General features: G+C 36.4%; 3 protein-coding genes and 1 pseudogene across 10 annotated transcripts; 3 read left to right on the top strand and 1 right to left on the bottom strand.

Moving 5' to 3' along the window:
- Positions 1-4,632: 4,632 nt before the first annotated feature.
- Positions 4,633-13,397, bottom strand: LOC108510662 (2-oxoglutarate (2OG) and Fe(II)-dependent oxygenase superfamily protein). Of its 7 annotated transcripts, none has more exons than XM_088721587.1 (7): positions 12,885-13,397; positions 7,390-10,164; positions 6,274-6,825; positions 6,096-6,182; positions 5,743-6,022; positions 5,252-5,393; positions 4,633-5,144 (listed from the first exon to the last, which is right to left on the bottom strand). In XM_088721587.1, the coding sequence occupies exons 1-2, from the start codon at positions 13,167-13,169 to the stop codon at positions 9,001-9,003; spliced, it is 1,449 nt and encodes a 482-aa protein (XP_088577713.1). In that variant the 5' UTR covers positions 13,170-13,397; the 3' UTR covers positions 4,633-5,144; positions 5,252-5,393; positions 5,743-6,022; positions 6,096-6,182; positions 6,274-6,825; positions 7,390-9,000. The 7 variants fall into 7 exon arrangements, with proteins under 7 accessions (XP_088577713.1, XP_088577714.1, XP_088577716.1 ...); XM_088721588.1 differs by having other exon boundaries at positions 6,279-6,825; XM_088721590.1 differs by having other exon boundaries at positions 5,324-5,393; positions 6,279-6,825.
- Positions 6,370-8,498, top strand: LOC103721111 (protein IQ-DOMAIN 19-like; annotated as a pseudogene).
- Positions 13,398-26,836: 13,439 nt separating the features above from the next.
- On the top strand, positions 26,837-68,043 carry LOC103721108 (protein ROOT HAIR DEFECTIVE 3 homolog 2-like). Of its 2 annotated transcripts, none has more exons than XM_008811165.4 (23): positions 26,837-27,032; positions 31,172-31,539; positions 41,090-41,156; positions 41,259-41,361; positions 42,653-42,723; positions 42,875-42,938; positions 43,019-43,084; positions 43,208-43,255; positions 43,355-43,417; positions 43,489-43,545; positions 43,791-43,949; positions 44,038-44,106; positions 44,191-44,282; positions 49,178-49,256; positions 60,247-60,406; positions 62,243-62,367; positions 62,487-62,749; positions 62,826-62,922; positions 63,031-63,186; positions 63,259-63,363; positions 65,309-65,403; positions 65,531-65,627; positions 67,354-68,043. In XM_008811165.4, the coding sequence occupies exons 2-23, from the start codon at positions 31,392-31,394 to the stop codon at positions 67,492-67,494; spliced, it is 2,325 nt and encodes a 774-aa protein (XP_008809387.4). In that variant the 5' UTR covers positions 26,837-27,032; positions 31,172-31,391; the 3' UTR covers positions 67,495-68,043. The 2 variants fall into 2 exon arrangements, 1 of the variants encoding a protein (XP_008809387.4); XR_015986960.1 differs by having other exon boundaries at positions 26,897-27,032; positions 63,290-63,363.
- Positions 33,655-34,880, top strand: LOC148703362 (uncharacterized). Its single transcript, XM_088721586.2, has 2 exons — positions 33,655-34,677; positions 34,793-34,880. The coding sequence occupies exons 1-2, from the start codon at positions 33,731-33,733 to the stop codon at positions 34,812-34,814; spliced, it is 969 nt and encodes a 322-aa protein (XP_088577712.1). The 5' UTR covers positions 33,655-33,730; the 3' UTR covers positions 34,815-34,880.
- Positions 68,044-72,089: the final 4,046 nt, after the last annotated feature.

Below are 72,089 nucleotides of genomic sequence, written 5' to 3'. Positions count from 1 at the left end.
CTCCTGATGCAAGCCATCAGGAACAAATGACCTTAATTTTAAGATGTGTAGATACTTCAACAAATCCAGTAAAAGTACAAGAATATTTTTTAGAATTTTTAGAAGTAGATGATACCTCTGGAAAAGGTCTTTTTAATGAACTTATAAATATAATAGAAAAACATAAACTTGAAATTAATGATATAAGAGGATAAGGGTATGATAATGGGTCTAATATGAAAGGAAAACATCAAGGTGTACAAAAAAGATTATTAAATATAAATCCTAGAGCATTTTACACACCATGTGGATGTCATAACTTGAATTTAGTATTATGTGATACTGCTAACTCATGTTCTAAAGCTATATCTTTTTTTGGAGTGATACAACGGATTTATACCTTATTTTCTTCTTCTACAAAACGATGAAAAATTTTACAAAATAATATATCCACATTGACTCTTAAACCCTTGTCACAGACACGTTGGAAAAGTCGTATTGAAAGTGTCAAAGCAATTAAAAACCAAGCTCCTAAAATAAGAGATGATTTAATTCAATTAGCAGAAACTAGTGAAGATCCTAAAATAAAGAGTGAAGCCACATGCTTAGCTACATATGAGATTGAAAATTTTGAATTCTTATTAGGCATGAATATTTGGTATGATATATTGTTTGCTGTTAACTCAGTTAATAAGACTTTACAATCTGAAGACATGCATATTGATGTGGCTATAGATCAATTAAAAGGTCTTCTTTCTTATTTGAAAAGTTATAGGAAAAATGGATTCATGAATGCTTTGAATTCATCTAAAGAAATTGCAAATGAAATGAAAATAGAACCTACATTTCGTGAAAAATGTATGATCCGTAGAAAAAAAACATTTTGATGAAAATAGTGTTGATGAGACAGCAAGATCAGCTGAAGAATCTTTTAGAATTGATTACTTTTTATATATAGTAGATCAAGCTATTTCTTCAATACAAAATAGGTTTGAACAATTTACCATATATGAAAATATTTTTGGTTTTTTGTTTAATTTTAGAAAGTTAAAATCTTTGAATGAAGATTATTTAAAAAAGTGTTGTCTTAATCTTGAAAACTTTTTAAAGCATGGTGAATATTCTGATATTGATGGTCTTGATTTGTTTTCAGAGTTAAAAGTTTTAAAAGAAGTTTTACAAATAGAAACTAGTACCCCTATTGATACTTTAAGTTTTATAAAAAAAATAGATTCTTTTCCAAATGCATGCATTGCTTACAGAATATTGTTAACAATACCTGTAACAGTTGCTTCTGCTGAAAGAAGTTTTTCAAAATTAAAGTTGATAAAATCTTATTTGCGGTCAAGTATGTCACAAGAAAGATTAAATGGATTAGCTATATTATCGATTGAAAATAGTATTTTAATGGATCTTGAGTATAAAAATTTGATTAGTAATTTTGCATCTCAAAAAGCTAGACGAGTTATTTTTATTTAAAGTATTTTATACTTATTAAAAAAATTCATCATTTAAAAAAAAGGCCTCTTTTTGTGAGTTCGCCTTAGGCCCCCAAATGTTTTGGACCGCCCCTAGCGGTACATGTCAGCATATCAAACCAATCCATCAATCTATATCCTTTCATGTGATAAAAAAATGTGCATCATATCTCCCAAACAACTTGTAGAATCCAAAACTCATGAAATAACATCTAATTCCAAGAATTTCCTTGTTTGATTTAATCACAGCCATATATCCCCTGTGTTGTGGTTCAAATCTGGCCCGAGGGTGAGCCGAGGGGGCCGCCGATGCTGGAAAGGAAAAGACGGGAGCCATCTCCTGCACGACGGTCATGGACCTGCACAAAGCCTCACCGGTGTTTCCGGTGAGGGCTTTCCGGCGATCAAGTTCGAGTGGATAGATTTGATCCAGCCAAAAATTCCTTAGAAATTACCTGACCGAGCTATTTATAGCCTCAGTGGAGAGGCCCAGGTGGCGGAGGTACTGTCAATCCTCATCATGAGGGGGCGTGGCTCTGAGCCGGATGGCGCGCCGCTCAAGCTGGCCAGGGACGTGCGATACAGCCCGTTCTTGAGAACAGTAGGGTATTGACAGCCACAGCAGGGTATGGCCGGAGTAGTTAAGATGTCGTCTGACTGTTGTTGGTCGGTTATGGAGACGTGACACGGTAGTGTGGTGAAGTACGGCCACGTAGGTGGGCGTAGGCTCGCATATGGGTGTGGTCATTGGCAAGGCCGAGCTCGTGAAGTAGTCGCGTCATGCGTTTGACAATGTCGGTTTGGCGGGTGTTGAAAGTAACTCGACTTCCTGGATTCCAAGATATGCTCGGAGGAGCGTCCCGAGCTTGAGGATCGGAGCGTATCGCTAGGGCCAGTGTCTTGAACTTGGTCGGGACGGGTCGGCGATTGTCTGGAGGTACCCCGAGCTTAGTCGGGGGAGTCGGCGAATATCTGAAGGTGGTGGAGCTTTCGGCGGAGTTCCGAGGACAAGCTGACTGTGGGCCGAAATGAAAATTCAGTCGTCCGTCATTGGTGTTTACTGGGCCAAAACTGGGTGGCCTTTTAGTTGTGAGCTGGACAATCCATTTTTCCCTCTATCATCCTGGAATCAGTTCGAAGCATTGACTGGATGATAAATTGTTTTAAACATAAGTTCATTTCATCATCAACCATTTTTGATAAATTTATCGTACAAAAACAAATGGTCAAATCCAGGAAATTTCAGGAACAATCGTTCCACAACATGGACAATCATAATGGGCAGCCAGCCATGGATGGAGGCACTCAGAGTGGCACTTGTGGGAGCAGGGCATCAACCAAGAGTGGTAAATGGGAACCAATTGAGCTCACCTCTCTCGGGCTTTGTATTCTGATTGGATGCCTCTGGCTGCCTCGAGCGCTCTCTTCCAATAAACACACGCCTCCTCCATCTGTGGCCATTAACAAAGTAGCATGGTATTAGCTTTGATAAGCGGTTTCAATGAAGAATGCGAGGTATTCCATGTATAAGAAGTTCAAAAACACAAGAGTGCAGCTTTGCTGGATTAATTTGGTTTGAAAAGTCTGTCGATCTTTATATAATTTTTTAATAATTTCAAAAAGAAAAGAAAATTTTCTTCCTTATTCTTTGTGTTATTGTAATTTAACAATGAGTCCCTCTTTTTTTTTTTTTTGGTCAAGCAAAATGGTGGAAGATCCCCTGCTTGATTATATTTTATTCATTTATTCCTTCTTAGTCGCTTGCACTAATGCATCTTTGCTCATTTTGCTCATGCATGACCATCAAAACATGTGCCAAGTAAGCTTTGAGATGCATGATCGCGCATGATCATATATTTTCAAGGCGTGATCGAGCGATCACCAGCGCAGGAAAGACCCACATGGTGTTTTACATGAAAGAGCTAACCTGATCCTATAATTAACCAACCAGAAGAAATTTAGATAATTGGTCTTTAAAAAAAAATATGACAGTTCTTAGAGCAAAAATATCAAAGCAACTCTTTTATACATGCTCAACCTAAATCTGTTGCTATGAGATAATAAAAATTTCTAAAAACCTTATAAAATCTCAAAAAGAGCCTATCATATGACCTCAGAAATTGGAACTCCCCCCTCCTCTTCACTCTTTCTCCATTTCATGTGCCCTGGTTCTTGTGATATATGGTACCAATCATATTACCTAATTTAAGGCCAAGTCAAACATGCACTCCATGAAGTGTCTTCTTACCACCTATTGATTCCATTAAGCATATGCATCAACTTGAGCCTTGTGGATCAACTTTCTACCTTCTGCTGCCTTTGCTTCTTTTCATCAGACTAGGGTGAAAAGCACCTTACCATGTAAGTGATCATCTCTCATCAGTATCCCCATATGAAAAAGGAAGCAAGCAACCTCTAGGGAAAAGCATCACTATTGGAGGGATGACGACATCATGGCACACCTAGGACTCCTCTTCACGATCCACTGCTTCTACTCTGGTTTTGCTGTCTTGCTTTTTTTCATCAGCCTTGGGCGAAAATCAACTTACCATGTAAGTGATCATCTCTCATCAGTGTCCCCATATCAAAAGGAAGCAAGCAACCTTTAGGGAAAAGCATCACCATTGGAGGGATAGAGACATCGTGGGACACCTAGGACTCCTCTTCATGATCTACTGCTTCACTATAGTTTTTATTACCCGAGAATCCCATCTCTATATCTCCTTAAGGTCAATTTTGACGATAGCATCTTTAGAAGCTAAGATAGAGGAGGTGCAGCTTCTATAATTAGAGACAGTTATTTGATATTACTATTCTTGCAACTGAGTTGAAAGGAGTACAAAAGGTACCAGGTAGCTGTTATTGTGCTAAGGCAGACCATATTCTCCTAGAAGGTGACTCTAGAATCATAATTGGATAATTGGAAGCAATGGATGAGCATCCTTCAATGTTGGATATTTAGAAACTGTCCAAGACCTAAACTATCTTTCAGCATGTGTATAGAAAAACCAATAAAACGGCAGATTGGGTGGCATCTTATATTACTGATTATTTAGATAGCATGTTGCAGCATACCTTGACTAATATTCCCTTTCAGTTTCATGATATTTTATTTTCAAACTCCATTGGATGTATGCATAGCCATCATGGGGCAATCATCAGGGAATACAAAATGTGGCATCCCATGCAAATGTGCGTCTTGAACCTTCATTGGACCTTCAGCTATGTCACTATTTATATTTATACTTATTTTCCAATACCCTTAATATATGCTTGAAGGAATCAAAACTCGTAAAATATACAACACTAAGAAAGCAAAAGAATATCAAGTCATAAGACTGGATGCAGCTTCTCTCATCCCAACATTCCATCGGGGAAGGAAGTCGGGTATGCAACACCATGTGATTGCCAAGCAAACCTCAATTTGTTGCTCGATAATACAAATCAAACAATTAAACTCTCCTGCTGTGGGGATCTTCTTCGAATTGTATTGACACAAGGTTATTCCCCTTTTGCTTCTTTCCCTGTTATGAATGGATAATGCTAAAAACTGTTGATGAGAAGCACCAAAAGAAAGCTTTCCACGACTTAAAATAGGTCTTTGCTTATCCTCTTTCAACAACAGATGCACCCCCCAGAATTTTGATTCCATTAGAGCATGAGGCTCTACTTCCAACTGTGATGTAACTGTAACAAAACAAATTTATGTCATATGTGTAGACCATAAATAGTGCAAGAGCTATCAAATATGAAGTCCATTCAACTTGATAAAGATGTGTCAGCAATCACTCAACTCTCAACTTGACATCAATTCAGTAACAGAGGACCATTCAGAAAACCTAAGGCAAGCAAGCCGGCAGGCGAACCTTCAATGTTGGCCTCATAGTTTGATTTTGTACAACCATGCGGTAATGATCCAAGATCCAACAGGCAAGGCTTCAAAAAAGAATAGATAGTATGATCAGCACAGAAAATCTCCACCGGGACACCATGCAACCAACCATGCATCAAAACAACCTAATTTATGTGTTAATTTGATAAAAAAGGAGGCATGCACTGTGTCCTAGTGCATGAGGCTTCTTCCATTACAAAATTTGAAGAGGATCAAGTAAAAAATTATTTTCATATTTTAAATCCATGACATGCAAGTTATAATAGTGTAACCTTAAAGCCTGCTCTCCCATTACTAATGCACTAATTGAACAATCCTAAATTTCTAACCATCATTCAAAGATAGTAGTTCTTTATTCATGCTGAGTCCTGGAAGGACGTATGACAGGCCTACCTTCCTGGAAGACAGAGGATGTACAATCTTTGTTTTTAGGATGGGAAGCTAAAAGCTGGTTCATTGGGTGCTGGAAACTAGCAGGGACCCACCATAAGCCTATGATGGGCCCAACTTTACATGAGATGCTGACAACCAGAGTATTTCTACGGATCGCCAGCACGTTCATGACCGTTTCGTCCACATGACCCTCTCGTCCATTCAGTAATCCATAAAACAATGCTTCCCCTGCCCATTCCTTCAATAACTCCAGGACAAGATACGGCTGGCTGGCAATTCTCTACAAAGAAATATAGGAATTATGATAATAGAAATCATTGGATCAATCTCACGCTTGCGTGCAAGTGGCTTGCCAGGGAAATCTCTTCATATTTTTCTCTCCTTTTCCTGCAGGCCTGCTCCTAATAAACAAACAAGAGCCCCAGATCACCCCACTGTGACTGAAAAAAAGAAGGAAAAAAGAGTCAAATGGATGGAAGAAAGAAGACCAATTCGTAATTAGCAGAGATTAAAAACAGATATAAATCTCACTCTACATGAGACATATGGGAGCTTGTTTCCTTGTATCATATAGGTTCTGTGCAAATGGCTCCTAAAACCTTCCTGTAAAAATGCTTTCGAGGGGCAATGGGGATGGCAGCAAGATGGCTAAAAAGCTTCTTGACGGGCAAGAGGGAGGAGAAGAAGACCTTAACGTCTTCACTGCTGACAAAGGCCCAATTAGATCCAATCCAAGTGCGCACTCCAAAGGAGAAGAAGAGATGGAGCTTCAGAAAACAAGCAGCAGCAGGGAAGGGTTCGACTTCTCCAGACCAAACAGTAAGTACACCTACTAATGCGCTGTTAGAGGCTGAGATTGATCAAAAGACGCATGCAATGGCTGTAGCAGCGACGGCAGCTGCCACAGCAGGTGTTGCCGTTGCTGCTGCACAGGCTGCAGCAGATGTGATGAGTCTAACCTCCGCCACCACTGGTAAAACATCCAGTGCCATTGAGGAGGCAGCTGTAATCAAGGTTCAGGCCGCCTTTAGATCATATCTGGTACTTCCTGTTCTCCTCTCGTCTCTTTAACACATTGCTGGTCTGTTTTTTCAGTGCAGAGAATCAATTATCATTAAAATTTGAACAGATTCATTATGAGGAATGTATGAAAATATACCTAATATCCGAAGTTATGTAGGAAGTAAAAATGACAGTTTTGTTTGTCGCCTTCTAAGGACACCCATATTGTAACATCAGATACATGGAACCATTTATATAAACACAGTAAAAAATGAGAGAGCTTTTTTGTATGTTTAGCTGAACATTAAATAAATATTTCTCATACTGCAATTTGTTGTCATCTCAATATTTTAATAACAATCCAAGTTCCAGCTAATTAAATGGGGCTAACAAATGAATTGCAAAGAAGTAAAAGAAAAAATGAGAAGACATAGAAAGTAGAAGTTTCATGCATAACATAAAAACTACCAGGGACATATGCGAAAATACAGGACTGTAGAATACATCATCAAACGCCCAGAGGAAGTAAGATTTGGGCAACAAAATTATATTTGGGAGAAGCAATTATATATGACCGAAAGAAATAATATGAATAATAAATTTGATCAGATACTATAGAGTTATACATAGAGGAGATAAACATACTCTACATCTGCAGGCAAGGAAAGCTCTACGTGCATTGAAAGGTCTGGTAAAACTGCAAGCATTGGTGAGAGGCCACCTGGTGAGGAAGCAAGCTACAGCTACTCTCCGCAGCATGCAAGCACTGGTGACTGCTCAAGCCCGAGCATGTGCCCAGAGGATCCGAATGGTTGAAGAGTCCCAAGCCATCTCACAAAGGCAGTCTGTATACAGGAGATCACCACAGCGTCGCAGATCCCGACATTCATATGTAAGTCCACCTTCCAGTAAAAATATTACTGACAGCATCTTCTAAAATGACAGAAAAAACCAAATAATTGGATCATGGAAACTATGTCGCCAAGTTTAGACATCAAGGGGACATATAAAAGCTTCGGCATTAGCCTAAATTTTAAAGTGGTCTTCAGATTTACTGTTCTTATGAGACATGTTTCATGAATGTAGGACATGGATAGAAGTGCAGAGGGGAATGTCGAAATTGGGGAAATGGATCTTCGTGAGTCGAGGGGCAGTACAGAGAACAGGAACAGTTATTCCATCACAAACACTGAAATAAAGGATCGCAGACTCTCTATATATTATGGCAATGCTTGTCTGCCTCTCAGGGCAGACCAATACCAGCAGATATCATCTGCTCGATCAGCAATTACTTTTACGAGCCCAAGGGCTTATGGTGGGCATTTTGAGGAGTTCTCATTCACCACAGCACAAAGCAGTCCTCAACACTTGTCAGCTGTGTCTCTAACTGATGCAACACAAACTTCTTTCGACTACCACTTTTACCCCAATTACATGGCCAACACAGAGTCATCAAGGGCAAAGGCACGGTCACAGAGCACACCAAGGCAACGAACTGATTCATATGAAAGGCAAACAAGCACGCAGAGGCCATCAGTGGAAGGAAGGAACATTCCTAGAGGTGTAAAGATGCAACGATCTTCTTCCCATGTGGGTTTGACAGCAAATGGGTATCAGTATCCATGGTCAATCAAACTTGATAGGTCCAGCATGTCCCTCAAAGACAGTGAATGTGTTCAGCAAGCATCACGCTTACGAACACCAACTATTGCAGATCTTTGGTAGGATTTGAGGTACAATTTGTCAATCCTTAAATACAACTCTTGCTTATGTGTACTGAATACTTGATTACTTCTTCGAGGAGGAGTTGCTGACTGAAAATGCCATGCTCTGTGTGATTCCAGGTTCCCAAAAATAAGTACTGACTCTTATCTCAACTGTCTACTGCCATTTGGAACATGTAACACTGCTGAAGGTAAACGTAAACAGACAGGCCATGTCAAGCTTCTGAAGAAGGGAATCTGCAGATATGTACCGAAGCACAATCTGCTGAGACCTAGGAATACATTTTTCCCCCTCTGCATGTAAGCTATGATCCCAAGTTTTCTAATACCTTGTTCTAGTTTGGGCTATTTCAGTTTATTTTTCATATTTTATCTCCATCATAAAAGCAGAACAACTACTGCTTGCTTATAAACAAAATTTTGCACACTTAGCAACCTCCGAGAATCATAACTCCTCTTTGATGTTTGAATTAAATAAAAACTTATAGTTGATTAGATGTTGACAACCTACAGAAAATACCCATTGCATTAGCTATCTCATAGACTGGGTTCCGCTGCCACTGTAGTACTGCTTGGTAGTTTCACGTGAGAATTCTGCAAATGTCATCCCATCTCTCAATCGAGAGGATAGTGGTGGAATTTTTCTGAGGATTTCTTGCATTAGTTCAAGTGGTTCCTGAGTCCCAGCAACCACAGTGCTTGGTAAACCACTGCCATTGTTACAGGACCCAGATGTCTCCTTGTTTGACAACAACTTCCTACTTCTTTTAGACTCTGAAAGGTATGCAGGATAAGAGAGAGTTTTGTCCCAAGATGGCTGCAGGAAGACGACAAATGTCTCCCGGCTTAAGTTCTCTATTTCAACAGGTCTGCCAACAGAATGAAGTGTAGAGCAAAGCTTACCTCCCGACAAGATATCAGCTGCTTCCCCTACCTGAATGATGAAGCTCTCAGGTGGGGATTTCACTGCAAAGAGTTTATTCCTTTTAGTGTCAAATAGTTGCAAATATGTATGCCCATCAGGAGAAGAGCACTCTTGACTGTTTGACACAGAAGAACAATCTTCTATTTGGCAAGGCAACATAAATAACGGTGTTGTTAGAACAGTAAAGATTCCATAGTCATAGTGCCATTGCTGCCACAAACTGGACAAAGAAATTCTGCAGAATCTATCTTTAATCAAGCAATTTTTTGCATGCAACTCATCCAGGGGCTCCCTTCCTGATCTTGGAAACAAACCTCCTGATATAGTAGTATGAAACTTTGAAGGACAAAGGTCAGCTGAATGTACTTTCTTCGTTCTCCTATGGTTCTCTTTGAGAATAAGGTTATCTAATGTTGAATGATAATGAATAAGACGTCCCTTTGCACTACCCAAGTTTATAATGCTCTGTTCCAGTTCCCTGCCACCAATGGCCTTATCACAAATCTGTGCTATGTGAAGTCCAAGTTGCATCATACAAAGACCTAGTTCCTTAAAAGTTTTTCCGAGCTGCTCAAACCCACAATAATTGAATTCCTGGAACCTATTAACAAATGAATTATCTTCTTCACTGTGGCTGCCTTGTTCTGAAATGCTAAGACCACTTGAAAACATCTCCAAACTTGAATCTTGTCCGTATTTTAACTGCAAGGCAAATGAGGAGACACCCCTATCTGGATTCTTCAAAGGAACATCACTGCCTAAACCATGCTCCTGAAATAAACATCACCCATAAGTTATCTTTTAATGGTTACCTATGTATCTGATATGATTATGTTAGTGAGAGGATATGTGTATATCATTGTGCATTTATTCTTCAAAATAAATAGAAATAAAAATAAATTCCTGAAATAATTTTTTTCAGAGAAACTGTATTCCATTCAAAAGAAATTATGAGTATACGGACAAGAAAACGCTTTGTAAAACAACTATAAAACTACTATACTGCATATAGTATTGCTATGTTATATATACCCAATCCTTTATGACAAAATAGGTATCCAGAAGAAAAATAGGCGTCCAGAAGATAGTTGACTTTAGTGCTTTATCATCCATAAATTGCAATGCATCAACTTTTTTTAATCAATGAAGGTCATAATCAAGTCAGCTACAAAGAGTTTTGGTAAAAAGTGTGTTAGAAAATATTACATATGCAATAAGTTGTTTTTTTCTTTATGAAGACATGTATAGTTTTGAACGATATGCTTACTGTTATTTAAATATATGTGTCAATTAAAACAAGATTCCCAGATCTAAGCTTATATTATATTTTTTCTCTTCTTTTCTTTTTCAGTTGTTGAAAGGAAAACCTATTTTTAACCAATGATATGGCATCATTTCCAGCTTTCTTTTCTTTTATCAAAATTAAATATATACATATATATTATGTTTTTATAGTCTTTATTTTCATGACAATATCCGCATGTTGGGTTATGTCATGTTAGATATTTACAGCACATAACTTTTGGCACAACGAACAGTGAACTAAGTGTCAAGTACCGCCAAAGAAAACAGTCTTCAGAAAATGTAAAAATAAGTCATGTATTAGCTTACCAGGACACTGACATAGGTCTTTGTATTCTAAGCACTCAAATAAAATGATTATTAAAACCAAACAACTTCAAGCCTAAATTATTCTTGCTTCAAGAAGATCGAGGTCAAAAAGAAACATTGTAAATTATTATATAAAAGTAATCCAGTTATGAATGACAACCTACCAAAGAAAATAACTTATTTAACCTTATCACTTAAATGTTTAAATCAGAGTCATAGATTGAGCCCAGTAATAGATCGGATATGCAAAAAAAGAAGAGTTATTAGATCAGAAATTATTATTTTTAACGTATGTATAAGAACTTATAATAAAGGAGGGACAAAAAGAAATCAAATTTATAAGCTGAGGTTCTGAATTTTTAAATTCTTAATACTGAACATACCTTCCGAACTGATGTGAATGCAGCAATTTGATAAGCAAGTAGTAAGGGATAGATAAAACAATGATTAAGTCATAAAGATTCGGACTTCCCAGGTTTTAACGGATTCAAGTTCCATGATCATGAATTCAGGTTGCTACTGTCTCTTCAAACAAAAGTTATATCCATGTCATACGAAAGGCTTAATATTTATGACTTTGCGAATTTTATTCAATAATACTTTAATATTCCATAATAATACAAGAAAAACCCTGACAAAGGCACTCTTTTTCACCAAAGCCAGCATTGGCCACTAAAAGGGCCATTGAAGCCAGAGTCTTCTTCAATAGAAAGTAGGAACACATGATGGAGTTCATATAAGATAAACATAAAAATTCTTTACAATAGATATTTAACCTTAATTCCATACACTAATGAACGGGATGACATGAATAACCTTTAATTTTGATTGAGTTATAAACACATAGAAAAATGATTAAAGCCACCTCCAGTCCTCACTGATAAAATTTCAAAATCTAGGTGGAATATTAGATGCATTGGTATTCTACCTCCTCCCCAAAGAGTAGCTCACTGGAAGAGATTGACCATATGAATGCCACCATAAGTTAAGCATGTCAGGAGGATTATGCACCAAGTTAACGAATAAAATCACATAACATATAACATTCATTGCCAATTTGGGATTATGCTACAACTGAACTCCTTCACTTATAATTTGTCAGTTACACATGCATGCAATTTCCTAGATTAAATATTTTAATCATACCTTTTTCAGCAGTCTCTACATATTCAAAATTAACTTCAGAGGGTTTCCTCCTAGGCTGCACGAACGTAAACTGCGACCAACAAAGTAGACCTTTCTACATGCCAATTGGCCTTTAAAGTTTAATGGTAGGCACCTCTTGATGTAAACTTTTTGTGGAAGAAATTGAACAATAAACCTTAGAGAATAGATCTTAGGTGACGCTCAGTTGCAAAAATCCACCCATATGGAACTTTCCTTAGTGCTATACTCCATAGCCAACCCCATTCTGACGGAAAAAAGGGAACAATGTAATGTAACATGAAATGACGGATTTTTCAACTTATCAACCCCTAAAGCGCTGAATATAATAGAGCTGGGAATGCTCGAAAATTTAATACCCCTTCTCTTTCTTCTCCCCTCTTTCCCCCCTACTTCAATCCTTGTCTCTTCCTAACCAATAAACCCTAAAAGCCCCACAAATTCCCACCTATTATCACGTATACAACTAGAGCATTTCAACAATTCAATTACAAGTACAGGAGTCGACCAAATTTTTCATATCATAGAATCACATAAAGATAAACTAATTATAAACCAAAGCATTTTTCGGTGGAGTCCACCATGAAAAACTTATCAAAAACTTTTCTTTAAGACACCGAGATCAATTTCAGAACCCTAGGATGATGATAAGAACGTAACAAAATATAACTATTATGAATCAAAATGTAGAACAGAGTGGGACAAGATGGTTCTACCTTAAGGATTCGAGCGCGATCCTTGTTGTCAAGAAGCGCGAGCTTCCGGGCGAGAGGGAGAAGGGCGCGGCGGAGGGCGGGGGCTTTGGGGACTCCGGTAATCGAGAGGAGGCCGGCCCCCGATGGCCCCAGGGCTTGCATCACGGCGGCGGAGAGGGATTCGAGCCTCGCCAGCTCTTGGGGGGAGGAAGAAAGCCTCGAAGGAGCGGAAGCGGCTGAGGAGAGGAGGAGGAGGTCGGAGAAAGGGAGCTCGAAGGGCTCCAAGACCTCTGCCTCCGCCTCCATTTCTTCTCTGCGGAAGCGCCGCCCCGCCTTCGCCCACCAGTATTTGAACCGTGGAAGGCAATCCCGTTCCTGAGAAGATCTGACGGCTATGATGCAGTCTAACTGGTAGTTCTCGCTGGCTCAAAAGCATCGGGGTTTGGTATATCCCCGACCATGACGATGAACAAAAATTATATAAGCAGGCACCACAAGATAATAAAAAAAAGGGCATTGCTCTTTATTTTTTTCATATTTTTAATCTGGTGCCTAACTTAAAAAAATCCAAAAATTAGAGAGTCCTTCTTAAAAAAATTTAAAAAAAAAAAGAAAATTGAGATTGGAATACTCTTTCTACCTTATTTCTAAAACATGCTTTTTATTGGTACATAATAATGACGATATAATACACACCAAACAAATTAGTTATATAGCAAATCAATATGCATATTTAGTTAAATGGATATATGGTTTCTAGAACTTGATGTTCACCAATATATAGCATACGGCTAAGTGATACACACTTAACAAATTAGTCATTTAACAACGCAATAAACATCTCCAAGTAAATCGATACATATTTTTCAGAATATTATGTCACCAGTATACACTACATGGCCAGGTGATATACACATGCAGCAGTGATCCACTATATGCCTTTAGGTAAATCGATACACAATTTCTAGAATACGCATTTTACTAGTACATACTACATAGGTTAGGTAATACACACAAAGTAAATTAATCATCTAACAAGCCAATACACCCCTCTAAGTAAATAGATATATAGTTTTTAAAATATTATATTCATTGATACTACTATATAGGTTTATAGCTTTGTCTAAATAAAAAATTTTATACGTATCATTCCTTATAATCTATGAACTCTTAGGTGCAAAGATCTCAAAAAAGAGATAGATTTGGAGAAGAAAAAAGAGACTCGAGAGGAAAAGGAAGACCTTGCGGATGGGAAAGATGGCTGGAAGAGAAAGAGGATAGACGGAGAGGCTTGAAGAGGAAGAAAGATGATATAGATGGTCTCTCTTCATGGACGGTCTCTTTTGACGCATGCAGTTTTTTTTTTTTTTTTTAAAGTTATGTAACTAACAGAGTCCATTATTCGAAGAAGTTTGGTCCTTATTTAACTTTTGGATTTCCTCCTTAAGATGAGCACTAGAGAAAATGTGGCAAAAATAGGAGTGCCACCCTACATGATACTTTATAGTGCCCGCCTTATATGAATTTTGTACCATGACATGATATTTCAGCCGGTATGCAGTCTAACAGGTGGTTCCATCACTTAGCATGGTTGTTGGTGTTAGTGCTGGTTAGCACAGTTGATGATGTTAAAATTGGAGGACATATCACCCCACTGGTATGCAGTGCTAGTGTTGGCACAAGGAGGTATGGGACACTATTTCCTAATGTGACTCTTAGATGAATGCTAGGGGACGACAATTCATTGCTATGATGCTTGGGAATCATCCAAACAACCTGTTTCCTGGGGGCAAGTATCTCAATGGGTGTGTCCTTTATTAGCGGAAAGGAAGAAGAGGTGATTTGATGGATAAGATTATACTTCGAAAATCAACAAATGGAAGTACATTGCATTGAAGAACTCTTCACTAGATGAAAGAGATTTTCTCAAAAAAAATATTATTATTATTTCAAAAGGCTACCATATATAATGTATTAGACATACATATATAAGATATGATCTCCTAACTCTAATTAGGGTATTAAATCCGACACAAAAAACAATAAGACAATATGCTAGAATTACTCCATTACAAATATAGAAATCTAGCTAAAATTTGATATTGTATCAAATGAAAAATTTTAAGAAAATCCACCAAAAATCTCTAAATCCCATTCGCTCGCACGCTCGTTCATGAGATAGGCATAAATTAAAAACTTAATCACAAATATAACATATGTCCCTCAGCTACTTAATCAAACTAAGTCCCTTTTTTTTGCCTTTTTCTCAGAAAAAACGTAACTCATTAAGCCGCAAAGACTCTATTTTCTTGTTAACCGAGTCAATTTAGACATGCACCTCTCAAGTTAATCGCATGAAATTTTATTGAACCCAGAGTTGTATTATTCATCTCAATCATTCCTATGAAAACAAAGCTGGCACGATTTCTCAACTCCTAAACATTTGAACTTTCAGCTTTGTCAAGCATGAACAGCAGCAAAATTATCATGTGATCATTATTCTACTTTGGAACTCAAATATACTCTCTCTTATACCTTCTATTTTCGATCTCTCCATCATAGGAAAACCCATAAATTAATACATAAATGCGTTTTTGATCCACATAATTTGTTAAATTACCTAACTGCAAACTAGACTTGTTATAGTGCCCTTTCACCCTTCTTTGTGGATCCTATGCAAATTATTGTTTATATGAAACACTAGATGTAACAAAGAAATAATACTTCCCGGATGATCTCCACCATTCAATTAATAAATATTAGTAAAGTATTAATTTGTCACACTAGATAGATAGTTGGTGGAAGAGGTCTCCGCAAAACCTTTTAGTTATATAAGAAACACACTTGAATTGAGTGCATGGCTGGAGCTTGCAACATGATATCAAGCAAAGGAATCACAAACTTAATTTCTGGCTTTGTAGTGTCGAGAAGCTCAGGATGGGGGTCTATCACAGGAGGACCATCAAAGAATGCTTAGTGTCATGCTGGATTGCCAAAAAAAATTTAAGGCAGCAACATGATATCAAGCAAAGCAAGAGAAGAGCTTGGATTCCATCACCATGTAAACTGACTTCAGTCTTTAATTGGATTAGCCTTACAATTTCCTCCTACTATGGTCCAAATTTATGACATGAGTATGGTTTTTTCATATGCGAGGAGATCATAATTCATGGACTGGGTGAGAGATTGGATGAATTATATAGCTTCCTTCATGATTTTTCTACAAAATTGTCAGATTGTATGTGTAAATGGTGGCAATATTTGTTTCATTATTTTAGATGCTTGCTTGGCCTTCATGAGCTTCATCCTAAAATAGAAAGGCTCATAAGGATCGGCCAAACCTATGGATATAACCTTACTAAAATTTAATATCAATGATCAATTATCTCAAAAAAAATAATAATTAAGAATAACATTATCTTCAACCTTTTTCATCTAGGGTATATCTTTGCTCCTCACCATCATTCAACAAGAAGATAAGGTTAAAAGCTCGTCTTTATTGCATAGATGGCTTGATGTAGGTTCAGAAAGTCCTTTAGATCAATGTCCATTTCTCACACCTATTAGTATTGTTGACATGCATGAAAATTACTAGGAGGCATAATTCTATTACCAAAACCTTTTTTTAGCATTGCCCTGAAGCCATGTGGCATAAGAGATTGGCATTTTATAGTAGTCCCTCCTCGATCTTGATGTATTTCTCGAATCAGGACAGTAGTCCGGCCAAATTTTTGGGATTTCTCTTCTCCAAGGAGAAGTAGAAAAAGGAAGATTTTTAAACTACTCCTCGCCGCCAACATTGCCATCTTTTGGTCTAGATCATGGATCTCCAGCATCTTCATATTGAAGTGGTTCATATAGTTTCCAGGTGGCTCGTCTTCCCTCTGCTTCATCGTGAATAGACTACTGGTATTCTTCTTCTGCCTTTGGTTGCTCACAAAGTGAACCACAAACTAACAACTAAGCTTATCAAAGGAATGGACAGATCATGGTCGGAGACCAAAATACCAAATTTCGTTAGGATGGCCAGGTAAGCCTGGCACAAAACTGCATCAGTTGCTCCTTGTAACATTATGAGAGCCTTAAAACTCTTAAGATGGTCCATCTGATTTGAGGTAATATCATGAGAGCCTCGAACTGGGGTAGGGCATATTAAACCTCCTCGGCAATAGTTTCTCCATAATCATCTTAGAGAATAGTGGATTGGTTGTAATCTCCAGATCTTTTTCTTGATCAATTTGTCTTTCTCTAAGGGCTTCAATTTTGTTATTCATCTCCTCGATTTTTGGTCGAGGTCGGCTTCTCTCTTGGAGAGCTTTTTTGGTCAGGGGATTCTGAATCTCTCATGCTAGAGCCCATTTCGGAATGATCATCGAGACAATTGTCTTCTTAGTGTCGGCCAGAGTTCTTGACGCAACGGCCAGCGTGCTGCACTGAGCCTTCCTATTGATTTGGTGGTGTGGGGGTTGGTTATTGGTTCGGACGTTGCATACCTCGGACAACCTTTGTCAAAGTTTGTACTTGCTATATGAATAGATGAAATTGCTCGATACTTACCACCTCGGGAGCCAGTTGCGAGGTCGGATATCGTTGAGGGCTAAGTCGGGAGTTATTAGACTCCTTTAGGAATTGGTTGGTGGAATGGTAATTGTTTCTTCTAGACTTCATCTTTCTTAAATTTCTAGAAAAATTTCAAAAGAAGAAGATCCTTCCTCCAGCATCAATCTATTATAACTCAAAACTTGACAAGTGGACAAGCTGATGAGTGATGCTGCTTTGCTCGGTTGGGCTAGAGGAGCATTGTACTATACTGGAGTTGATCTGCAATCAAAGAAAATGATTAGGTCACCAGAACATATCCGGCTAGGGATTCTCCAATGCCTAAGTCAGATAGAGCTTCGAACAAGAGAGATAAAAAGAGATATTGAAGAATGAGAGTGTGGCGTCAAGATTTTTCCATGCCTGGGGGGTTTCTGTGCTTAGTATTTATAAGGGAGTGGGTGCAAAACAGTACGGGTAGGATCGCGCAATTCACAGATGAGCAGTTAAGCTCTTTCTTATCCATTGATTGGTGCGGTTATATTATTCTTTTTCAAGTCTGTCGAGATCGGAGATTTTTCTTATTTGCTGATCTGGTTGGTTACAATATTTTTTTTTTGGGCATGCTGAGATCGCATCAAGCTGTAACTGATCACACTAATTATTTGGAGATTTGTTCGGCTGATGATTTCTCGAGGCGTATATGGTCATTTAGTTGGCGAGCTGAGCTGTCAAGCGAGATTTTAGGGATGGCAAATTTGAGCTATATCAATACCCATTGGATTTGAATTGACCAAGCAATATCCTCATTATTCGCTAATGGGAGAAATTGTAGAAGGCAATTTTGTCTTTAGAATGAAAAAGTAGAGCAATATTGTTCAAGTAGATGATAACTTGAGAAACATTAAGCTGGCATTTGTTAGGAGAACTACTCTGAAAATAAAAGGTGGCACCCACAAAACTTTTGTTTGAGGTCACCCATGTAGGCATATCAACATTTTCCTAACGGCTTTTAACCAAACATAAACTGTCTGATTCCATTTTGTATTAGGAGGAGTAACTCCATCTACGGAAAAAGGGAAATGTGGACAATATGGGAATCGAATTAAATGTATGGTCATCATTGAAGTCATTATGATGACAAAAAGACCATGTAATGTCACTTAATAAGATTATATGTGCTACTCAAACAACAAGAGACACAATCTTAATTCTAATGACTATCTTTGCAGCTTATTCATGCCATTGTCTAGATCAAACTGGTCAAAATCTAAGTGACTTCAATTGTCATGACATATTTTTGGTTTTGCCTATGAATTTAAATCTCTAAACACTTGTACATTTTATATACTTATAATAAGTTGGCAAGGAGTGCAGTTAGTAATTTCACATAAATTAGAAAAAGAGCTACACTAGTCCTGCAAATTTCTCCCAGGCAAAGTATGTTTTTTTTTTTTTTTTGGCTTTTGAGTAATTTGTAATTTGGGCATCATGACCATGATATATATAATAGAAAACATATCATGCCACTTTTACAAATGATGGATGAATCTAAAGATTGTTGATAGCAAATATTCGATTTTTGCAATATGTAGCATGAGGAATGTTTTCTTGGATTGTTAAACTATCTTCCTGTTCAGGAACAAGGCTTGTCTTAAAATTCAACTGATGGGAGGAAACACAATTCAAATACTTCGTTATCTGTTTTCCTGTCTATTGCTCTGTTTTTCCTGATACGCCTGACAGTCCACTGATACGCCACTGTAGATGCTGATGTGGACTGTTGCAGGGAGCTGGAACTGAGCTGGAGCTTGCGTGGCAAAGGAAGAAGCTACCTAGCAACTGAATTCAGTTAGTTGGTTGAGTTAACTGAATTTAGTTGATGAATCTTGTATACACTATGAACAGTAGTAGTAAGTTTATAAATAGGGACTCGATGGGTGTAATGTAATCAGTTTTTTTGGAATGAAATAAGAAACAAGTTTTCTCTTCTGCTATCACTTCTTCTATCTCTTGCGTGATCTAAATTCAGGAACCTTTCAGTTCTTGATAATCCACCTTTCTTGATCATCTGCAGCTTCTTGAACAAGAAGCTACTTACTTTGATATGCTTCTTTGGGTTGAAGCTACTTCATTTTGATATGGTATCAGAGCAAATATCCATGGCTAATGCTGCAACAAACTCTGTTCATTCATCCTTTTCTTCAAGTGCTTCGGATGAACAATCAAGCCCATACTTCCTACACCATGGAGACAATCCAGGTACCATATTAGTCTCACAAACATTGTCTGGGGAGAACTACCCAAGTTGGTCCAGATCAATGGAGATGGCCTTGAGTGCAAAAAATAAAATTGTATTCATTGATGGGTCATTACCTAAACCAGATCCATCTGATCCATTACTCCCAGTATGGATTCGTTGTAATGACATGGTCACTTCATGGATCCTCAATTCAATTTCAAAAGAGCTAGCCGACAGTGTCTTATACATCAATTCGGCTAGAGAAATTTGGAATGACCTATGTGAGAGGTTTTCACAAGGCAATAGACCAAGAATCTTTCAGATTCAGAAGGCTATTGCTTCTTTGACACAGGATCAATCCAATGTCAGTTCATACTTCACCAAACTTAAGGGTTTTTGGGAAGAATTATGGAATTACAGACCAAATCCTGTATGTTCTTGTGGAGCAATGAAACGTTTGATAGAATATCAAAATCAAGAATGCACCATGCAATTCTTAATGGGATTAAATGACAGTTACTCCCATATCCGAGGCTAGATTCTCTTGATAGAGCCTCTGCCTCCCATAAACAAAGTGTTCTCCCTGGTGCTACAAGAAGAAAGACAAAGAGAAATCACAACCTCTGTTGATCCAAACATGAACACAGCAGCGTTCTTAAGTAGATCAACCAACAACCACAATGCAACCTCTTCAACTAAACCTGGAGCAGAAGCAGGTCAGTTCCAAAGAAGGGATCGACCAGTGTGTGGTCATTGTGGCATAATTGGGCATACAAAAGACAAATGCTACAAATTGCATGGATATCCGCGAGGATATAAATTTAAGAACAGAAGTAATCAGAGTTCTGTGAATCAGGCATCATCAGAAATGGAATCAAAACAAATCAATGGTGCTCCACAGCTTCCTTTCACAGTGAAACAGTGTCAACAACTGCTACCACTGATCAATCCTTTGTCTTCATCAGATGATGGTCAAAGCGGGAATTCTAAAGCTCCTCAGACATCTGGTTATTCCTTATCTGGCTCATCTAATACCTCTGGCTCAAAGATAGAGGGATCTAAAATCAACATGGCAGGTATATCTCATCATCTCTTTGCTTGTGCCTCTGGCCCAATCACTGAACAATGGATAATTGATACTGGTGCTACCGATCACATGGTACATTCAGCCTCTATGCTAACAGAAATTAATTCCTTGGTTTCCACATTTGTTAGCCTTCCAAATGGAATCTCTGTTCCTGTAACTCACATAGGAACAGTGAAACTCTCAAAGCATATCACTCTTACCAATGTTTTGGTTGTTCCCTCATTTTCTTTCAATTTGATTTCCGCCAGCTCTTTACTTAAACAGATGTCATGCTGTTTAATTCTCCTATCTGATCATCTCTTCATTCAGGACCAGTACACCTGGACAACGATTGGTTTGGCTAAGGAAAGGAATGGCTTATACTACATGGTTCAAGATCATGAGTTCAATAAGGATAAATCTTGTAAAGCCTCTGTTCATGCAGTCTCTGCCGACTTGTGGCATTGTAGGTTAGGACACCCATCTCCATCTAGAATGCAACTTTTACATGAGTATATTCCTGAACTAGCAAGATCCAGCTTACAGCACTGTACAGTTTGTCCATTGGCCAAACAGCATAGATTGTCTTTTCCAGTTTCAATGAATAAAACTGAATCTCCTTTCGAACTCATTCATTGCGATGTGTGGGGGCCTTTTTCGGTTCCGTCACATGATAATTCTCGATATTTTTTAACTGTGGTTGATGACTTCAGTAGATCCACTTGGGTATTCCTAATGAGCTCCAAATCACAAACACAGTCCCTTATCCCGTCATTTTTTAATCTTATAGAGACTCAATTTGGTGCCAATATCAAGGCTGTACGCACTGATAATGGTGCTGAATTCAACCTTCAAGAGTTTTTTGCTTCTAAGGGAGTTCTTCATCAGCATTCATGCGTTGAAACTCCACAGCAAAATGGCACGGTGGAAAGAAAACACCAACACCTTCTCAACGTTGCTAGATCGTTGAGATTTCAATCAGATGTTCCCCTCAAATTCTGGGGTGAATGTGTGCTCACAGCTGCTTACCTTATCAACAGAATGCCTTCTCCTTTGTTGTCAAATCTATCTCCCTGTGAAGTGTTGTTTTCATCAAAACAGACACCGAAACTTACATATGATCATCTCAGGGCATTCGGATGTTTATGTTATGTTTCTACTCTCACACGGCACCGAAACAAATTTGATTCCCGGGCTGAGCCAGCTGTTTTCCTTGGTTATCCTTATGGAGTGAAAGGATACAAAGTTTACAACTTGAAGTCCAAAACCATTTCCATTTCCCGAAATGTTATCTTTCATGAACATATTTTTCCATTCAAGCAATTCCCTTCTTTAGCTTCTGAACACACAGATTCCCATAGTATAATTCCGAATGCCATTGCTGATGAAAGTTCATATCCAGATAACATTTTGCACACTCCTGCTGCATCCGTTCCATCTAACCTTTCTCTTCAGAACCTTTCAGATTCTTCACCATGTATAGAAGATGGTATAGAGGACACTCCCATATATTCACAGCCCATGCTTGAATCACCCCAACCAGTTAGAAGGTCAACTAGAACCAAGAAACGACCAACCTACCTTGAACAATATCATTGCCAATTGGCCACTAACCTTTCTACTTCACCATCAAAATCCATGGTGACTGGTACTGGGTGTAACATCTCTCATTTTCTGGACTATAATAAACTTTCCTTATCCCACAAAACCTTTGTCCTAGCTGCTAGCAATGAGATTGAACCTACCTCATACAAGCAAGCAGTTCAGTGCCCGGGATGGAGGGAAGCAATGACAAAAGAGATTGCTGCTCTTGAAGAAAATAATACCTGGACTATCACTGATCTACCACCCGGAAAGGAAGCTATTGACTGTAAATGGTGCTACAAAATTAAATTCAACTCTGATGGCACCATAGAACGCAAGAAGGCCCGTTTAGTTGCAAAAGGATACACTCAACGGGAAGGTTTTGATTACTTTGAAACCTTTTCACCAGTGGTAAAAATGACTACCATCAGAACACTCCTTGCTGTTGCTGCAGTAAACAATTGGCACCTTCATCAACTCGATGTGAACAACGCCTTCCTTCACGGTGATCTAAATGAAGAGATTTACATGAAAATTCCTCCTGGTTTTGCTGGAAAGGGGGAGTCCAAAGTATGTAGACTTAATAAGTCTTTATATGGTCTGAAACAAGCCTCAAGGCAGTGGTTCTTCAAGCTCTCCCAATTCCTTTTGGAAACCGGGTTTATGCAATCCAAAGCTGATTATTCCCTCTTCACAAAACAATTTGGTTCATCATTCATAGCACTCTTGGTGTATGTTGATGATATTGTATTGGCTAGTAATAACCTTGCTGCAATTGAAGATTTCAAGACTGTCATAGATCAGAAGTTCAAAATCAAAGACTTGGGGAAGCTTAAATATTTTCTGGGAATTGAGGTTGCGAGATCAAAAGCAGGAATTTCTATCTGTCAACGCAAGTTCACCCTTGACATTCTCTCAGACACCGGATTCCTCGGTGCTAAACCAGCTAAAACACCCATGGAACAGAATCTAAGGTTGATTAGGGATACAAATTCACCTCTTGCTGATCCCACTATGTACAGACGACTCATTGGGAAGCTTTTATACCTCACCATCACAAGACCCGATCTCTCCTATTGTTTGCAAGTCCTTAGCCAATTCATGGACAAGCCACATCAATCTCATCTTGAGGCTGCTCATCGGGTACTTAGGTATCTTAAAGCTTCTCCCGGCCAAGGTTTATTCTTCTCATCATCCTCACAGCTACTTATTAAAGCGTATTCAGATTCTGATTGGGCTGGTTGCCCAGAAACAAGAAGATCAGTTACAGGATACTGTGTATTTCTTGGTGATTCCTTAATCTCATGGAAGTCCAAGAAGCAGTCAACTGTTTCTAGATCTTCGGCTGAAGCTGAATACAGGGCAATGGCAACGACCTGTTGTGAGATAACCTGGATTAAATATATTCTAACGGATCTTCAAGTTTCTCATAATGCACCTGCTTTGTTATTCTGTGATAATAAAGCAGCTTTAGCCATAGCTGCAAATCCTGTTCACCATGAAAGAACAAAGCACATTGAGCTGGATTGTCATCTAATTCGAGAGAAAATACAATCTGGCATCATTCATACTTCACATGTTCCTTCACAGTGTCAGCTGGCTGACATCCTCACCAAAGGACTTAGCTCCACTCAGTTCCATTCTCTTCTGTCCAAGATGAGCATTCACAACATTCATTGCTCCTCTTGAGGGGGAGTCTTAAAATTCAACTGATGGGAGGAAACACAATTCAAATACTTCGTTATCTGTTTTCCTGTCTATTGCTCTGTTTTTCCTGATACGCCTGACAGTCCACTGATACGCCACTGTAGATGCTGATGTGGACTGTTGCAGGGAGCTGGAACTGAGCTGGAGCTTGCGTGGCAAAGGAAGAAGCTACCTAGCAACTGAATTCAGTTAGTTGGTTGAGTTAACTGAATTCAGTTGATGAATCTTGTATACACTATGAACAGTAGCAGTAAGTTTATAAATAGGGACTCGATGGGTGTAATGTAATCAGTTTTTTTGGAATGAAATAAGAAACAAGTTTTCTCTTCTGCTATCACTTCTTCTATCTCTTGCGTGATCTAAATTCAGGAACCTTTCAGTTCTTGATAATCCACCTTTCTTGATCATCTGCAGCTTCTTGAACAAGAAGCTACTTACTTTGATATGCTTCTTTGGGTTGAAGCTACTTCATTTTGATAGCTTGCTTGGTCTCATACCCCTTGAAGAGAGACACCTTCATAGCTACGTTAGATTCCTTATCTCTTGAGGTTGGGACAATCTCATCCATTGGCCACCTTTTAAGTCCCTGCTTGAGGAGAGACTTCCACTTGAGATGGCAATCAAATTTTCAAGGACAACTTTTCTATTTGAAAATTTCTGGCAATCACAGCGAGAACTTGATAACCTCATCAAGCAGCAGTGGTCTGAACTCAGAGCTGGTAATGCAACGTTGTGATTAAGCTAATTAAGACATCTCCTAGCTTGGCTCAAATCCTGGACTAGAAAAATTGTTGGCAATTTATTTGAAAGGAAGAAAGGAAGATTCTTTTATCATAGGAGATAACTGATGTTGATAAGTAGCTAGGGAGACTTTGCTTACTTGAAGATCAGAACTAAAAGTGGAACTGGACCACCTTCTCTCTAGGGAAGAAATGATGTAGAAGCAGTGGCAGCTTCACTATGGATGAGGACAACATATAACTGGAGTTCTTCGATCTTTTCTCTTTGCTCTTCTCCCAGAACCACTAAATTCAAAACAAACTGGAGCAACCCTTATGAAACTAAGCAGATCTTCTCTTGAAGCTAGATGCTCCATTCTCAAAGAATAGATCAAAAAAGCAGGGTTCAAAGGTTAGCATTTATGCACTCATTTAGTTTCCGAAAAAAAATCTCTTACTGAAATATTTTTTCTAAAAAGTTGATTCCTGAGAATATGATGCTTAGAAAAATAGATTTAGTATATTTGGTTGACCATAGAAAAGTGGTACATTTTAGAGTGACTTATATTTGGTTGAGTATCCACTTTTTTAAGAAAGTTGTGTGAAATATCTATTATACCTTTAATAAAAGAAAAAATCTTATCAATAAATTTTGATGTCTTAAGGATAATTTTGAAAAAAAAATCTAAATTTTCAACCAGTGGAAAAGTAGCTTTTCCATATCCCTTATGGGTTCTTCTTTGCCATAAAACATAGAAATCTTATTTTTATGGGAATGCTACTTTCACATCTCTCTGCTTTGAAAACTTCAACCAAAAAAGAAGTGTTTCTTTGTTTTTCCCTTGACCATACTTTTTTCCTCTCTTTTCCCGCAAACAAGATGAGTCCTACATATTTCTAGAATAAATGATTTGGGCATGGTTAATTGATGGAATGTTGGACCATTATGGTAATATTATCTCCTACTGCATTTGGTTGTCAAGTTTATGTCTATAATATCTATATATTCTTTATTATTCTTAGAAGATTTAAGCATATTGAGTTCAAATTAAAATTTTGAATATTTAGATCCATCAACCATTTCTACTGTGTATAAAATAGATGACTTGCCCGAGCTGTCGAATTGACTCATTTGCCTCAAAAGAAATTAGTAGGGAGCAAATCGAGTCCGAGTCACTAGTTTACCGATCTTGTTTTTTCCTTTCTCTAGTTCCTTGCTTTTCTTGTCTATTTTATAAGAATGAGTAATTGTGAACTAAATACTCTTAATTCTTGATGCATATGCTTTAGATACCTAGCCTAGCAATGGATGGTTGGCCCGTGATTTAATGTATAAAGTCAATCATGCCCATTAATCTCGGTCAATACAGATCGGAACTCATTAGTCTTTCTTGATAAAGTTACATTTGGCCATTCGAAATTAGAAAATAAAATCAATATTTCGGCCGTTAGGTGTTTTTCCATCCAATCAATTGCCCTTCTCGAGCAAATTTGAAGATGTTCACCTAGTTAATATTAGAAGGCACACAAGCTAATCATTTGGTTCCCCAGCAATGGTGTCTAAAATGTTTTCTTATTTTTAATTAACATTTTAAACGATCACTCAGCTTCACCAATGAAGTCATGAGAAAATGTTTATAAATTTTTAAATTTTCTCTTTGTGATTAATCATGGATTAGATCAAGCAGAGATATTTAGATTCTTTTCATGCCTTGAGTAATAAAAACTAAAATTTGCCGACCGACTATTATAAAGAAAATAAAAAGAGACTGATGGGGGAAATAATAAATGAATTTTAGTAACAATGATTGCAATGCAACATATATAGGTCAATGAAAGAATTAATCATGAAAAGAAGGAGAGGAATAACTTGACTTTGTCACTTCAATAACAAATAATTCTGTCACTCGAATCCCATTATAGAAAGAGTAGTAAGTTAACTCATTTGCTTGTAGGCGAAACTCGAGTTGCTTCCTTGATGATAGAAAGATGCTAACACCAACTTCACAAGTTACTTGAACTTCTTGCACACGAGACCTCTAACTCTATGATCCCTCTATATTTGAGGGTCACTCAACCTTTATGTAAAAGCAAATCGAACCTTTGCTCTATGGTTACTCAAGGTCCCTTGTAGGAGCAAATCAAACCTTCCCTCTTCGAGCAGAATTAAAGTGGTGTTTATTGATGATTAAAAGATCCTTCATGTCAAGAAAGGTTTCGAATCCTAGTATTGTAGGCTGGAACCATCCTACCAAGCTCTCTATAGGATTATAAGGTGGAAGGCAACTGCAGTAGTATCAAATGTGTTGAAGGTAAGCAATTGAAATTATTTTCATGCTATTATGGAAGAAGGAGATGGTGGTTATTACTGGAAATAACTTTCCTTTCGTTAGTTTTCTCCATGAAAAAAACTACCTGTTGGTGGTTAATTTTATTGGAAAGAAACCTCGAGGTGGTGGATGAATGACTTTAGTGGCCAACTTTATTTTTTCCAAGCTCACACATTACCTATAAAAGTTTTAACCCAAACCTTAGTCATTCAATTAACTAATTACTTAATCGACCAATCCATTACTTAATTGGTTGACCCAAACTGATTTTAATGTGAATAATGTTATATAGTTTATCTTCAAACCCATTAATCTTAACTTCTATTCACTAGTCTTGGTAGTTGTGCGGTAATCCTAGTTTTGTGTGCACCACTTCTAGCATCATCCACAATATTGGCATCATAACGCTAGTTTTGACACTGTTGTTTACTCAAAAGATTTTTCTGGATTTTCTTGGAGACTTGTAAGATTTAAAATGATAAGATTTTCTACAAGGAACAAGCCAACTTGGATAATTTAGTTCTACAAGGAACATCTTCCTCCTCCAACCCCTCCCTCCCCTCTATGTAGGTTGCCAATGTGCAAAAGAAAATCTTAATGTGCTTGATATGCTTTCAGGCTAGGCCCATATTAACCGAAAACTATTACCTTAATTTGTAAGCTCCGAGCCTAACCCTAGGCTCTAAAACATGAGCCCAAGCTTAGCTTTTTCCGAGTTAGATCTTTGGGTTGTTCAGGGTGAGCCAGTCCATTGGCATTTCTATTAGTAAGAAGCCTTCCATGTGTATGTGGTATGCCAAACTATGCTTGTTATTAAAGAATGTTCATCCACATGGTGTCTAGACTTTTGATTCTTTTCTCAGGTGTGCAAATCTCTCTATCCTTATTTCTCATACGTTTATATTGAAATATTGAAACTAAATTACTTGTTCACTACTTTTTAAAGTCTGTTATCTTTAATTTCAAGCACATTTGGTTAGAGGGAGACTTTATAACATTTATCTCTTGGATTGATGGTATCTATTTCCTTGCTTACTATATTTATTGTCAGCACAATCAACATGACTACAACTATATTGGAGATGCCATGTAACTCTACACTCTCAGCTTTTTGAGTTGCTGCAGCTGTAATTTACATAGACTAACGTTGTGCCTTTCACTCAATCAAAAAAGAAATCAACAAATATATATATAACAACCACGCCCTAAAAGCTTACTCTTGGATATAAAGCCACAAGAACTAGGACTTCTTCTTGTTAACCAAATTAAAAAATAATGCTCGATCTTCTATGAATAATTGTTGTTACATTGTAAGTGAATTGGGTTGCAACCTATGGTTGCACTCCTCCATTTGGGAGGAGGTTATTTAGTTAAAAACCTTGAGAAATGCTTTAGTTATAAGTAGTCTTAAGTTGGCCATGCTCCCCTATTTTTTAATTAAAAGAGGTGGGTGTGGGAGCCGTTCCTATTCCTAATCCTTCATTGGTCCTTTTGTAGAATCCTAGGCCATACAATAGCCAAATGAAACATGCTATGCCAAAACCCAAGTCATAATACCCCATGAAAAATGTTGGTTATCTGGTCCAAACACCCATACAAGCATAGGAACTCATCCGTGACCGTGCGCTCAAGCCATACTTGGATTAAGGAGAAAACAAAAAGGACGGCAATAAAAAAAAAATATTACAAATCACGATGATATTTATGCCTTAGGGTCGAAAGATAGGACCTTCTTACTCTTGATTTTCATAAATTAATAAGTTTTCTTATTTATACTATGTATATAAGCAAATTTAATATATCTATATAGGCAAATAAGAATTTCCATAATTTCTCAAATACTCAGTTCATATTCATAAATATAATTTCAAATATTATGCTGAAATTTATATTCATATCTACAAGCATAATTTGAAAAATATCGTAATTCAACTCAATAACCTATTTAATTATGACCATGCTTATACCCTATGGCTTTGGCTAGAGTAATGAATTTAGGAATAGTCAAAGTACCAATATATAATTCTCAACTAGCAAAGTATTGATGTGCCACTATATAATCTTTACCGGTGAGATATTAATATTATGCTGATATACAACCTCCACTGGTAGATTATAGATGGGCTAACATAAATTTTCTTTTATAGGTCATATTTTTCTTTTTAGTATCGTTGGTATTTGCTCCATTAATATTTTGTTTGTTGAGCCACATTGTCTCATGGCCAAATAATTGTACAATTTGAGCTTTGTTATTAACATACCGGCTTTGGCAATACTCTTTATGGACAAGTTTGATTTTATTAAAATTTTACTTAATTTTCTATGTTTTACTCTTGATTTTCTACAACTACATCTACCACTTTATTGCAAATATATGGTTTATGCTAGCCTAAACTATAGATTATTAATTGATTGATTCACAAATGTAAGCATGCATTAACTAGTTATACATATCCCAGGTGAAATGATTTTTATTATAACTATCATTGAGTTAGCAATACATCTTGAATCGCGTCAATCAAGTTTCAATAATGGTAGTAAATCTGCTAATCTCCTAATCAAGTTTTAATTAAGTTTAAACTTTAAAAAAATATAAAATTTTAATTCTTAATATTTAAACTACATAAAAATGGCTAAATCTCCTAATCTTACAATTCCAAAAATAACTCTATAACCCTAGTCCAAAATAATCACAATCAGATTAGTCGATTTAAAAAATTAATTTTTTTTAATAATAATTATAATTACATTTCTCTCAAAGTAGATTTCAATTGCACTAGACTTTTATAGAAGAGAGATTCAGATCTAAAATTTCGAGGATAAGGAAAGAAGGTTTAAAGACTGTATTCAACAGCTCACTTATGTAAACTTTTGAAGTACCCTATAAGAAAAGAATTTGAAAACTTTTGAAAAGGTTATCTTAGTATGTATAAACTCTCAGAACTTTCAAAAGGGAACTAGCCCATGCTAACTTTTGAAACATTCTTTAAGAGAAAATCCAATTTGGTAAGAAAAGAATTTCAAAACTTTTTAAAAAGATGTCTTAATGTATTTGCAGTGTAGACTCAAAGCACTATCAAGAGAGGTGCAGGACAGATACTTTAGAACCCAAATATCTCTGCCCTTTTTTTTTTTGGTTTAATGAGATAAAATTCCTTTTATATAAGTCTAGCATGTTTTAAGATTTTTACCAAAGAAATATTTGTTCAAATTTTTAATAGAGACACGATTAGGGTTATTTTTGAAAGTGAAAGATTAAGAAATTTAATTTTTATATATTTTAATTAAATTAATAATTTAATTTCATTTAGAAAATATATTTAAATTTTTTATTTAATTTAATAAATGTATTTAAATTTTAGGATTAGTCTAGATGATTGTCATTGTGATGTTTAAATTTAATTGAATTTAAAATTTTAAAATATAAAATTTTAATTCTCAATATTTAAACTACATAAAATTGGCTAAATCTCCTATGGTTCCAAAATAACTCTATAACCCTAATTTCGAAACTAAGCATAATCATATTAGTTGATTTATTACATTTTTCTCATGGTAGATTCAAATTACACTAGACTTTCATAGAAGAGAGATTCGGATCTAAAATTTTGATGATAAGAAAAGGAGGTTTAAAGACTGCATTCAAGAGCTCACTTATGTTAACTTTTGAAGTATCCAGTAAGAAAAGAATTTGAAAACTTTTGAAAAGGATACCTTAGTATGTATGAACTCTTGGAACTTTCAAAAGAGAACTTGTCCATGCTAACCTTTGAAACATGCTTTAAGAGAAAATCCAATTTGGCAAGAAAAGAATTCCAAATTTGTTTAAAAAGACATCCTCCTATATTTGGAGGGTAGACTTTTAAGAACTATGGAGAGAGGTGCAGGCCGGACACTTTGGATACCAAGAAATGAAATTGTAATATAATATATGAGAAAAAAATAATTATGAATCAATTAGTTTTAATTCATTTTAGAATTTAGATTTTAATTAAATTATTTTAAATCTAAAAAATTTAGTGGCCATGTGTTATAACTAGTTGAAAAAAATAAAAAAAATTAAGCATCTCAATCTTTTTCAAAATTTTCCCGCATTCATGTCAGAGTTGGTTGATGTGCAGATCATATAAAAAACCAGACATCCAAATATCGCCACTGTGTACAGACGGAGAAACGTAGACTCCTTCTGGACTCCGGCCACCGAAGCTCTCTTCCTCCGAGTTCGACTCGTCCCTCCCCTCGAGCTTCTCCTCTCCCCTCCAAAACCCTAGAAGAAATCGACCGGAGCTTCCGTCGCACTCTCCTCCCCTCTTGTCCGTGGCTGTTTTCTTCGTATTGGAGATGGGGGACGAGGTCTGTACGACGCAGCTGATCCACAGTGACGGGACCTTCAACGTGGAAGGCCTGGAGCAGTTCGTCAAGGCTGTGAAGCTCTCCAAGTTAGGCCTCTCCTACGCCGTCGTCTCCATCGTGGGCCCGCAGAGCAGCGGTGAGCCACTCTGTTCACTTCTCTCGCGTATTTTCTCCTGATTTTTTCGTCAAAGAATGATCAGTCTCCGGATTTCAATTCCTCTGAGATGGATTCTTTGTTCAAATCTAAAGTAATGCATTAAATTTGACTAAAAATTGTCTCTTGTGTAGTAAAAATTGCTTTTTTTCTCTCTTATTTTTTGAACGGGGTATCTGTAGTGGTGGTATGTGGAGTTGATCATATAGCTAACAATGCTGATTGCCTGATTCTTGAACAGAATCTTGGCATTTAATGCTGAATGGCACATTTGCATCTGTATGCTGATTTCTTTTTAGAAGCACTTGGGTCATTAAAAAGATAAATGCCCCATCTTTCGTTAATTAAGAAGAATAGAGAACATAGTAGATAATGTGATGTACTTGTTGGAATTTGAATAAATTTTGAAAAGTTTTAAAGAGATGTAAATAAAAAAGATTTGTAACCCCCAAATTTTTTAAAAAAGAGTTGTTATAATCTTTAAGTTTTTCAAATTCCATTTGGAAGTTTCAAAACTTCCCATTATCTTTCATTATGGCCTTAATGAGGCCATAAGTATTCAACCGTTATGGTTGGATGACAAAAGGCCTATAAAAGAGCCATTCCTTGTATCTAACAAAAAATACAATAAAAAATCCTTCTTCTTCCTCTCATTGTTTCTCTCTACCACCATTCTCTCTTTTACAATTTTCTATATTATTGGGCAACCGATATAGACTAGGTAATCTGCCTACTACAGACGTGCACTGTAGATTAGGCCCGCTGTGAGCCGTTTGGGTTGTATCTTGGAGCCGTCGCTGACCGCCAATACCTGCACGTGGGGAGGCAACAACGGTATTAGGACAGTGCGTCTTTTGGCGTGCCTCTCACACCTCACAGGCCAGATATTTTCTTACCACTATTTTATTATAATTGTTAGATTTTCTTTTATGTGATTTAAATATTTTACAAAGCATCTTGGTAGATCAACATTCTAAAACCGTTGTTATATTGTTTCATCTATATGTTTATATATTCTGCAAGATGCATAGTTGAACACTGTTTTTGTTCATCTTTGATAGAAATCATTGCTGAATACACTTTAAATAATAATATATATATAGTTTAGCTTTAGATTCTCAATTTTAATATTAAACTGTTTAATAAAAAAAAACAGTTTACTGCTTAATAAAAAAAAACAGTTTACTGTTTAATTAAAAAAAATCAGTTTACTGTTTTACTGTTTTAATAAAAAAAAAGTTTACTGTTTTGATCAAGAAAATAGATTACTGTTTTAATAAAAAAAAAACAGTTTACTGTTTTAATAAAAAAACAGTTTACTGTTTTAACAAAAAACAGTTTACTGTTTAATCAAAAAAAAAAAGTTTACTGTTTTAATTAAAAAAAAACAGTTTACTGTTTAATAAAAAAAAAACAGTTTACTGTTTAATCAAAAAAAACAGTTTACTAATTAATCAAAGAAAACAATTTACTGTTAAAAAAAAAACAGTTTACTGTTTCAACAAAAAACAGTTTACTGTTTAATTAAAAAAACAGTTTACTGTTTTAATAAAAAAAAACAGTTTACTGTTTAATAAAAAAAAAACAGTTTACTGTTTAATCAAAGGAAACAATTTACTGTTAAAAAAAAAAAAACAGTTTACTGTTTCAACAAAAAACAGTTTACTGTTTAATTAAAAAAAAAACAGTTTACTGTTTTAAATAAAAAAAACAGTTTACTGTTTAATAGAAAAAAAATAGTTTACTGTTTAATCAAAGAAAACAATTTACTGTTAAAAAAAAAACAGTTTACTCTTTTAATTAAAAAAAACAGTTTATTGTTTTAATATAAAAAATAGTTTACTGTTTTTAATTAAGAAAATAGTTTACTGCTTTTAAAAAAAAACAGTTTACTATTTAATATATACAAAAAAAAAAGTTTACTGTTCTGATTAAAAAAAAAAAAAAAGTTTTGGTGAAGATATAAGTATTAAATCTAATTGGTGACATTAGGGTTGTTTTCCTTTACAATTATTAGTAAAGTTATTGTTACATAGTATATTATTAAGAGATACTCTTAGGAACATCTTGTTTAAATTTATTCATTAGTGACATTATTGTTATTATTTTTTCTCACAGTTGAATACTCTACTGCCCTTTTTAAACTTTAAAAACTTAGAGTTTAAAATTTAGAATGGCAAATATGGAAGAAGCTAATAGTATTAAGCCTGAAAAATTTAGTGGACAAAATTTTCATAGGTGGCAAAGACAACTTAAATATTGGTTGACTGTGTTAGGACTTGTATCTGCAATAGAGGAACCACGGTCTAATCAAGAGTTACCTTCACAAATGACTAATGAGCAAGTAGAGTACCACTGCTATAATAGAATACTTAGTGCTTTGTCTGACCACCTTTATGATATGTATCATGCCACTACCTCAAGTGCAAAAGAACTTTGGGATGCTTTAGAGGCTGAATATGGGATGATAGATGCTGGCATTGATCGGTTTACTGTCTCAAATTTTAATAGTTATAAAATGGTAGACAATAAACTAGTGGGAGATCAAATTCATGAGTATCAAGAACTTCTGAGAGGAGTTGAGAAAAAGGGAACCAAATTTAGTGAAGATTTTAAAGTCTCATGTCTTATAGATAAGTTGCCATCATCTTGGAATGATTTTGCTAGGACCCTTAGGCATAAACAAGGAGAGTTAACCTTAACCCAAGTCATAAACTCTCTTAGAGTTGAGGAAAAACATAGAGCCAATACTAAGAAAGAGGATGAAAAGACTCCTAAGGTGAACCTAGTTGAAAATAATACTAAGAATTTTTACAAGAGAAATAATTTCCAACATAGGGGTAAGAACTTCAAGAAAAATAATAGGTTCCACAATCGTTCTAACCAAAACCAAAACTTCCAATACCGTAATAATAATAATAATAAAACATTCAAGGGCAAAGGAAGTGAGAAAAGGCTATGCTTTGTTTGTGGGAGAACTAATCACATGGCGAAAGATTGCTTCTTCAAGAAGACTGAGGAGTATAAGCCGAAGCCCAAGTCAAATCACTATCAAAGAGATCCAAAGGCTCAAGTCTATATGTTGATGGATCAAGAGAATTCAGCTGAGCCATCCTTTAGGTATAACTTTAGTTCTTCTTCTATTAATTTTACTTATGGAAATAAAGATTGATGGTTAGATTCTGGAGCTAATGTACATATTTGTTTTGATCATGGTTATTTTAAAACTTATCAGAAATCAAGTGGAGGAAGTGTAACATTAGGTAATGACTCTGTTGCACGTGTGCTTGGAGTTGGAGACATATATTTGAAGATGACATCTGGAAAGATCTTAACTTTGAAAGGAGTGCGACATGTTCCAGAAATCAGAAGAAATTTAGTTAGTGGGTCATCCTTAGTCCAACAAGGATACAAGGTTGTTATGGAATCCAATAAAGTTGTAATTTCAAAAAATAATGTATTTGTTGGGAAAGGATTTATTAGTGAGGGGTTGTTTAAATTAAATGTACTTTCAGAAGTTAAAGTTATCTCTTCAAGTGTTTTCAATGTTGAATCTTCTAATGTATGGCATGAACGATTGGGACATATACACTTAAAGAAAATTAAAAGAATGATGGATCTAGATTTAGTCCCTAAATCCAATCTAAACTTTAAGCATAAATGTGAAGTATGTGTACAAGCCAAACAACTTAAAAGGCCTTATAAGTCTGTAGAAAGAAACACTCAACTCTTAGAGCTCATACATAGTGATGTATGTGATTCGAACAGACCACCTACTAGAGCAGGAAATAAGTATTTTGTGACTTTTATAGACGATTGTTCGAAATTTTGCTATGTGTACTTAATAAAAACTAAAGATGAGGTGTTTAATAAATTCAAGATTTATAAGACCGAAGTAGAGAATCAATTAGAAAGAAAGATTAAGAAACTCAGATCCGACAGAGGAGGTGAGTATACCCTTACTAATTTTAGCATCTTCTGTGAGGAATATGGAATAGTACATGAAATAACTCCGCCATACTCTCCTCAATCTAATGGAGTAGCTGAAAGAAAGAATAGAACTTTAATGGATATGGTTAATGCGATGTTGATAAGTTTTGGGCTACCTGAGAATTTGTGGGGAGAAGCAATTCTTACTGCATGTTTCATATTGAATAGAGTAACTGTGAAAGATAATGATAAGACCCCTTACGAAATTTGGAAGAAAAGAACACCTAATCTTAAAATCTTGAAAGTGTGGGGGTGTTTAGCTAAAGTAGCAATCCCTGAGCCTAAGCGAAAGAAAATAGGGCCTAAAACTATAGATGCTGTCTTTATAGGGTATGCTCAAAATAGTAGTGCCAATAGATTCTTAGTTATAAACTCTGAGATTAGTGAAATTTCAAACAACACAGTTATAGAATCTAGAGATGCTACCTATTTTGAAGATATATTTCCTTATAAAAATAAAATTTCACACCAAGTAATAGATAAATCATCTACTAATGATAAACCTTCCACTAGTACAAGTGCATCTAAGGAACCAGAAACACAATTAGAGTTAAGAAGGAGTAAAAGGTCTAGAATAGAGAAAAATTTTGGAGACGAATTTTATACCTTTTTAACAGAAGGAGATCCTACTACCTATAAGGAAGCTATGTCTTCTTTAGATGCTCCATTTTGGAAGGAAGCTATACAAAGTGAGATAGAGTCTATTATTCAAAATAACACTTGGGAGTTAACTAATTTACCTCCTGGAAATAAAGCTATTGGGTGTAAATGGGTGTTCAAGAAGAAGTTAAAACCTGATGGAACCATAGACAAGTACAAAGCTAGACTAGTAGCTAAAGGTTTTACACAAAAGGAAGGAATAGAATACTTTGATACATATTCACCTGTATCTAGGATAACTACGATTAGAATATTAGTTGCTTTAGCATCAGTGCATAATCTAGTGATTCATCAAATGGATGTTAAGACTGCCTTTCTAAATGGAGACATAAATGAAGAGATATATATGGAGCAACCTGAAGGTATTGTAGTTAAAGGTCAAGAACATAAGGTCTGTAAGTTAGTTAAATCCTTGTATGGTTTAAAACAAGCTCCTAAGCAATGGCATGAGAAGTTTGATAAGGTGATCTTAGAATATGACTTTAAGATTAATGAATATGATAAATGTGTCTACTACAAAGAGAGTAATGGAGAACATGTGATCTTATGTCTTTATGTTGATGATATATTAATATTTGGGACAAATTTGGAGATAGTAAATGATGTTAAGTCTTATCTTTCTAGAAAGTTTGACATGAAGGATTTAGGAGAAGCCTATGTAATTTTAGGAATGAAGTTGGAAAGAACACCTAATGAAATTACTCTTAATCAAACCAGTACAATAGAAAAGATGTTAAAAAAGTTTAATTATTTTGATTGCAAATCTATATCAACACCATATGATCTAAATGTGCATTTGAAGAAAAATAATGGTGAACCAGTATCTCAACTGAAGTACTCACAAATGATTGGATCATTGTTATACATAGCAAATAAAACTAGGCCTGATATAGCATATGCTGTTGGGAGACTTAGTAGATATACTCATAATCCTAACAAAGATCATTGGATTGCTTTAGAGAGAGTCTTTAAATATCTTAGAGGAACCATGGAATACTCATTGTGTTATAAGGGATTTCCGAATGTAGTTGAAGGGTATAGTGATGCGAATTGGATAACAGACAATATGGATGTAAAGTCCACTTCAGGGTATGTATTTCTTTTGGGTGGAGCAGCAATATCTTGGGGATCTAAGAAACAAACTATTATCTCTCGGAGTACTATGGAGTCAGAACTTATAGCTTTAGATACAACTTGCTCTGAGGCTGAGTGGATTAAGAACTTGATGCTTGACATGCCTTTAGTTAATAAACCCATGCCTGCCATTTTCATACATTGTGATAGTAAGGCAGTAATAGAGTTAGTAAGGCAGGCACATACTAATAAGAAAATGAATAGACATTTGCAAGTGAGGTACAAATCAGTTAAAAGCCTATTGAATAAGAATATTGTATCTTTGGAATTTGTAAAGTCTGAGAAAAATATAGCTGATCAGCTAACCAAAGCTCTTTCTAAGAAAGCTGTCATTGATTTGTCGAGGGGGATGGGCTTAAGCCCATAAGGGAGTCACCTAGGGAGGTAACCCAACCTTTATGATTGGAGATCCCATGAAGAAGGTTCAATGGGTAGAAACAATCCATATTGCGTGACTCATTTCAGCACTACTTTTAAGGAGAGAGTCTCCTGCTCATCCCTATGGCAATAGTGCTTTGATATGTGACGTTAGGAAGGGTGTTACCCTGAATGAGCCCGAGGCAGGCATACTCCTGCAGGATACAGGTCACATGTATTCTTGGAGAACTCACCTAAATGAGAGTTGTCGTGAGGCCGCGACCGTGAGAATTGGGCTGTTCTCTAATAACTCTCATGAGAATCAAGATTCAGCGCATGGCCATAAATAGCGCTAACCCGCACCAAGTCTATATCAATACTATGTGTGTGGCATGTTAAAATCTGGTCCAAAGGGTCTAGTTCAAGACTTAGTTCACTATGATCCTTCAGGTTAGAACTGTCAACACTAAGTGTAGGTTCAAGTCCGGAAGACACCTGCACCCATTGCATAGTATAAAGCTGCCCAAATTTCTCTCTATATATATGTATATGATTTTATAAAGTTTTGAAACTTGTGGGGGACTGTTGGAATTTGAATAAATTTTGAAAAGTTTTAAAGAGGTGTAAATAAAAAAGATTTGTAACCCCCAAATTTTTTAAAAAAGAGTTGTTATAATCTTTAAGTTTTTCAAATTCCATTTGGAAGTTTCAAAACTTCCCATTATCTTTCATTATGGCCTTAATGAGGCCATAAGTATTCAACCGTTATGGTTGGATGACAAAAGGCCTATAAAAGAGCCATTCCTTGTATCTAACAAAAAATACAATAAAAAATCCTTCTTCTTCCTCTCATTGTTTCTCTCTACCACCATTCTCTCTTTTACAATTTTCTATATTATTGGGCAACCGATATAGACTAGGTAATCTGCCTACTACAGACGTGCACTGTAGATTAGGCCCGCTGTGAGCCGTTTGGGTTGTATCTTGGAGCCGTCGCTGACCGCCAATACCTGCACGTGGGGAGGCAACAACGGTATTAGGACAGTGCGTCTTTTGGCGTGCCTCTCACACCTCACAGGCCAGATATTTTCTTACCACTATTTTATTATAATTGTTAGATTTTCTTTTATGTGATTTAAATATTTTACAAAGCATCTTGGTAGATCAACAGTACTTTGAAGAATGCGAGCAGTCTCTGTTTTTCCAAATTCCCATGAGGTTCGGTGGTCTGTTTTTAGCTTCATGATGCTTTGTTACTGAAAAGCACAGGAGAGGAAAGGAAATGAGAAACTGTGATCATTAGTATAATAAGATATAAATGCTTTGTTGTCGATAACCTACTTAAAGATGAGTTACGGGTGAAGTTAATGTCCGTTTGGGTGATTGGAATCAATATCATCTAGTTAACATGATTCTCATCTTTATAATTTGTGGAGCTGACACTATTTTGATAATTTTGACACAATTATATTCTATACAAAAGATATTTTCTATTTCTTAATCTTCTACTAGATAGTCAAAGCAAATCAACAAAATGGATGCTTGACAGCATTGTGCTTGTGCAAGGTTCCTTCTTTTACTTGAGAAGATACATTATAACTTATTAACTTGTATCTTGTCTCATTTCATCATAACATGTAGAAGATGGAAATATATGACTTATTTATTGCTACTAGCTTTTTTTTATTTATTTCATATCTCTAAGGCAAATTCCAACTAGGTTACCAGCACTAGTAAGGATGGACCAGATAACCAGCTATTGAGGAAGAAACAAGAAAATAGGGCGTTATTTTAACCTTCAAGGTAAACATGATGACATTGTCTCTTCAACTTGAAGGGAACGATCCATTTATGGATATCTTGATGAATCTTAACTAGATGGATTAACAATATTGAATACTTCTATTTTTTCAAATTTTAGGGTCAGTCAAGAGTAGCTTATTTTAGTAGCTAGAGCAATTTTTTACTAGTATAAGACAAAATGATGAAAAAGAGAATAGATAAATGTGATATGTCGCCTCTAAGTGCCATTAATTTTAAGATTTCATAGTTTAGGGCAATGACCTAACGACCTCCTCCCGAAAGACCAAATTGTTCCGGAGAGCAACAAATTCGTGAAGCCAAAATTCCCTAGCCTTAATGTATCCAAAAGACCACCATTTTGTGGTATTCCTTAAGAATCCAATTGTTCTTCTCCCTCCATATTTATCACTAAATAACAAAGGCAACTAAAGCTTTTCTCTTCCCCTTGTTTTACTTAGACCCACTGCATTCTTATAATATCTTGCAACTTTTGTTCTCACCCTAAATAAATACTCAATCTTTTTTCAACATGGTACCTGTCGTTTGTATTTGAAACCTTGCTTTTCAAGATCTATGCCCTATGGTTCAACTCAAAATGATAACATTGATAAATGCTGTTTGAGAAGAAGTAAATCTTTATATTATTTCCTTTGGTACTATTATTCCAATAGTAGATCATAAATAATGTCAAATATTTTGAGAGTATATTATTTTAATATTTGATCACAAATAATTTCAAATATTTTCTTTAGATGTTCCAAAGATATTCTCTATTTTTGTCTGCTAATTCTTTATCTGATTTCCTGACCTTTTCTTGACTCACAGAAGAACATAGTCTGAAATGTTAGTTACCTGTTAGATCTTTTCTATAATTATTTTAGAATTATATTTCATCTTTTTTTTCTGTGAATTTATTTTGTTTTAGATTCTGACAATACTTGGTTGTTTTTCTGAATCTTCTTGTATCCTGAACTTTCCCACTGCCTGGTTCTGCTAGCATCCTGGTTGTTATCATGGATTGGAGCTTACATTTTTATGCAAGTTTTTTACCATCCTATAGCACATATCACCCATGTGAAAGTATGAACTGCTATCCATGTATGTTGTGTTTGCTAATTCGTTGGATCTTGAACATATGTAAGTTTTCCTGCAATATATTCACTTTTCATTTCTCATGGTTGGTAAGCTGGGTCTTATCTGTCCTAAAGTTGCAAAATCCTTGTCTAACTATTACCTAAATCACAAGGATAAATGTGTTGGCGTATTTCTTTGTCTGAATATTTTAATCAAGATTATGATATTAGTTCACAAGGTTGGACTAAGAACAATATTCTCTCTCTCTCTCTCTCTCTCTCTCTCTCTCTCTCTCTCTCTCTCTCTCTCTCTCTCTATTTTTTCATTAACTCTCTATATGTTCTGTTGACTGGAAATTTTTTGTTAGCTATATTGCAAACCATGTCTGCATATATCAGTACCTAGGTGTCCTAGGCTGATTTGTAGTTGCTCTCATGTGTTCGTCAAGCTTAAACATTTCATTTAATTATTTATGTATTTGACTGATTGGTTGAATATTGCTCTTTCTGAGCAGGAAAAAGCACCCTTCTTAATCATCTTTTTGGAACAACCTTTGGGGAAATGGATGCCTCTAAAGGAAGGTAAAGCTTTTGTGTCATTTTCCTGTAGGTAAAGTGTTGTTCTAAATTGACACTTGTCTGAGATATGTAGGTGACATTGCCATAATTTTCCTCCCTTATCAGGTATCAAAGTACCAAAGGTATTTGGATAGCGAAGTGTGTTGGCATTGATCCTTGCACAATTGTCATGGATTTAGAGGGAACTGATGCAAGGGATAGAGGAGAGGTGAATCCATTTATTTATTTATTTATTTATTTTAAATGTGCAGGACATGCGATATATGCTCTTTGTTGTTTCTATTCTTTGAGTCAGATTTCATGGCAATGTTTTAATTAGTGGTTTTGATGAGACTAGCACGTTAGATGGACATGGTAATGGTAACAAATGAAAGATCCTTTTCCATGTCGATAGCATTTGCTTTTGTACTTACTGAAGCAAAAAAAAAAAAAAAGTATATTAAGAGAGCATGGACCCATTATTTTCCTCATGTTAAGACTAAAAGAATCCAATTTTCATTAAAAGCCACAACTTTACTGCTGTTTAATGTTTACGAATCTAGCTTAAGTCAATGCATGAAAAAGATGAAAATTACTTGCTTCTTAATTGCTCATAAGTCAAGCATCAATGTATGTGCTATTTCATGTCAAGTATCTAATAATTGCTTGGGGAGTTTTGAGTCACAGTTTTCTGTCAATTCCCACGATTATTTAATCATATGCCCTTCACAAGAATATGATTGCTTTCAGGATACTGTCTTGTTGCAAATTTTAAGACATTATAGACGCACTTTTTTGGTCTAGATTTCTTGTGGAAGTTTTATGCACATTAATTTAATGCTTGTTCTATTTTAGGCATTATTTTTCACCAAAAATACAAACTTGCTCTATTTTTTTGTTCATGTAGAATTTGTAGTCCTTGATTTTGTTTCATCATCATCACTACCACCATCATCATTGTCTTCTATGTTGTCCCTGTTAGGAATTTAGCACATATATCCCCGAAAGAAGCAACAGTGCATATTACACCTCTTTGAAGTTCTAAAACCAGCATATATACCCCTTCAAATTATAAAAGTTCCATATGTGCTCCTGCAGTTAGATGACATCTCTAAGAGAAGCAAGGTTACCATATTATTTTGCCATTTCTTTCAATTAATGAACTTTTGCATATACACTCTTTGAAGAGTGCTTATTTGCTTATTTTCCCCTAAAAAATAAAAATACTTATATATAATTAGCATGAATTTCAGATTTATGCAATTAAGGGAAAATGGTTAATGGACAATAACTTTTTAGCCCAAGCAAACTAAGTTTAGAATGATGGAAGTGATATAAAATGATGGAACGGACATGCAAATTTTAGACTTTCAGAGGGTTACGTATGCACTTTTTACTTTTTAAAGGGTAAATATAGAAGGTGGTCTTTGAGTATATATACTAAAATACCTGGTTATATTGTTAACAGATACCCATATCTTGTTAATAACTCAGAAATATAATTATGTTCTCATTTTCAGGATGATACTGCATTTGAGAAGCAAAGTGTCCTCTTTGCATTGGCAATTTCTGACATTGTATTGATAAATATGTAAGTTGATGACTTAATGTTTGTTTTCCTTTTTTTGTGTTAGTTCCTCCTGTCCTCCACTATGCAAAACATGTTGTCACAATGTGGGAGTTTTGGTTCTTGACATAGCATTCCAATGCTTATCATTGACAGTTACATCTGACTCATGCAGGTGGTGCCACGATATTGGCCGTTATCATGCTGCTAACAAGCCTCTTTTGAAAACTGTCTTTCAGGTAATTTTCTTTTGTTTGTTTCCAATGTAGATCACAATTCGCTTTGCCTACATGTGACAGTGTGGTGAACTTTTCTGCAGGTTATGATGCGCTTATTTAGTCCTCGAAAGACAAAATTACTGTTTGTTATTCGTGACAAAACAAAGGTTTGCATTTTTTAGATAATCAGTTTATATTTAAAATATCTATCCCTCCTCTCCTTATTAATACTAGCTATGTATCAAATGCATCTCAATTTTTCTTCCTTCTTGATGTTCATTGTCTTGTAGACTCCATTGGAACTTTTAGAACCTTTACTAAGGGAGGATATTCAAAAGGTGCAATCATATGCTTACCCTTAATAAATAAGAATGCATGTATTCTTTCATTTTCTAAATTTTTTCTTACAATGATTTGATGATTATCATTCTCTCCAGATTTGGGATACTGTTTATAAGCCCCAGGCTCACGAAGGAACCACACTCAGTGATTTTTTTAATGTGAGGGATTTGATGTACCTTGGAAAGTTTTTGACATAACTATCCTAACAATTATGTTTTTCGACATAAAGGTGGAGGTCACAGCTTTGTCCAGTTATGAAGAGAAGGAAGAACAATTCAAAGAGCAGGTTGGGGTAGCAAGTACAATAATAATAATGTTAAACACTTAGAGCATAACCTTTTATCTTTTATACAACAAAGGCATAGATTGAAACACTTGCAGTTGTATTTAATCAAATTTTTGTATATATGGGTCCTACTACAATTTTTGCCTTGCCAGTAACTGTTCTTAGCCCCCCCTCCTAGCCCTTTCATCAAATGTTTTTCTTAGCAATTAAAACTCCGATTGATTTGATATAATTTTCTTCTTCAGGTTGTACAACTAAGGCAGCGTTTTTTTCATTCAATTGCACCAGGAGGTCTTGCAGGAGATAGACAAGGTGTCATTCCAGCTTCAGGATTTTCTTTTAGTGCACAGCATATTTGGAAAGTCATACGAGAGAACAAGGACCTTGACCTTCCTGCTCACATGGTATAGATTATGGATACCACTTGCTAAGTTATTGAATAGGTTCTGATTTTTCTTCTTGCACTGTAATCCCTTTTATTATAATTTTTAGGTAATGGTTGCTACTGTTCGATGTGAAGAAATTGCAAATGACAAGCTCAGTTGTTTGGCTTCTGACGAGGTAAAGATGCATGTATAGTTCTTTGGTTCTTTATGGTTCGTGAGGAAATCTGCAGAATTACATGGTTGTTGGAATGTACTTCAGGGTTGGTTAGAGTTGCAGGCGGCTGTGCAATCTGGTCCAGTATCAGGCTTTGGGAGAAAGCTTGGCTCCATTATTGATGCTTATCTATCAGAGTGAGCATCTAACTAATTCTTCTAAAATAATATAGTGATAGGAAACAATATGATGAGCTATAAGCTGACCTCCAACAAACCTCCACATATTTTTGCTTGAAGTCATAGCAATTGTCAGTGAAATTGTTGGTCACTTGCTAGGTCTTTGCAACTGTGCTCAATTAACATTTTGTCAAGTCATGAAATAGTGTAGCATGTGTAACGATTCATAAGCATACTTATGCACTTCCTGAACAGATGTATCTAACCTAGTCTGAAAGCCTCATGCTTAATTGCTAGTAGTTTTACAGTTCTCAGATTAGCTTTTCAATTCACCAATGTCAGTGGTCCAGGGATTTGCAAAAGAGTGTCAAATATCATCAATATTTAGTTTCTATTCATTTTACATGGCATATTAATTTTAATGGGATGAATTACTTACTTGGATGTCATCTTGCTAGATGGAGAAATGCCCATTGGCTCTGCCAGAGCTTAAGCTATTTTAGGAGTTTTCTCAAGTTTTTGTGTTCACTGTGCTTTTCACTTTGATGACTGTTTGAACCATCATATCATTGTCATGTGTACAATACCTTTGAGGCTTTGATAATTAATTATAGTTTTTTATGGTGACGTGACTTGAAAAATCATATCTTTCAGATTTCAAAAATGTTTTCTTTTTGTTCCATTTAGTATGATACAATTCCACATTACTGCAGCTTTAACATTATCTTAAAAATACCTGTCTTTCTATTTGATTGGTATGGTTGATATTTCATTGAAGAAACGGTCTATTGCATATTGATACTTCACTGACTTGGGGTGGGGGTGACAGTACAAATTGCAAATTACTTTTAAACTAAAGAACATATCTAATTAACTCTCCTCATTTGTTGCAAGCATTAGGGTCTGTTATTTACATAAAGATTACATTTTATTTTAAACAATTTGGAGAAAATAAATAGACAAGAGAGAGAGAGAGTTTTGATGTAGTCATAAATCAAGACGAAGGAGATAACTTCAAGGAATCTCATATTGTTAAGAGGGAAAGGAGGTGGGAGGTTAAACAACATACTTGCACATGATCTGCCAAACTGGGCTGAACCGCCTGTTTCAACCTGTACTGAACAAACTAGTGTGGAACCGACAAGGTTTGGCCGATATTTTTGGCAAAATGCCGTGAACTGCTCCAAACCATCCGATTCAGAGTGGAACCGAAACTAGGTGGTTCAGAGTGGAACAGGAACTTGTGCGAACCGCACTGGTTTGAACTGGTTCGCCTCCCTCTTTTCAAAAAGTTTGAATTTATGGTCTACTGAACTGGGGTGAACCACCTGGTTCACCCTGTACCGAACCGGTATCATACTGAATTGATAGCCGATCAGTATGGATCCCGATACCGGTTTGGCTATGCATATATTGGCTTTACCCCCTCATATGTTCACAATAATGATTTTGAACACTAAGAAACCTTGATATAATTTAAATCATATATTTTAAAATTATAATTCCAAATAATGGATGTTAATTTATGTTAACCCCAAAATCTTTAATGTTAATGCATGTTAACCATATATTTGAAGAAAGTAATCCAGATAGTTGAAACTAAAGAATAAGTGAGAAAGCTAGAGTAAGCTTTATGCCCTCATTCTTGTCACATAATTATTGTGATAACTTGGTCTATGTAAGCCCTTTTGATGCTTCTAAGACTTCAGAAAGATATTTTCCACTATTCCCAAAGTCATATATTGTAAAACCAAAAAAGCTGTATCTCAATTTTTGGGCCCTTAGAATTGTAAATATTAGTTAAAGAAAAGGGAATTTACTAATCCTAAGATCCATTTAAAATTTGATCAAGTATGGCTAGGTATGTCAACAATGAGCACCTTGAGTTACGGAAAATTGATTTACCTAGAATTATATCTCATAGATTGAGTACATCAACCGTGAGAATGGGAATTTTCTTTTCATTTTCTTCTAGTACTCTCGTTGTAGAGGAGCCAAGATTTAGCACTTCTCATCTCTTCCTTTTATTTCTTCTATGTTACCATATTTCTCTTTAGGAGCTTATATAAATTCAGTTTCTTACGGAGACTCGTTGGAGTAGCATACTTCATGAGTCTTAAAGAGATTTATTTCCTAGTGGAATCGTGAGGAACATTAGAATGAAACTAATTTTTAGTTTCACTCAAAGTTTGCCAAACTGGTACTGGAGGTCGTAGTGGTCGACAAACAGTTTAATACAGTACTGGTATGTACCATACCGACTTGATGCATACTAGAACTAGATCTAGAGGTAGAGAGAGGGAGAGGAAGGAGAGAGAGATGGGACTCACTTGGCCCGACGGTGATATTGATTCATTGGAGGATAGAAGCCGGAGATGGTAGGATGAGATGGCGGAGGCAGCCGAAGAGGATCTTGATCACAGTCAGAGGAGGAGGTGGTAGCAGTGTTCTTGCACTAATCCGAAACCCTAACATTAGTCATGGTCATTATCATATCGGCGTCAGCATGATCACAACCGGTTTGGCGGATCGGGAGAGAGGGAAGAAGAGAGGGGAAGATCGGGAGAGAGGTGAGATGGGAGAGAAGGATTGAGAGAGTGGGAGAGGATTTGGGAGAGATCGCGATAGAGGGGAGAGGCAAGGTGACTCACTTTTCAATTAAATTGGGCAGATTCGGTTTGGGACCAGATCGGCCGATCGAACCATCTCGGTTACTAGCTGGTATGGTTCGTACGCCCATAACCGCTTGGTTTGGGTTGATATGGAGGTCCCTAGACTTACACTTTCTTTTCTTTGATAACAAGGTCAAAATTTGCACCTAAAGAGATTGATTTTGATGGACCTGATCTTTGATTCCACTTTCTTTGATAACAGCATCATTGTTACCTAACCAATTTATTCCAAGAGCTTAAGCTGTTGAGGAAAGGTTTAATAATGCGTGTCAGGCGTGACATCATAATTTGCATGCTCTCGAGACCCTATCTTTTTAAAATCATCACCAGTAAGTGGAGGAATAAGCTTCTTGAGTTTTGCCTTATAAAGATCTTGTATACCTGACCATTTAAAGAAGTTCTATTATTTATTTTAATAGTTGAGGTTGTTATTTATATGTGATTGATCTGTTGCTGCAACCTTGACTGGGCTTTCTTTCTGTATATAAGATGCTTCTCATGGAGATCAGTGAGTCATGATTTGGTCTTCGAATGCATCCCTGATATCTCTCTCAGACAGGGGATGATCAGCCTCTCTCTAAGTGTGGGATATTCTCCACTCAAGAAAGAAATGAATTGAGTGTGGCAAAGATGTGCTTCATAGGAATCACCTTTGTCTCTGTTGTTTGCTGAAACAAGTAAATGACAGTCCACTCACCATGAACTGCAGCAGTAGCCAAGATCTCAGTGGAAGGATGCAATCAGACAAAATCTGACGTGGTTCGTCAAAGACATGATCTGCTGGGTGCTGACTGCTGGTTGTGGGCCGTTGAGAGTGAGGATAACATAAGTAGTTCACTTTCTGATACACATGATCAAATTATAATATATGTGGGAGGCAATATCATACTTGTTACAAAAACCTTGTGCTTCTTAGAGTGAAGACTGAAGAGAGTTATCTAACAGAAAGATCTCATATGGAAGTTTTTTAGATCTTGCACATGAGCAACATGAAGATAGTTAACAAAGGATTGCAGCTTAAGCAGTGCTCATGTCTCATGTAAGACAAAACCAGGAAACCAAATGAAAGAGAAATGAAGAACACAACTTGCTTAATACCCGGTCGATTGTTGCAGTTCCAAAAATCATGATATGGTGCATTATTATCCTCCTTGAAGTAAGAGGGAAAAAACTATTTTATCTTTTGTTTGATGGTATGACATGAATCTGACAAGTCCTGGTAAGTGAGATATTAGAAAAAGAACATATAGGTGATGGCTCGGTATGTGTGTGTGTGTGTGTGTGTGTGTGTGTGTGTTATATGTGTTATATATATACATGTGTGTGCGTGCATGCAAGCATGCAAGAGTGTGTTGTGTGCGTGTGCATGCGTGTTGTGCGCGTGCGTGCGCGTGCGTGTGCGTTCGTGCTAGAAAAAACGGAAGTAAAAGAATGGGAGAAATGATATAGGATGATGAATAAGGCAGAATAGTGGTCTATTATCTCTGAGGTCAAAAGAACTAAAGTATTTTTATACCTTTTAACCATATCAGAAGGCCTACAATGGATGGTCATCAAACATGTGTATAATGTCATCGCACCCAAAACAGATTACAAGACTCATTAGTCATTATCTTTGACTAGCAACTTCAAGTAGTTATTTTATCAGGAAAACATTACAACCTTGCCTTGTCTGATTGCAATTCTGATTCTCGTGTACTGAATTCACCTATCTTGCAAGGGAAGACACTTTATGCCCACTGAAACTCCCTATCTTCTAAGTTTAAACAACCAGGTAAACTCAGCAATAGGCCTCAAAGTTCTTATGTTGTAGTTGGACCCAAGATTTATATTTGATGAATAAAAGATTTTTCATGAGACAATCGATTAATCTATGTCTATTACATTTTAGTGGCTCATTGTTAAAAATTTAAAGCATGCTCCTTTATCTTGTGAGAAAGTATCCTTATAAAGTAGAACGTCTTCTACAATCTTCCTTTTTTTTGTGTGAATAAACTGATCACGCATACGATGTTCAAAAGGAATCCACTTTGGCAAGGAGAAATTTCATTCTTTTCTAATTGGAAATACTAATTTTGGGGAACATATTTAAGCGGCTTTGTTGGATGAATGATTCTCTTATTACTTTGACTTGCTTTGTTTTTCCTCTCTTGAAAAATGTTAAAATGGAGAAATTTTTCATGCCATTTGGACTTAAGACTGTCCTTCTTGTTTATAATAATCTCATTCATTTTCTTGTAGGTATGACATGGAAACCACTTATTTTGATGAAGGTGTCAAGACTACAAAACGACAGCAGTTGGAATCCAGAATACTACTTGTGAGACATTGCTCAACTTGAATTACAGCCAAGCAAAGATCATTTGGTTTGCTTTGTTACTTAATGGTGATACTAATAGATACATTCTTATTTAAATAACATACTAATTAGTGGAGACAAGTCCATGATCGATTGGGCAGTGAAGTTAGGATGATGTAGATGATAACTAAAACTTAGGAGATATGGAGGGAGTTGGGTGGACAAATACATGTTAATTACAATAAATGCAGGGATTTTTTTTTTACTGGACTGGGGGCAGGAGAGGCATGGCCCCCCGGTTCCATCCCTGCATCTATATATATTTTAGCCTCATGTTTCCTTAGGGTGCATGATTTTCTTTATTTACTTGCCTAGTGAGCATGCAGCCGTGTTCTAGTTACTTTTGATATTAATGATCCTTTACAAACCGAGGCTGTTCCTGTTTTGAAAAAAAAAATTGTTGGGGCTGCCTACTAAAATTTTGTGAATTCTATTGAAAGTTGGTTTTAGAATCATGACTAACACAAATTGTTTCTAATAAATTTCTCATTGTTTGGAGAAAGGTCTTTTGCATAATTTGTATTTGTACTTAAAAACATTGGATGTAGTATAAAACATTGACTTTAACAAGGAGAAGTAAACAAGCTATTCATATTTTGTCAAAATTGGCACTGAATGGAAGGGATATTATGAAGCAACTAGGTCATTGACTTTAACAAGGAGAAATAAACAGGCTATTCATATTTTGTCAAAATTGGCACTGAATGAAAGGGATATTATGAAGCAACTAATATTAAATCTTTTCGAGATTTATTTTCATTGAGTCAACGAAGAAGGCTAGAAGAGACTAAGGAGTCAAGCAAGTGGCTAAGTGATATTTGTTATGGAATTAAAAATTGTGGGAGTCAATTAAGTATAGTTTTAGATGTCTTTTTAACGATTCTTTTTTTTTTTTTTGGAGGGGGGTGGGGGGTTGTAAAATAATAACTATTCTCTGATTGTTCGAATGAGACTCTTTTTGGCGTTATGAAGAAGTGCAAAGACAAGAAAGAGCTTGCCGTACTAGGCCGTAACGTATTGTACCAATAAGGTACCAAGATTTGGTTCAATATATTAGCCAAACCAGTATGTACTAATTTGAACCGAGTGGAACTATCACGTATTGCCCGGTACCAATCTGTACCATTCATTTTGGGCTATATAGTAATTGAGAGTGTGGAAAAGTGTTGGAAACTTATCTCGTTATGGGTGTATACTGTACCATACCGACCTTATTGTACCAAACCTATAACGTACTGTCATGGTTTTCGGTATCAATTTTGTGAACCTTGTGAAAGACTTTAGGCAGGTACAAAAATTCTTTATATAGCTGCTCTTTGTGTATCGTAGGAAGATTTTCATATTTAATTTTTCTCATTGACTTTTGAAGCTATAACCTGAGATTTGAGCAATTATTTTAGCTTGATTTATATGAGTTTGGAGTGCACAATGCACGTGGTTCTTCAATATGTTAGATGCACCAAACAAGATCGTTTTGCCTAAATATCATGGTTTAAAAGAACATTCATGCCTTGTTTTTCTCCTTTCCAAAGTCATGAGCTTGGTTTTGATTTGTATATATTTAGGCTCACTCAATTTTATTTTATAAGAAGGGAGAGAATGAAAGTGCAAATAATAATGAAATCGTTTTTTACTTTTTAATGCCATCTATTGCCTTATGTTCTTTTCTAGGTTGATTGGTTGCAGCCCTTGTTTGCGTCATATTGTGGATACAATCAGTCTAGGTTTGTTATAGTTTATTCATTATGTAGTATAGAAAATATGAATTATATTATCACATTCTAGATAATTTCAAAATCATAGTAAAATGCAAATATGATCCCTGGAAGAAGTTCGTAAAGTGGTTGACACAAGGAAGAGAGGAGAGGGTCATAAGTAAGGTTTCCTCCAACATGATAAAGGGAAAAGAAGAAATAATTGCTCTAGCAGATATTATCTACTTTCGTCTATGAATCCTATAATGACTATTTAAATAGCATTTTTGATTCCAAATTTTTTCCATGCAAAAATTTGGAACATTACATGTTACTTACCTAAGTAATTATTGGGGTCAAATGCACTTGGATCTAATATGAGTTTGCCGAAACAGGTAGTTTGTGTTATACTATTGGCTTAATCATACAAAAGGGCAAAATATAAGAAGACGGAATAGTTCCATTAAGACTAGTAAAGCTATATTTTGTTGAGATATATGGCCTGGACAACCACCACTTGGGTTTGAACTATGAACCTCTCTCAAGTGGAAAACGGTGCCAACTGGTTGAGCTAAGGTTGACTGATAGGTGTATAAGGTTTAATAATGTTAATTTTGTATATATGTTCTATAAAAACGAACCTATGACTAGGAAAATAAGTCTATATGATGTATTTATGCATGTAACCCATGAAAATAAGTCAATTTGCTGAGGTGCTTCATATTATAATACATGATGTGTTTTAGAGACTAGTGCTAGGACTTTTCCTCTCAGATTGTTAGGTTTTAGTAATGTTTAAATCAAGTCTCCCGTCGATACCGGGACCTGTACCGATCGACGGATGGTTGGGTATGGTACTGAACCGGTACCATACCGACACGGTACGCCGATGCATGCCGGCTCCAAACTGGCACACCAAATTTTTTTAAAGCTTTTTAGATTTGATTTATTGGTAATCAATTTTGTTTAGCTTTACTAATAATTTTAAGTATAATTTGATGTTTCTTGATATTTTTCGATGTTTCTATGATCCTTATATAACCTAAATGATACATCTTGTTGTTTTAAAGTGATACAATATATAAAATGATTAGTGAGATTTCATGCAACAAGAAGCAACATGAAATATCCTAAAATCAATTAGCGAGATACAAGATATAAATAATACAATCAATTACACATATTTAAAGTACAACATACGTATCGATATCTAAAATTTCATCGAGTGGCGATGCCTCTCGGAGATATCCGGATCATTAGCATAATTAGAAGCCATGTCAGTCCACCCCTTTAACCAAGCGGCGTTATAGTCCTGTGCACTTATCCTATAAAGAATACACTCTAGGTTATAACCATTCTTGGATCTCTTGTTGAAGCTCTAGCTCTGAGAGGTATTCTCTGGCTAATAATACGGCTGTGGAGGGGCCTATTCAAATATGCCGGCAGCCAAATCCAATATGTAAGAAGCTTCGGGCTGCGTAGGGTAGTAGCTCCTGGAAAAGGATGCCTCATACGCACCATATTCATATCTGTATCCGTATAAGTCATAGGCTACTTGTGGCTGCGGGTAGTAGAATCCAATATATGACTCGGAACCTGATATGTTTATAGGTCCTACTCCACATACGGATCATCTGTAGCTGCATCGTGTCCTCTTGAATGATCTCGAGAAGCCCAACTCTTATATGCAAACGTTTTCTTGTGGGCTCTATCAGATCGTGCATCGTGGTCCCTATTCTGTGTAGCATGCATAAATTGGAACTAACTGGTGAATCGAAGACCGCCCTGGGATAGTTTCATATCCTCTACTCTCTTTCTAGCCAGCAGATTTATGACCACCAGAATTGTCATCGCTGCTGTTCTTGGTCTCTGAATCTGAGTGAACTGACTCCTCCATTCTTGTTGCCCAAGGTGACAACCCAAGAGAAAGGAGGTGAATTGGGTTTTTTAAATTTTATGACCTCAAATTAATCTTTAGATGAGTATATATAATTTGGCCTATGTGAGGAGTATAAGTGCAGTGGAAACAAGAGAAGTTAAGCTCTAGACAATTATAATTAAGTCACTTTAAGAATTCAAGCTAGAGCAACTACTCAATGTAATGAAAAAAATAAAACAAGAGGCACAATGCAAACACAATCATGTATAGTGGTTCGGTGCACTCCAAGGCACCTACGTCCACTCTCTAAGTGTTTCCTTGGAAATTCACCATAACTCTTCGGATTACAGTTGGATTGTTTTTCCGGGCTTACAATCCAAAAATCCTTATAATTGGTTTTACGGGATCACTAATAAACCTAAATGTTGGTTTTACGGGCTCACCAACAAACCTACATAGTTGGTTTTGCGGGCTCACCAACAAACCTTACAAAGAAATAGGAGAATAAGGTGTAAAGCTCCTAAATAAACAAATAGGACAAATATGCACTAAAAGAAGAGATAAGAAAATAATTATCGCTTTGTAGATCCTCTTCTCTTCTTTGCTGTGATTGCTTCACTCCTCAAGGAGTTGGTAGAGCTCTTGAAGTCACTTGAATTCTGCTCAACCACCTTTTAGATTTTGAAATGAAGCAATGAATGAAGCTCTCTAGAATTTGCTTTTTTCTTGAATGCTCACTCTAATCTCCTCTTCTCTTCTTTGCTGTGATTGCTTCACTCCTCAAGGAGTTGGTAGAGCTCTTGAAGTCACTTGAATTCTGCTCAACCACCTTTTAGATTTTGAAATGAAGCAATGAATGAAGCTCTCTAGAATTTGCTTTTTTCTTGAATGCTCACTCTAATTTCCCAAAAGATGTCTTTCCTGACGAATAATGGCTCTTAAATACTTCTCTAATCTCCAAATACCAGTTCCTAGCCGTTGGATTGAAGAAACTAGTCGTTTATGACCGTTGGAGCACCAAAAAGTACATATGCAGAACTAGCCGTTATGCCGTTAGTCGTGCTCGGGTCGACTCGGATTTTACTGGGGTCGACTCGAGTATGGCTGGGTTGACTCGAGCTATAGTGGGGTCGACTCGGACAGAAAATTTCAGAGAGCAATTTTCTGATGTTGCAAGCTGGGGTCGACTCGGATTTTGCTGGAGTCGACTCGAACTACAGTGGGGTTGACTCGAGCTTGGCTGGGGTCGACTCTGACAGGAAATTCAGAAAGCAATTTTTTGATGTTCCAAGCTGGGGTCGACTCGAGCTTTGTTGGGTCGACTCGGGCATGGATGGGGTCGACTCGAGCTTACTTGGGGTCGTTTCTAATAGGAAATTCAGAGAGCAATTTTTGATGAAAACTTGTTAGGGTCGACTCGAGTTATAGTGCTAATTTTTGGGGTCGACCCGAACCTTGTGCCAAGCATGCCAAATGTGCCAGATTCGACTCCAATTCTTCTGGGGTCGACTCTAGGTCTGTGCCAAGTGTGCTAAAGTGTGCCATATATATCGAAGTCGGCTCCAAACATCCTGGGGTCGACGCTAGCCCTGATTTTCTGCATCTTAAGGTTAGTCTTGCACATAAAACCAATAAAAGACATTGCAATTAATTTAGGATGCTTGGCACATAAAAGTTTTATTTCTTTGACTATCAAAAAGACAGAATTGCCCTTTAACAAGGAAACTTCACTCTTAATTTTGTCAAATTGAAATTAAGATTTTTTCTTAAGTTCTTCTAATAAATTTGTCCTTAGATGAGTTCTTGAGAGTTATTTTAATCGTATATAAAGAGTGTATCAAGAATGTATCGAGAATTTAGAATGTATCAAGAATGTATCGTTTTTTTCTTTCTTAAGTGTTTATGTACTAGATCAATTAAGTTAATGACATTTGTACTTCCATATAACCTCAATGGCATTGTAAATATCAAAATAACACTTGGATCCTCAATTCTCTCTATCGAAGCTGCAACTGCTTTTCCTTTTTCTCCGATGTTAACCATTATAATTTTCAAAAAGCAAAGGTTTAAGGTGATTTACAGGTTCTATATAAGATGAGATGTAAGCCTCATGTCAAAAAAGCAAGTGCTCAATATAATGCTGTGTCTAGAGAGAGTATCTATTGTAAGAACTACTCATAGCAAGACAAAATGCACTTAATAGTCAGTTTAAATATTTTATTAAACAATACTTAAGTTTGCAATAAAACAATATTTCTTCCATCATCTATTTGTGGTGGTGGTGCATTGCTGAAACTCAAGCGACGCACTCATAGAAGTCTCTTTATTTGATATATCTTGAACATGAAACCCTAGTTCATTTGAAGACAACCTTGTCTTAGGGGTTGAGTCCATATGAGCCTTAAATAAACCTTTCTAAATAATTATTGCTAGTGCTTCTACAATAAAATCAATGTCTAACATGCAGTCAATATTTATATTTACTTTTGCTTAAGGAACTATTTGAGATTTATCAATGGAAATAACTAGTACTATTCTCTATATAGATAGTCTTTTTGGGTTTACGCCTATGGTTGAAAGTATCATTTACTTATTCATCAACAGATAATTAATTAACATTGTTAGGCAACACCTATTTAACAATAAGTCTGGTTTATAGGAAACTAATGCTAGGATGGTTTTCGATGTTCAATTCTCACATTGATTTCTGGTTAGGTTTGGTCACTATGGTTGTGCATGACTTTGATATACACAAGCGGTTTAAGTTTAGAATTACTTGGTCTGGTCTAAATTAGGTTTGCTCAAGTTTGCATTGTTTGGAAAGTTTTATGAGTTGGGTAAGGTGACCCAACCTGGCCCTAATGATTAATCTGTACATCCTATAATTTATTCATGATTGCAGGGACTGCCAAACCATCTTCGACCAGTAGTGTGGGGCATACCGAACTGAGTGGTTTGGGATGTACCGAATCAGATCGATCAGTTGCCAGAATGGTTCAGTCGATCAATCTGGTTCTTGAATAGTATGTTTTGTTTTTTTAATTAAAATTCCCTCTTAATTCTCTCCTTTTCTCTTGATCCTTCTCTCTCTCTCGCCGGATTTCTTTATTATCCTATCTCCCTCTCTCTTTCTTAATTCTCCTCTCCTGAACTTTCTCTCTCGTCTCCCCCATCTCTTGATGCTCTACGATGAATTTGCTATGACAATGCCTCTGCAACGACAATGCTAGCTAGGGTTAGGGTTCCACGACAATGACGACTTCATGGGTAGGGTTAGGAGTTCGTGACCGCTGTTGATGAGGTACGCCTCTCTCTTCTTTCCTCCCTCCCTCCCTCTCCCTCTCCCTCCCTCTCCCTCTCCCTCTCCCTCTTCTTCCTCTTGATATGGTATAGGTACCGATTGCCGGCCGATAGGATCCTTGGTATTGGTTCAGCGAACCTTGTTTAGAGAATGTATGATCAGGTGTAATAAATCATTAACTATACAAGGAGGGAGTAGAGTCCACCAAACCGGTACTAGGACCCGTACCGATTGGTGGGTGAGTCGGTACGGTACCGAATTGGTACCGTACCGATACACGGTTCCGAACCGGCACATCCATTTTTTTAAAGTTTTTCAAGTTTGATCAATTGGTAATTAATTTTTTTTCAACTTTTTAATGATTTTAAGTATAATTTGATGTTTTTTGATTTTTTATGATCCCGGTTTAACCTAATGATGCATTTTGTTGTTTTAAAGTGATACAAAATATATGATTAGTGAGATGTTGCATGCTACAAGAAGTAACATGAAATATTCTAAAATCAACTATTGAGGTAAAAAATATAAAATAATACAATCATTATATATATTTAAAGTACAACATATATACGATATCTAAAATTTTGTCGAGTGGAGTTGCCTCTCGAGATATATGGATTATTAACATAGTCAGGGCACGTCAGCCCACCTCTCTAATCAAGCGGCATTGTAGTATTGTATGTTTATCCCATAAGAAACGCGCTCTGGGTTATAAGCACTCTTGGATTTCTCGCTGAAGCTCTGGCTCTGAAAGATGTCCTTTCGTTGATAATACGGCTGTAGAAGGGCCCATCCGAATATACCAGCAGCAAAATTCAGCCCGTAAGATACTCCGAACTGCGTAGAATAGTAGCAATCGGAAGAAGGTACCTCAAACTGACCATATCCAGATCCGTATCCGTATGGGTCATAGGTTGCCCGTGGTTGCGGATAATAAAATCTAGTATATGACTTGGAATCTAATATGTTTATAGATTCTACTCGACGTGCGAGGTCATCTGCAGCTGCATCGTGTCCTCTTGAATGACCTCGAGGAGCCCGTCTTCTATATGCAATCATATTCTCACAAGCTCTACTAGATTGTGCATCGTTGTCTCTATCTTATGTAGAATACAATAACTAAGACTTATCGATGAATCGAAGACCATCCTGCAACTATATCTCATAAACAGTGGTCTCATATCCTCCACTCTTTTTTTGGCCAGCAGATTTCTGACCATTAGAACTGTCATCGCTACTGCTCCTGGTCTCTAAATTTGAGTGAACTGGTGTGAGGACCTGTGCGGGTGTGTGTGTTGTCCCACATCGGTTATCCATTGAGAAGATTTTGGATACTTATACAGGACTAAGGTATCCAAAAATATCTTTCGGTTAGCCTTTTTGGGTGAGATCATAGGTTGTGACAAATGGTGTCAGAACGAACTCGGCTATAGCCTATGTGGTCTAGGAGACACTGCAACACGAGTTTATGAAGGCTGACCATGGGCCAATCATGGTGCTTGTGATTAAATTTGAATGAATTTGAATCCTTAGCCTGACAAGAACGTCAAAGCTTGAACGGAGAGAGTATGTGAGAACCCTGCGGGCGTATGTTTACTCCCACATCAGCTAGTCGCCGAGGAGATCTTGGATACTTATACAAGACTAAGAAATCCAAAAAATACCTTTTGGCTAGCCATTTTAGGTGAGGTCCAGGGTTATTACAATGGTATTAGAGCGGACCCGGCCCATAACCTATGTGGACTAGGGGACACTGCAGCACAAATCCATTGGGGTTGACCATGGGCCGATCGTGGTGCTTGTGGTTAGATTTGAATGGATTTGAACCTTTAGCCTAACAAGGACATCAAGACTTAAACGGGAGGATTATGTGAGGACCCGTGCAGGCATGTGTTTACTTGTTTTTATTGCATTCAGTTCATGTAATCCTTGTACAGCTCAGATATTGATCATGCTCAGGTCCAACTCAGTTTGTTTTGCTTTTTATTTGTATTGTATATTCGAGTATTGAACATTAAAGAGCAGTTAATTGGTGCAAGATGCAATGTTTTAAAGGATTGTAGAAGCTAGACAAGTATCCAAAAGCTGGCTCACATCTAGGCATGAGGCTGGTGCCAGTCAGACAGACAGAAGTAAGGGCAGCCCAAAATTAATAAATTGTAATGAAAAACCTAAAAGGAAAGTTATAATCTGGTAGAATAAACATAAGATATCAAATAATATATCGTAAGCCAATGGGAATTATCCATCTGACAACATCTTTAATGATCTATAAATTGATTCCACTCTCAGTACTGGAATATGATGTAAAAATTGTCAAAATGGGCATCTAGACAGCCCTAAATTGGAAGTAAGGCAGCCATCTTTTAAGTATTGACAAGATGTTGTAATGGATATGAGACTGAGTCAGCAAATTGTCTAAGTTGAAGAAACAAAATCAATGTCAAAAACTACCGCTAGGGGAAGGCTAGGAAAATGCCAACTTTAAAGCAAGCTTGAGATGATTTCAATAAGTGCAATGCATGGCGTATAGTTGGAGATTTCATGTACACATTAAAGGATTGCAGTAAGAAAACACCTTTGTAGCCGCAAATTCACATAATGAGAATCAAAATCTTTGTGTACGTTTTGGCCAGGAGATGGTATCCTTTGGTTTAGGTTGGTGAGAAAAAATCAGCTCTCATTCACAGGAGAAGGATAACCAATTTATTTTCTACATCAAGTATGACCTGATATTGAGACACATTCCATTTCAGGTCGTGGTTCTTGCAGGGATTAGTTAACGATTCAAGTTCTTAGTGCCTGGAATATTCTACCTATGATAATGCACCTGCTTTGGAATCCTCCTGGAGTATCGAATCCACATCTGCCTCCAAAGCGCTTCTATATTAGAAGTGTTTCTAAAATATGAAATATCCATGTCCTTGAACCTGCACCCACATCTGTTTCTGATCCTATTAACTAAGTTGAAGAGACATTTGGAGAAGAATGTGTAATGACGGGATAAGTCTTGTGCTTTATTTTTTGCTAATGGGTCAAGTTGGGCTAGGACCAGCCTAGTGCTGGCTGAATCGTTTAGGCCAAATGTGCCCTGTATTTAGCTATAAAGTCAGGCCTGAATTGAGCTCAATAAAAAAACTTGGGGTGTTGAACTTGGGACCGAACTGGCCTAGCCCATACTGAAATTCAAAGAAACATCTTCCTAATTCCTTCCCAGTTAAATGATTCCACTAATTTCATGTTTCAAAAAAAATGCAAGAAATTTACTATCATCATTGGTTTCTGGTGATGGGATGTGGATCTTGGCAGAGTCGTGATGATAAGTTGTTGAATCTATAGGAGCACCTCTCTTGCACCATCCAAGAGGGAAAGGCATGGGGAGGCACTGGAAGAGAGGGAAAATTTAGGATGGAGGATGCATGTAGAGTGGACCTTGGCATTGTGAGGATGGTTTATGGTAGAAGAAGAGGAAGGGAGGAAGGGAGGTCGGACCCATTTACATCCCTATGCTTAACTGTAGCTTAAATATATACAAGTTACTAGTGTTAGGAAGGATTTTGCAGGAGTTTAAGAGGCTGTAAGTTATTTATTTGAGGATATAAATTTTGATAGTTACTCTTGATCAAAGGCTTATTGGTTGTTTATAGGGTTAAATACACCTTTCTGGTTTACACATGAAGAATTATGAATACATGAATGCTTTGTGAAATAGAAACAGATGGTCCATACTCTTCTGTTACCCATTCTGCCTTTGCCTTTGCTTTGGAATCTGATTTATAATAATAGTGGAGTTTGCAGGTCCCTTCTGTTGTTAGTTCAAGTCTTAAAATTTCATATGGGAAGGTTTTCACAAAAAGTGTATTTTGGTACTTAAAATTGGAGAAATTTCTACAAAGGAAGTTTGGCATTCTTCTCTCCATGCGAGAGGTCCACCATAAAAACCCTGGTGGCGGCTTCCTGCCATAGCTAATAATGATGTAATATCAGAGAGTTATATGTATGGCTATGTTTTCTTCTAAAAACTTATGTTAATTATGATTTACTGATATTTCTAATGCTTCTTTTATTTTGCTGCAGCTTGTTCATCCTGCTTTCCGGGCAATGTTGGGGCATCTACGTTCTAAAGCTCTTGATAAATTCAGAAGTGAGCTTGAACAGTCGGTGAAGAGTGGGTTCGCTGCATCAGTTCGCGATTGTACTCAGTCTTCTTTGCTTGAATTTGATAGAGGATTTGCAGGTATCATCTCACTTGAACTGTTAAACATTAATTTTCATGGTCGAGTGTTTCTTAAGTTTTAAAGGCATTAATGTAATCTAAGCATCTGCTAATCGACATAAGCCAATCTAGAGAGCTTCCCAGTTCTGTACAAGTTCTTTCTTGATACTTCTTTATAAACAAGTTATGCATCTATCTGTCCACAATTAATGTTATCTTAAGGGTTGTGCCAGTGGAATTTGATAATTTTGTGATTATTCACCTTTTCTAAGAAAAGAAAAGTTATGTTTAAAATATTCTTTTCCATACACTTAAAATGTATTAAAAACAATGAATTGAAAATTCATACCCTTTTATAGGGTTTATGCTTTCCTTTCTGCTCCTTTGCGATCCAATAATTACTGCAAGATTTAAGTTTGAAAAATGACCTCACACAACGAAGCAATGTGACTTGGATGTAATGACCTCTAAACATAATTTTGATAGTATGATATTAAGGTGCAACCATACAAGTCTTGATCAAATTGTGTATAATCTTATATTCTACTATTCTATGTATTTATTAGTAACAATATGTTTATTTGAAGTCGGAAACCAAAATCATATATAATATCTGAATTCAGATTTTGATATGCTGTACCAGTATGCATAGTGAATTAGATCAGTTTACCCAGATTTCTTTGCCTTCCTATATATGTTGTAATGAATTAAACATGACCAACAAACTTTATCTATACTTTTTGGGTTCAGTATATTTAATGCTCCTTTTACATTCATTTATGTTAAAATTTAAATCCACTATTAAATGTAAGCTTACCACTTTCACAACTTCAATCTTGATCGTTTATAGTTTTCCCCCTCTCTTGACCTTTCAACCCACTTGTCATTGCATGCCCTTGCATGGTATGTTGGTTCATACTCCTATCATAATAATCATTCATTATGCTTACTGCAATGCACTTCGTTCTGCCTTAATCCTTCCTAGGGTGCCTTAGAATCTCCTCACCAATCTCATATATGACAATTTCTTTCTGTGTAAAATCTTTCTTGTTCAAAATCCTAAATTCTACAAACTTGTTGGCCATAAAGGTCATGTTTCTTTCCTCTGGCTTTCAGGGGTATGTGGTGATCACATGAACACTCGACACTCCAGAAGCATACTTTGCAGTTTTTGATATGTCTTTGTCTTTGTATTTAGATAATAAATGCTAGATAGTGAATATGATGCAATGAGGAGTTTTTGATTGAATGTTGTCTTGTTCTTTCACAAGGCAGAACTGCAGAATTAAGGTATTATGCTGAATTTGGAAGACTGAGAGATGTTATTTTTGGTGCTGCTGAACAATAGATTATATGCTTAATTGTAGCTGTGAGACATATGGAGATACGAGATAGCGATCAACAAATCCTTTTTAATGGCTATCTCTTATATATGACAATTACTTGGATGTACATGATTATGAAGCGTGACTGAGGAACCTTAGAAGTTTGTGTACAAGTAAAATAATCTATAGGTGGCAACTGAGCTCTATGCTTCTATAGCAACAAATGCCAGAAATGGCCCTTCTGAAGAAAGGAGCTCTCACACGTTTCAGGAGGGACAAACACAAATACATGGGTATGAAAGTGGAGAGGAAATCACATTGATGGAGAGTTTGACCTATAATAAGAATGTGTGCTGAGACAAGTTTCATAAAGCAAAAACCTAGTGGATATTTTTACTGTCATTGTGCTTCACTATCTTCCTATATTTGCAAGTTTCTGTCATTCCCCACTTCGTGAAGCCTGACATGCAGTTATGCTTATAAATGCTGTACTGCTAGATCATTGTCGATATTTGTTTTTCACCTTCTTCAGATGTGAAAATTAAGCATGCTAATTGGGATGCTTCCAAAGCAAGGGAGAAGCTTCAACGTGAAATTGAAGCACATGCATTGTCTGTTCTTGGTGCAAAATTGTCGGAACTTAGAGCTGATTACCAGGTTAATAAATTTTATTTCATGGACGAGTTCAATTTTATCAAGACTTTTAATACGTAAAACCATCATCCCACATAATAATCAAAATACTTAATAATTTGGGATGAAATTTTGTTTTGCAGAGACAAGTAACTGAAGCACTGGCTGAGCCTATAGAGTCACTATTTGATAATGCTGGGCAAGATACTTGGCCATCGATGAGGAAACTCTATAAGCGTGAGATGGAGAATGCTTTATCAAGGTTTGCAAATTCTCTTTCTGGGTTTGAACTGGACCAGGCAACTTATGATAAGATGATGGCCGAGTTAAAGGACTATGCAAAAAGTCTGGTGGAAAAGAAAGCCAGAAAAGAAGCTGGAAAGGTTTTGATACATATGAAGGATAGGTAGCTATGAACTCCTATTTATTTCATCATGTTGTAGTTTACCTGATATCTGATGTCATAATTGGACTACTTCCAGGTTTTCAACTATATTTAGTCATGACATGGATTTGATGCCAAGGGCCTGGACTGGGAAAGAAGATATAAGAACTATCACAAAAGAGGCCAACACTGCAGTATCTACAATTTTAATTTCATTTTCTTAATGATGCATGAACCTGTAGCAATCTTTCTATTTCCTTAAGAGTTTGTAGTGTTTTTATTACATTTTGATTATGGTGCAGGCTTTGAAGGTTTTGTCTGTATTGGCGGCTCTACGCTTAGATGACAAACCGGATAAAATCGAGAGTATTCTTAAATCAATACTTATGGGTGGCTCAGCTTCCCGAAAGAGTCTTGAAGCTGCAGCAGATCCACTTGCTTCAAACACATGGGAAGAGGTATTATTTGGTTATTTTCTCTTGTCATGTGTCAAAAAAAGCAGTGCATGAGTTATTGTATTTGTTGACCAGGTTCCTCGAAATAATACATTGATCACACCAGTTCAGTGTAGGTCAATTTGGAGACAGTTCAAAACAGAAACTGAGCATATTATCATCCAAGCAATTTCTGCACAGGTATGCATCCTTGAATTGATTGTTGCCTTAGTTCATCACCTTGGTGGGGTGACTACGCATGGTTTTTCCTCTTTTTTTCTATTTTTTGTCATTTATTTCATTAGTTTTCTAATTTTCATGTTTTCTGTGAGTTCACTTTCTGCTAATAAATCCTTTACATGATCTCAACTTTTAGACATGGGGAAAAAAGATCATCTTAAGTTATTAACTCTCACTTCAAGTATTAAATGGTGGCCCATTATGCTTTAACTAAATTGTGTGCTGGAGCACTGGCTTTCAGAAAACTGGTGCTGTTAAGATGAAAACTGGGGTGAAATGAAGAGATTGCGAGTTTGGAGATCCTGTAGACTATAGAGAGTCAAGATATTAGTACATCAAATGATTTTTGATTGATTATGTTGTCCTGTATATGAGTGGGGTTGTTCCAGCTAAATTATTATGATCAGCAATTCTAGCCAGTCAGTTTCTTGTACAAGATCAGGTATTCTGCTTGCTAATCATGAATAACTTAATGTGGTGTGTCCATCCATCCATCCATTCCCTAAATTTATTCTAGGAAGGCTTCCATTAGTTCAGTGCGGAAGGCCCTGGGCAAAATGGAATAAAACAGATTCCTTTTGGATGGAGGTTCCATGCTAAAGGAGCTTTTGTCTCCGTGTGAGTAAGATGATCACTAATCTCAATAAAGAAATATAAGGCCTCAGGTTAAACTACAAATTTTAAATCCTAGGGGAGATTATGCAGTAAAGGGTTCTCTCAGTCCCCAGTTAAAAGAAAATGTTTGGAACTCTGTCAAGTTATAAAAGGCCTGAAGCGTTATTGTAAAACAGAACTCCCTCTGCCTTTGTCTCCATATGAATGAGATTGCCGAAATAAAGTAAGACAATTTCTCAGGCCCTTATTTATTTATTTTGATGAAAACCTGGGAATGCCTGAGGCCACATTGAAAAGCTGAATTCTATCTAATGGAGGTTCTACCACAGAGGAGATTTTGGCTTCCAATTAAAATGAGATCTCTGGTTCTCAATATAGTTAAGGTTTCAGGCTCCATCTAGTGGGGATTCTGCTGGAAAGGAACCATATAGTTCTATTTATATAAGATTGCAGTCAAATTACAGGAAGGCTAATGCACTGCCATCCGGGAGAACTTCACCTAACATATGGTTGATCTGTTAGTTTCATTTGAATAAGATCAATGATCCCAGAGGGTTTATAATGAAACATAAATTAAAAGTTCACTCAGAAGGATCATGTATCCTACTTCAAAATTATGAAAAGACTGGACTGTTATTAGCCATTGTTTTCTTTTTTAAAGAAACGATAGTTTGGGGGGTATTCTAAGGATTCATCAAAGGAAAGTAATAGGGGATTTAAATCTTTAATATGTCTTACTAGTCAGAGTTTAACCACATTCATCTTTAAGACAAATATATGGCAAAGGATAGATTAAAACAACTCCTGTTGCAAGATGTTGACAATATCATGACATAGATATGGAAAGCTACCCAACTAAATCAGAAATTCCCTTGGGCCTATTTTAACCATAAAAAAAGTTTAAGTATCAAAAATTGCCTAAGGCACAATCAGTTCCCTTCTTTGATTATTTGTGGAATACTATTGGCCTTTTAATTATTTTCAGAATAACTATGGTCTCATTTTGAAGTGTTGTAGGTTTGAGATGTTTATTTGTTGTTTAATTTAATTGCATATTCTCAGAATATAGCTAGTTATTTTGCCTATGCCTAAAATGGCCTTTTCCATTCTCATGTTGTGTATAAGCAGTTCAACAAATTTGGTGGGAGAAGGAAGCTCCCTTTAATTTGTGGAAGAAAAGCTGCCTGCATTTTTATTTACGAGCAGGGTTATTAGCTCTGCTAATTCTCTTTTTTGAGCTTGTTATTTAGTCATATATTTATATTATGATATATTCCCGCCTCCACTCCAGGAAGCTCACAGGCGCAGTAATAGGTGGCTGCCTACTCTGTGGGTAATTGCTTTAATTGCAGTTCTGGGTTTCAATGAATTTATGATGCTTCTAAGGTAATATCTGCTATCAAAGTTGTCTCGTTGGTTGTTGAATTTGTTTAATTTCCCTTTTTATTTTTTGGTTTCCATATAGATTTTTATCTTTCCCAAGTGACACTTCTATTCTGTCGTAAATGAACAGGAATCCTCAATATTTCTTTGGACTGTTTCTTTCTTTCTTACTGTGTGGAGCTCTATGGTTTCAACTTAATATTGCTGGAGAATTCCGCAATGGCATGGTAAGAAAATAAAGTTTTAATAATGAGTATTAGGCATCAATGTTAACCTCTGAGAGTATGACATTTTGTCATAAATCACACTGTTATTATTGCATTATCCTATAGTGATTAATCAAGAACAACTATGTAACTCCTGCGTAAGAAACTGATCTTCGTAAGTTGACAGCATCTGATGAGCACGTTATGTTGATTGCATTGGTGGCCATGTGTCTTATTAGCCAAAGAGACCAATAGAGTATCAGTTTTGAATTCTTGTTTCTTTCAGATCATGATGATACAGTCCCTCCAAGCATAGTCATCATACAGAATGTGTTTTAATTCCTCTCAATTGAAATCATTAGATACTAGTCTTTGGCATGTGTTATTCACATGAGAGGAGGTATGGATGATGGTGTTTCACCACGTGGAAAGGGAGTGTTGGTGAGAGTGAGGGGGGGATAGAAATCTTACATATGATGGATGGGATGCATGGATGGTAGGTCTTAAAAAAACTGTGATGTCATTGAACATCAGGTGTGGCCAGACACAAACTGTTTGCAGTTACTTGTTAGCATAGAAAATATTAACTCTTAATTAGGTGTTATGTCATTCTAAAATAGAAGAAAATTGTTGCTGAAGATATGTTACAATTTGTAACAAGATTGTTTTCATGGTTTTATCCTCATTTTTTTGGATCAACAGTCAACTGCGGATCAACCCTTCAACTTACTCATCATGGTGAGGATTGTCAGTGTTACTGAATCATGATAAGGGATGCCATGGTCTGGTATGGTGGGCGATCACAAATAAAGGCATATTGAACGGGTATCCTTGACTGTTTAAAAGACTTTAGAAGAGCAAAGGGCAGTTTGAACTATCCTATGAAAATATATTTTCTTGTCATGGCAGGCCTTTACCATGGATCAGACGCGAGCCCTCATTTTGTTTTCGACTGAAAAGTTTTATAAAAATAAGAGACTTCTTTGGTGCATGAAATGCTCTAATGGTTTAGTATTGGTTGATGGGTGTGGAGTAGGAGTGATTAAAGTGGATTATAAGATTGAGAGCATTAAGGTTTAAAAAACAGGGACAACAAAAGAAAATACATGGAATCTTTTCAGATTTTCTATGTTGGTTTTTTCTAGGAAGGGGCTGATTTTCTATGTTATTAATAGTCGAACCAAGTTCAAGCATGATGGGCAAAATTCAACTTTTTTAACTTTTGGCGACTCATTTTCCAGTAACCATACTTTGTCCCTTAAAACACTATGATCAAGGTTCGCCGCAGTACTAGATCTTGTACCGGTGCCACACTAGTACAATGTTGGTACAGTACGGTATGAAATTTTTTTGGCATACCGAGTGTTGGTACACCATCCGTACTAGGTACTGGTACGGTACGTTATGCCCCATACTGTTCGGTACGGCATACTATGACCATGATGAAGTATTGAGGAATTATTAGCGAAAAATTGCATGTCCAGTCATAATGGATGGATCGTACATGGAAGAGGTTCGGGCTTTTGCCTGTCACCTCCTATTGTCTTAGCATGGTATAGTATGTCAGTGAAGGTTGCAGAGCAGTGTGATATTACTTGCTGTTTGATTTCTTCGATTTATAATTTTGGTCAAAGCGTTTTTGAAAGAGGTTATTTACATTGTTTATCAGATAACTTGGATCTTTACTTTATTTAATCTCTTCAATTTATCACTCAAATATTCTCTAAGGGATCGATGATTTTTGCAGCTTCCAGGACTTCTTGCACTGTGCACAAGATTTCTGCAGGCAGTTACGAGCCTCATAAGAAACTTGCTGACAAGCGTCACAGACATGAGACTCCAGTACCTCCCCAACCACCCAAGCCAATTCGTGCACGAAGTTTCATGATTCAATCACAGAGACAAGCTTCATTTAGCGGTCCGATACCTTACGCATTATCCTCTTCACTCCCAGTTTCTTCTAAAAGCGGTCTTGAGTGCTCAAGCATGTCAACAGAGTCAACTTGGAGAGACCGACTATGAGGCGAGCTCTTCATAAGTTTGTGTGATCGTCAAGCTATATACTGATGGCTATGTATACTTGCCACCTGTTACGAGTCACCAGAGGTAGCATTCATCTGCCTTCATGCTGTTCATCGAGCATCAGTTCAGTTGTTACATGGATTGATACCATCAGATGCTGCCTTTCATGCATACCTGTTGGAACAGTTGTCTGAGGACTAGACTGGTCTTTTAACTGTTCATATTTGTATTAGCCGCATAAATATTTATAGTAGGTACAGGCATTCTATCAAGAATCACTTGTTACATGGATTGATACCATTAGATGCTGCCTTTCATGCATACCTGTTGGAAGAGTTCTATGAGTGGACTAGTCTTTTAAATGTTCGTATTTGTATCAACAGCATAAATATATATAGTGTACAAGCATTCTACCTGTGCAGTGTGTAGTGACAGATGCCCTTATGTGGTTTTTCCTTGACCTTGATTGTCAATGAAGAACAGGTGTCTGAAGAACTGCAAATAAATGCAGAGTTGATTTCAGAATTATCATTCTGAACATCCTTTCTAGTTTTAAGAATGACAACTGGAGAACCAAGAGTTAGAATTGGCCGGGTCAATCACTTGGGAGGTCTCTGAAGAGTTGAACAGAAAAACTCCAAAATGGAGGAGGGATGCAACTGGCGGCTGTCAACATGGTTGTTGCTGTCCAAGGAGTAGGCCTAAAAACGGATCGGATAAAATCCGACCAAATCCTTTTTTGTATCGTTTGGATCGGATTTGGATGGAAGTAATAGTATCCGATCGGATCCAGATCCGAATTCGGATGTTTATTTAAAACTTGTGCCGGATCCGGATCTGAATTCGGGTTTTTAAATTTTTTCAGGTATGGATCCGGATTACCTGAAAAACTATATGGAGAAATCTAAGTCCAATCCGGATATCCAACAAAAGCTTACACAGAGATGTGTTAGTTGTAGTATATGAATCTGGCCACCGAATCAGAATATTGTTACTGATGTATATAGCTGGTTTATCTTATTTACTAAAAGTAATCAGATCATTAAATAACAATTTCACTGATGTATATAGCTGGTTTCTTTTTATTTATTAAAAGTAATCAGATCATTAAATAGCAATTTCATGTATGTTGTGATATATTTTAACCATTATTTTCTATAAAATATGAATTCTTTTTTATTGATAAAACTAAAAAGTATTTTTTAGGTATTTTTAAAACTTTACCGCTAAAGTGATTTAGAAATATTATTAATTTCTATATACTATGTTTATATATAATTTTTCTTCTAGGCTTTCTAAAAGAAATAGATAATTTGTGATTTTTTTAATTCTACGATAAATAATAATGATAATATTTGATATAAAAAATTATTAATATTCTTATATTATATTTTTTATTTAAATTATTTTAATCTTAAATATTTTAATATAAATTCAGTTGGACCATTAATCAAGTTGGTCTCCATGCGAGTTTAATTGCCATGCCTTAAATGTTTAGGTATTAGCAAGCAATCTGAATAGCGAATCATGTTACCATTCTTCATGATTACATTTCTATCATTGAATTTTGCTAAAAATCTGATTTATGTATAAATAATATCTGACTTATATCCATATTTAAATTTAAAAAATATGGATATCACTAATATCCGATTTGTATCCATATCTACTTAGAACGAATATAGATATGTATAACATCCGATTCGTACCTATATATATATCCAAACCAAATATGGATACTAATTTTGATATCTATGTAATATTCATATTAATATTTATATTTATTAAAAAATATGGATATAAATATAGATATACTAGTATTCGATGTATATTTAATCTATTTTTCAGCCCTGTCAAGGTAATATGTAGGGGCAGTCATGCTGCCTCACTTCCTGATGCTGCTGGGTGTATGAATCTGCAAATATAACATTTTCCGCAGTCTTCTAGATGCAGGTTGACATGACAATTACTTTGTTTTGAAATCATGAGAGGGAATTGGCTCTTGGGGTCTTGCTGTGTTTCTCGAAAGGCATTGAAAAAAAGATAAAAGTCTAGTGTGTTATGTGAGAGCACATGAACGATGGGAATCTGTCTGCCATTAAATTAACTGGTGTCAACCATTGTTCTTGGGGTGGGACTTGAATGGTGATAGCTGAAAGAAGTCAATTATGTTTGATTGAAAATGAAATGATCCTACAAATGGATCAATTTAGGGCCTACAGATGCGTTTCAACGATCAGCTCATGCTCAATTCAATTGGAAGGATGCTGCAAATGAATGTGTTGGTAGAAGTGATGTGGTGATCATTTCTCACATTGTTCCTGAAATTGGCATTTCCTTCTTGAAGAGTGGCAGAAACCCAATGGAGGATCAAATTCATGTGAAAATTATTCACTTGAATATAGTTCACCTGATTATAAACAAAATTTGATAATCCGCAAGATGAGCAACTCGATAATTTACATCAACTACATTATTGAATATTGATCATAGGAATAACCATGGGCACCCCACAACTGTTGATGTCTTTGAGGGTCCCATGTTCAATAGACCTCTACTTCCATCATGCAACCCTGCATTCTGTGTGGCCATTACTTGGAAGAAGCCCCACACCATGCTTAAACTAGTTAGCAACCTAGTGAGGAAAGACACAAGTCCCTTATCCATCTTTCATTTTATATAGTGGGTCTACTGGTGCCTGATGGTACCATCAATGGAAACTTTGATAGCTATGATCAGAAGGGTGTATAGCCAAATTAATCATGAAAGACATGCAACATAAAAGGAGCATGAAGCTTAAATTCCAGGGTGAGGGAGGGAGGGAGGGGGAGAGAGCTAAACTCGTTAGGTTGTGAGTAGCTCGGTAGAGAACACAGTGAAGGAGTTGAAAATATGACATTGACAAACCATATGGTCAACAAGAATAATCTTGCACAACAAAAAGGAAAAAAGAAAGGACAAAAAATATTGTGAACCATATCCAAAGATTTGTTCTTAGAAGTCAATTCTATTGGCATCATGTATCCATATCTAAATTCTCTATCTTCATTTCTATGTCGATCTCCTGCTTTCTTGAAGATGACCACTCATGATTTCTGTTAATAATTGTTCGTAACTAAGTTCTTGGGGTTCCTGAGCTCATAACATTCTATCATGAGATAAGGGGAATCTTTCGGTCGGTGCAAGGCCGGTGGTTGAATGAATAATGGCCATCCAATGAATCGGCGTACCACTTTTTCTAATGTTATGCAGACTAAATCACAAGAATGCTTGGTATTTTTAATTTTTTCAAGGAATACGTAGGAATGCCACCATTAAGGATACAACCACATTTTGATGCATTGCAATCATAGTGGACATTTTGTCTACAATTCTGACTTTCCTTTTCTATAACTCTGTGTTTCTATATTTTGACAGGCATCTGCCTCAACCTCTTCATTTGTCCTCCAATCATGACACCCTCACAAGTAACTTATTATTAAACAATCTGATATATAAAATAGATTTAGAGTATATTTGGTTGGAGGGAGTTGGGCTCTAGAATGATAATGGAATGAGTGATTTTCATTCCAACCATTTGGTTAGGGAAAGTCCCATTCCAATTTCGATTCCAAAAAAAAATTGGAATGCCCCATCCCCAAAAATCCAATTATGATATTTCTTAATATTCAAATCCCATTTTGATTCCAATCATGAACCAAATGCATTAGAAAATATGGCTATTCCTGTTGTAAAATTATAGATGGAGAGAAGGAAGAACTTATCAGTTGAGGCGTGATTTCACTGTCCTTAAGAATAGATCGCGCCCCTCGGAGAATGGATCTCGGTGTAGCAGGTAATGGCGGCCTATCCTCCAGGATACAACAACTGGATCACTCCAAGCGTACACCCGCAGATGCAGTGATACTATCGAACAGCCCAGAACCGCTCAGGAAGATAGAACAGAGAAGTCCTCTTCGGGAACACAGAAAACAGAAGACTCTCGGGAACGCAGAAAAAAACAGAGAGAGAGGAAGATAAGTTTTCTTATCTTAATCCTCGGATCTGATAGGGTTTAAAAAGAAAGGAAGAGGCGTTTTGAAAAGATACGGGCGTTTTTAAAAGACGCGACGTTTTATCAAGAGATAAAACAAAACAAAAGACGCGACGTTATCAAACAAAATAATTTCAAAAAATAAAACGGCAACACCCGCGGGGGGGGGGGTCCCCCCTGCGCGTGATAATCGCAACGCGCCCGGTTAAACGTTTCCGGATCGGATTCGCCAATTTTGGCTTGGACCTCCATTGGGCTCATGCGCGCGTGGGCTACTTTCTTTCTTTGCTTCACCAAGTTAAAAGGTTGAATACTATATAAAGATCTTTTGAGTTTTGTTCCTTTCCAATGTGGGACTAAAGAAAGTACACTAGACAAAAAGACAAAAGACAAAGAAGGGCAGACTCGGAATTTTGAAATATTCCAAC

This window comes from Phoenix dactylifera, chromosome 5 (genome assembly GCF_051530095.1).
Source record: "Phoenix dactylifera cultivar Ajwa chromosome 5, Ajwa_hap1_PhDact_Kaust_v1.1, whole genome shotgun sequence".
Taxonomy (NCBI): Eukaryota; Viridiplantae; Streptophyta; class Magnoliopsida; order Arecales; family Arecaceae; genus Phoenix; species Phoenix dactylifera.
The sequence above is the reverse complement of the archived record's forward strand: the minus strand, read 5'-3'. Positions and strand labels throughout refer to the sequence as shown.

Bases quoted from the DNA above. Each gene is read 5' to 3' on its own strand.
- LOC108510662 (XM_039121355.2), bottom strand. From the start codon at position 13,169: ATGGAGGCGGAGGCAGAGGTCTTGGAGCCCTTCGAGCTCCCTTTCTCC. The intron at 10,165-12,884 runs GTAGAACCATCT...TGTTTATTTCAG, and splicing joins ATCGCGCTCGAATCCTTAAG to GAGCATGGTTTAGGCAGTGA.
- LOC103721108 (XM_008811165.4), top strand. From the start codon at position 31,392: ATGGGGGACGAGGTCTGTACGACGCAGCTGATCCACAGTGACGGGACC. The intron at 44,283-49,177 runs GTGAGCATCTAA...ATTTTCTTGTAG, and splicing joins ATTGATGCTTATCTATCAGA to GTATGACATGGAAACCACTT. The intron at 62,750-62,825 runs GTAGCTATGAAC...GACTACTTCCAG, and splicing joins TTGATACATATGAAGGATAG to GTTTTCAACTATATTTAGTC.
- LOC148703362 (XM_088721586.2), top strand. From the start codon at position 33,731: ATGGCAAATATGGAAGAAGCTAATAGTATTAAGCCTGAAAAATTTAGT. The intron at 34,678-34,792 runs GTATAACTTTAG...AAAACTTATCAG, and splicing joins TCAGCTGAGCCATCCTTTAG to AAATCAAGTGGAGGAAGTGT.